Genomic DNA, 72,089 nt, shown 5'->3' with positions numbered 1-72,089 from the left:
TTCTCAGTGTTGTAGCTTATGACTTTCTCAACCTTTAGTGAACAGATAATCACTGCGAATTGCTATGGTTAAGGAAGAATATTACTCATTGGCTAACTTTCTGGTGATGAATCTTTTTGACTTAGCTAGATTAACCCTCAGATGACTATACCCACACATATAATTGTCTGGAGAGACTTACAGGAACTGATGTTAATTGAAGTGAGTAGGACCAGATCATTGTACACAGCAACAACAAGATGATACTATGATCAATTCTGATGGACGTGGCTCTTTTAAATAATGAGATGCTTCAGGCCAGTTCCAATGGTCTTGTGATGAAGAGAGCCATCTGCACCCAGAGAGTTTGCTTGCATTTTATTTTATTTTATTTTCCTTTTCCCTTTTTGATATGATTTTTTTTGTGCAGCACAAGAAACATATGTGCATGTTTAACATTCACATGGAATTACTTGACATGTAGGAGAGGGGGTATGGGAAAGGGAGGGAGAAAAAATTTGGAACACAAGGTTTCTGTAAGGGTGAATGATGAAAATTATCTATGTATATGTTTTGAAAATAAAAAGTTAATTTTTTTAAAATGAAAGAAACAAAGCCCTGTTTTCTATACTTCAGTTGGGTACAATTTCACACTTCAAAGCTCATCTCTGATTACATCCTACAAACTATGAGATAGGGAGAACAGGTTATACTGTGATATCAATATTATAAAATGAATAATTGGAAGATATGTTTATAAACTGATAAAAACAGAAGTGAGCAAAAGCAGTAGAATAATGCAATAATAGCAACATTATAAAGACAAATAATTTTATTCTTTCTTTGAGGCATTTGGGATTAAGTGACTTGCACAGGGTCACACAGCTAGTTGTGTCAGGTGTCTAAGACTGAATTCTAATTCAGGTACTCTGACTCCAGAATCAGTGCTCTATCCTTGGAGCACCTACCTGCCTCAAGACAAAGAATTATAAAAGCTATAAGAACCATTTTCAATACAATGATTATCCAAGATTTCAGAGGACTACAGATGAAACATACTATCTACCCCGTAACAGAAGAGTGATAAATTTGGAGTGCAGCATGAAACATTTTTTTTTAACTCAGCTATTGAGAAATATTATTTTGATTTGCTGTGCATACTTCTTAGAGGAATTGCTTACATTTCCCCCCAACAAAGTGTGGGATAGGAAAGAGAAAAATATACTTCTACTAATTTTTAAAAATTAAGCAAATAACAAGAGCCTCATCTATCACCATCTAGATGCAGTAGTTCTCAAACTTTTGTTCTCAGTATCTTCATGTTGTTAAAAAACCATCGAGGATCTGTTCGAAGAGTTTTTGTTCCCATGGGTTATATTTATAGCTATTTACTATATTAGAAATAAAAAATGATTTTGAATTTGTAGACCCTCTGAAAGGGTTTCAGAGACCCCAACAATTCTTTGGACTACATTTCGAGGACCACTGAATTCTAGAAGTTCACTCCCTGTCATCTGGGAATACTCCCTAGTTTCTTCCATCCTTAAACAAATTCTCATTAGAATTTATCATCTCTGCTAGTTATTATTTATATTTTTCCCTTGAAAAAAATCTGAAAGGATGCCTGAGTTCCTGTTCCAAAGAGGAAGAATATAAAAAACAAGAGAAGAAGAGGGAGAATAAAAAATATATTCATGTAAATTTGAATAAGCCCCTGCTCTTCTCTAGCCCTCATGTAGGGAGTTGGAGTCTTTAAAGTCTCTTTCAACTCTAATTAGCTAGTGATGTGACAAGATGGTACAACAGAAAAAGCACTGTAATTGAAAGTTGAAGATTTGGAGTTGAATCCTGATTCTGCTGCAGAGATATCTAGGTAATGCAGTGGATAATTGGATTTAAAGTTAGGAAGACTTGAGTTCAAATTACCTCAGATGCTTCTTAGTTGGATGATGCTGAGCAACTCACTTAACCTCTGTTTGCCTCAGTTTCCTTATCTGTAAAAGAGGATATTGATAACACTTACTTCCCATGGGGGTTGTGAGAATCAAATAAGAGAATAATTATAAATATTCTTAAAAGATTTTGCAATGCTTGCTATTATTATTACTAACTACCTATTTGAACTTAAGTAAAAGAGAGGTTACTCAAAATCTCTAAACTCCAATTTCCTCCTATGTAAAATAAACAGTGTCGAATTAGAAAACCCCAAAGTCGTCTTCATATTCTAAATCTATGATCTTGTGATTTCTGATGAGTTTAAGAAGACAGGTAACAGACTTTCAGTAATGGGAATTGGAGTTCAGTGTCAGAGTTTCAGTCACCAGGGGAAAAAGCTTATCATAGAGTTTCTTGCCACTGCTACTATCTTAACACTATACCCTTCCTGCTTCTGTGACATTTAGCCATTGACTGTTAATGGATCTGACACCAAATGCCTGGTTCCCTGGCCTCTGTGTATTGTCAGATTCCCCCAATATCATTCTCCACCGACTTGTGAAGACATCAGCCTTATTGCTTGTTGGTAAATCTCCTTCACAGCTGAAGCAGAGTCAAGGAGAAACGTAAGGATAAATGGAAGGAGAGAAATAGTTCTAAAACTGACTACTAGCAGTCATTTGGTCACAAGGAAATCTGGATGCTTTTGTCAAGGTGTAAGGTCTAAATCAAAAGAGCAGCAAGACTAATGATGAATGAGAATAGTGCACTTCTCTTTTTTCTCTCTTTTGACTACTGGCTAGATTTGTTCTAGGACTTGTAACAAGGCTGAACCTGACAGAAGGTGTTATGTAGCTCTGTTTACAAAGAATGGGGAAGTACATGGAAGGCAGGGGTGACAAGAGAAAGCCAAACTGGCTATTATTTTTTTTAAAGATTACTGGAAATTCTAAACAAATAATTTCTGGATCAAGTGTGTCATTCTTATTCTGTAAATCCTTTGTCAAATAATGGGCCAAAGCATCTAGTCAATTTAATGAGAAAACCAAACAAATAAAATATATAAAAATATGTTTCATCCACAAACATATACACATCTCACATATATAAGATGTATGTAGTCTCCTAGGTGGCGTGGCAACTAGAGTACTGGATTTGGATCCAGAAAAACCTAAATTAAAATTCTGCTTCAGATAATTAGTCATGTAACCTTGAGATGTTCAAGAAGGACTGGTATCTCAGATATGACTTTTGAATCCTTTTCAGGACTGCTCATCCACCTTTGGTGTCCACCTTTCACCAGTTCTCACGTGGGAAGCAGCTTTAGCACACAGAGTAGTCACATCTGGTAAACCCATCTTGACAGGTGGACTAAATTAGGTTTAGGGTAATCAGAAGGCCTCAAACCTGTTTCTGAGTTAGGGAAATGAAGACCTCCCCTAGGCAGCTGTGAAAAATTTGTTCCATTAGCTATGAAAGTGGCTGAAGTGAGCACCGTGGAGCACTTAGAGCTTGGTCAGACATCAAAGAAGTCAAGATCATCCAATGCATCTTGCCATTGGACTTCAACTGCTCAGGAAGAAAGAGCTAAGCTGACAATTTTGCACAACTCTGGCTCACTTAAATCCAATTTATTCAAAAGAAAAGATATCACCCTTTGATGTCATTGGTCCATTTTGAAAACAAAGAGTGAACAACAACAAAGTAGAAGATTCTACTTCTTTAGAAGGATTTAATTTAGATGAGGTAGGTCAAAATTGTTCCTAGATGTCCCTCTACCCTCGCCTATATTTTTCCCTGCTTTCTCTCCTTTTCCCTTATGAGAAGAGATTATTTCATTAGTTGTGTTTCTACCCCAGCACCAGCACAGTACAGGATATATAGTAGGTGCTTAATGAATGTTCATTGTTGGATTGATTAAGCCCTGATCAAATATGATATATTGGGAGTTAGATTGTCACCATTGGTATATGGAAAGAAAAGAAGAAAAAGATGTCTTATTGTAGTTCTTTGTTTCTCTTCTGACATCAATCCTTACTTGAAAGCCTTTTCCCCTTCAAATTAGCTGACACACAACTAATTTACTTCTATTCATTAATAAGATCAACTAAGATGTAATTTGAACACTTTGATATTAAAGAATTTATTAATGGCATGATATAATGATATTGGCCAACCGATACAGTTGAAATGAGCCTTCTCTTCTGCAATATTCTCAACCATAACATAGCTGACTTGAACTAAAAGGCAGCTAAGTGGCTCAGTAGATGGAGTACTGGCCCAAAAGTCAAAAGCACTCATTTTCTTGAGTTCAAATATGACCTCAGACTCTTGCTAGTTGTATGACCCACAGCAAATCACTCAATCTTTTTGCCTTAATTCCTCATCTGTAAAATGATCTGGAGAAGGAAATGGTAAACCACTACAGTATCTTTGCCAAGAAAATCAAAATGTATTCTTGAAGAATCAAAACCAGACAGGATTGAAAACTATTCAACATAGTATGAAATACTACACAAATAAACAATTATAAAAATAATTGAACCAGTTTGCATCCCTGGTCTATTAGATAAATTAATAAGAGCTATATATGTTTAAACTTTTTAATATGAAGAAAGTTTTACTATTTACTTAGATTCTTTAAAAAGAATGTGTTTGTTTTCAATCTGAGTATTTTTTAAATAAAATACAAATCAACAAATTAGTAAGCACCAGGGCCACCAAAAAGTCGTTTCTAATTAGATCAGAAGGCTCTATGTGATTAATTATAATCCAAGTACATTAAGTCTTACTCCATCTACTGATTGCTTTTTAGTTCATCCCCAAAAGCCATGAAATTCAAGGCCTTGGTTCCAGAAAACATCCATTAAATTTTCAGTCCATCATGTTTTAGTTTCCTTCAGAAATTGGGTCAAAATATAAATGTCCTCAAATGTCTATTTGACCTGCATTTCATTCAACCAAACTGGGTTTCTTGGTAATTAAATTTCTTTTTTAAAGTTCCTAATTTATTAAATTGAAAAAGTCCTTGAGCCATAGGGATACTTTCTTCCTTTTCCCCCATCCCCCTCCCTAATTTTTCTCAGACACTGACCTCATTCATTACTTCTAAGTTCCTTCTAAGTAGATCTTTCCAATAGTCAGTACCAGCAGGGCACCTTCACATGTTACAATTTAATGAGGCACAGGAACAAGTCATGAGTCCCTGAAGAAAAGTATTACCTGATCTGCTTCATTTATTCCTTCCAATAATCATACCATTACCTACAGCTTCTGTTTTTAATTAGTGATATCTAATGATTAACACTGGCCAATTTGCATCCAATTATATACCCTGAAAAATTAGAAGTGGATGAAAGGCTGAGTGCCATTAATCATTCAGCAATGGGTCCTTACCTAACTATCAAAAGGGAACATACTGTACCTTCACAAATGTGTTCAATGAAAACATGTGTGGGTATTGAATATTGAGCAAAAGTGTAATTGATATCAAACGAGACTCCAAAAAAAAACTTCCTTTTGTGACCAATCCTCCAAATCTTTCAGCCATCATAGGTTCACTCTTTTATTCTAATTCTCTATTGTACTTGAGTTCTCTTCTTTAAAAGATGGAACTACTCCTATATCAATTACATAATAATCTGACATAATGGAAACAAAAACAATGTACTCAAAACAATGACTGCCTGATAACAAGTAAATATATTGACCAATAATTCTCCTAACAACTCTGCCTCTTTTTAAGCTCCCTAGAGATGGAAAGTTGTGAATCCAAACCAATCCTAGATTCAAGGACAACTAGAAAGCTGGAGACATTGAGATAAAAACCGGGGATAACTGAAAGTCGCTACTAATTTGATGAAAAGTTGTTTCTGACATGGTAGCAGTGGAGTCTACCTACTGTACCGACTGTAGGAATGGAGGGAGGTGGCAAGCAGGACACAAGCTAGATATTTCAGGAGTAATCCAACCTCCATACATTGATTCAGGATCAAACATCTGATCCCAGAAGACCTCAAACACTCTGAAAGGACACCATGGCATTTGTCTTCCCTCTGGTGTCTATTTTTTTTTTCCCTTCCCAGCATTATTTTCCAAATGTACACATTTTTGCATATGAATATACCATCTACAAAAGGCAGAATCGCTCTGATCCCATTGACTTTAGGGTATACTCTATATTATTATTTTTTTAAATATTAAATGTCAAATATTTAAGATTTAATTTAAACTCAGGTCGTCCTGACTCCAGCACCCATAATCTATTCACTTTGCCACCTACTTGCCACTACATTAAATTCAAACCACTGTTTTGATGCCCCTGCTGCTCAAAATGCTGCCTGGAACTGTTATTTTGAGATAATATGTTCAATTTGATCCAATAAAAAACAATTAAGACTTCTATTAGTTGCTAGTTATTGTGCTAGGATCTGGGCAAAATATATATTTTTTAAATGAATGAGTTTTCCTGGCTGCTGTCTACATAATGCTTATAAACCAATAGGAGAGCAAAGCATCAAATAATTATAATATGCTATAGTATTTAGTATATTTTAAACATTTAAAGAGAAAAGACATTTAGGAACATTAGAAGGAATGGGGGGCTATATATTGTCTGCAATTCAGATAATTATATTGAAGAATTCTGATCCTAATCCCTGCCCCCTTTTCCCCTTCAACTAGATTATTCACATAAAAAAAAAAAAAAAGACTGAATTATCTTTTAGGTATCCATGGAAAAATTCACAAAAGCACTAGATACTTCAATGACTTTATTTACAACATTCTTTTTCTCTTTAACATACAATTCTTAATATATGAATGAAAAAGTACTTTCTGCACTAAGAACTATGCTAAGTGAACGTACATATATATATGTATGCATACATATGTATATAATTACATATACATTATATGTTATAATATATAATATAAATATGCTATATGTGTGTGTATATATGTATACTATATTTATTCTGTGTATATATAATAGCTTTGTATTTATTTCACATTTACTTTACAAAATATTTTACTCCTTTAAACTATTATTTCTCCCCCTTTTTTTTAGCAATTATTTTAGCATCCTGTTTATAACTCAGTTTTGGCACTGATCAGTCTATTTTGTACTATAGTTATTTCTGTATATATATTCATCTTCCATATTATATTGTAGTTTCTTGAGCACCAGGCTCTGGGCCCTACACACACACACACACACACACACACACACACACACACACACACATATTTATACTTTCACCCATTTCCAAAATGAGGGGATGCGAATGGGACGGGGAGACAAAGGTGAAAAACAAATGAAATGGGAAAATGAAAACTAAAAACATAATGGAGAGCAAATGCTAAACACATATAAGATGAATTAGTTACTATCCCCGGAATCTTGAGTTTTGAGTTGCTTGATGTGTAAGGGAAAAAGGACAACTTGTTGTATGATGCAGTCCTCACTAATGAATGTTATTTGGAAAGACTTTTTCACAGTACTGAAGTCACAGAGGACTCTATCCATAAATCTAATTTAACAATCATTTGTTGAGCACCTAAAATGCATTTTAAACCATGCTAAGTACAGAGGGAGGTCACAAAAGAAAAACTTTATCCCTCCCCCACCCATGAACTTAGCAGTAATCATAAAATTCATTCTCTCTCTCTCTCTCTCTCTCTCTCTCTCTCTCTCTCTCTCTCTCTCTCTTTCTCTCTTTCTCTCAGAGAGAGAGACAGACACACAATGATACAGTGGGTGATAGACAACACCTGTAATTTCATTGATCAAAGGATTTCTAAATTTAGAAACTCCTTCTCTACCAATGCAAGTTATCACCTTCTCAACAAATTACTATTTTACACAGTTTTCTTGAGCTCTAAAACATTCCATGACCAATCCTTGATCATACAGTCAGTATATGTAAGAGGTAACACAAATTCAGGTCTTCCTAGCTCAACAGCTTCTTCAGTACTCTGATCCAACATGTCCAGGGCTTCTCATTGGAAAATTCATCATACTTCTGTACTTCTCACCCATTATGTCATCTCGCTGTCTCCTGCTGCAATGGAATCTGCAGTGTGTTTTCCCAAGTAAATAGCTTCCAGGATGATAATCAAGTAAAGCTCTATTAACGGTAAAATGCCATATGCAAATTTCCCTTTCTTGAAATAAAGACAGCTGTATATCAATAAAATATTGCCACCTGTTGGCAAAACAGATTAGACAAATATAGGGAATTCAGATATAAAAATGTTGAAGTAACACTGAGATGTTAATGTAAATTAAACAATATCAAGGACACAGCCCATTTCTAACTCATCTGATCTTTAAAATGTAAAACAATTCTTAAATAATAGCCATTGAAATAGCAAATGAAGAAATGAATATTAATAGGATTGTCAGGAATTTTCAGGATTTCACTCAGATTATTTTTGTCACTGTATTATCAGTTAACTGGTTTTCAGAGACTCGTAGAACTTGAAAGAAAAGAGAGATCATCTAAACCAATTATCTCTTTAAACATATCCCTCCTTCTCTATTACACCCCCAATCTCCCTTCCCTTTACTTCTCCTTGTCCCTCCCCCCAAAAAAAACAAACAAGAGACTTGAAATGCTGGGATCAAGTAATTCAGGCAATATGTGGAAGGGCTAGGACTAGGCGCTAGGTTACTGAATGTTGTACACAGTGCTTGAGCACTCTACTTTTTTCCATGTGCCAGATGTTTTAATGAGAGAACACTTCCCAGATTCATATTCCATAATCCACACAATAGAAATTCACATAAATGCTCTGTGATGAATGAATGCTTAACAGTTCAGCTGCTCTATTTATCATGTTTTTCCAAAATTTTAGGGACTAGCAAATAAATGGGAAATAGTGATTCATTCATTCAACAAATGTACACTGAGTGCCAAAGAGATGTGTATAGCACTAGCCTAGGTACTAAATAGTGTAGTATAGTGGAAAGAATAGAGGTCTTAGAGTGAGAAGACACAGATTCAAGTTTCAGCTCTAAAATTAACTACTGATATTAGCTTGAATAGGCCTTTTACCCTTTCTCAGACTCAATTTTTTTTATGTGTAAAATAGTAGGAATAGGGCAGAAATAAAGCTTGCAATACTATTCTTATAGGCTTATTCTGAAAAAGAGTACTTTGTGAAACTTATTTATCTACATACATGTTTTATATATGTATGTATATATATTGTGTATGTATTATAAATATTAAATATGACTCATTATTATGTGACTTTAGGCAAAATTTTTGTAAATATCTGAACTTTGATTTCCAAATATTTCCGAATAGTTGTACCAGTAATTACAATGATTTGTTATGAAGAAAATATTTTTGAAACTTAAAGTGTGATATAACTGTAAGATATCATTATTATATATCCAGTCTATGTCTATATATGAAGACAATTTATATGACTCAGGTTTGTGACTCAGATGAGGGGAAGAAATTATTTGGGAATATTTAGGAAGGTTTCTTTTAGACATTATGTGATGTGACCCTGAAAAACTCATAAGTTTTCTCAGACTCAGTTCATCTATAAAGTGACATAACAATAGTAAATAGTTATTATGATCGTTATAAGGGCATTGGTATAGTAGGAGAGTGAAGGAGGTGAAAGGAATATGGAATACATTTGAAAAGGTATGGGAGACTAAATGGGGAGAGTTGAAAAGGAGGATGAAACGGGGAGAACCCTTGACAAACAACTAGACTTATGATTTTGAGTAGATGGAGGTCTGTAGATTGTATCATCAGTCACCTCTCATAGCATTAGAAAACTACATAAACTTCCTTTGGAAGTTCTCCCAAATCCTTCATGAATTCATATTAATACTATTTGTCATTCTTGACTGTATAAGGAAATAATCAATACTAGCAACTGGGTCTATGTCTTATCCTTCTGGCTGGCTTTGGAAAAAGGAAGACATGCAACCAAACTCTACCTCCAGCACATGCAACATGCTAGGTGTCACAGGTGACACTGAGCAAATCATTTAACTTGGTCAGTTAAATGCTCTAGGTCAGTGGTATCAAACTCAAATACAAAATGAGGTTGATTAAGGATCATAAGAATCATGCAGGATGCAAATGGCTTATAATGTTCATTCATTTCAGTTGTATCTACTTTGTGGAGTTTTTGCCATTTCTTTCTCTAGCTCATTTTATAGATGACCGAGTTGAGGCAAAAAGAGTTAAGTGATTTCCCCAGAATCACATACCTAGTAAGTATCTCAGGCCAGTTTGAGCTCAAGAAGATGAGTCTTCCTGACTTTAGGCCCAAAGCTTTATCCACTTTACCTATGTTGTCCTATATTGGCTTAGGAAAACACAAATTTATGTTATCTTTGTTTTATTGTGTTTTTATTTATTTTGTTAAATATTTCTTGATTATATTTTAATATGGATTGAGCAGCACTCACCACTGGAATTGTAGTCTAGACCCCAGCTTCTTAAACCCCCATATGAGGACTTGTAACTAAATGTGGAGCTTGTGAAATTAACAGTAAATGTTTGGTTTATATACCTATTTTATAAATCTATACACCCAGGGTCACCAAAAATTTCTCAAGCAAAAAGGAGGTCACAAGCTGAAAAAAAGTTTAAGAAGCCCTGCTAATAGAAAATTCTTTAAGTTGAAAAAAAAAAGTAACAATCTGTTTTAATAGAATTTCCTGAGCAGGCAGTTTCCTACATTAATAAAATCATAGGTCTAATTCCTAAGACTATGCTTTCTCCCAATAGACTATTAACCTCTAGAAAATCATGGACTATGTTTAAATATTTATATAGCCCCAGGAAACTAGTATACTACTCTGCACACAGAAAGCACTTTGTAAATTTTTCTTGAGATGATCAGTGACTGAATAATCTAATTTTTGGAAGCAGCCAAATGCTGCTGACATTTGAAGTTTTGGCCAATGACTCCTTGCTCCTAATTTCTAGATGACACAAAGAACTGAAAAAATTGTTCCAATAAGGGAAGATGTTGAATGTAGCACCTAAGGACATTGTCATTATAAATTAGACCAGTTAAAAGGAGTATACATATATACGTTTATTTACTTGTTTATTTCATCAATGAATTTTTGGACATCTTTTTTTCCATTTAGCTAATTACAATTTTTAAAGATAATATTTTCTTCAACATTTTTGTCCCTGTTTTAAAAAACCTTTAAATACACTTTTATAATTTCCTTCTCTCATTCTCATTTTATTACCTGATGTTTCCTCTCACTTGTATTTGATTTTGAAAGTCATTTTAGCTCTTCCAGGAATTCTTATTAAACTTGTATTTTTGATGAATTTTTCTTTGAGCCTATGCTTGTGGATGTTTTTACATCATTGTCTTTTTCTAAGTTTGTGTCTTCATCTTCCCTGTAACCATAGTGACTTTTTATGATTAGATCCTTTTTTGTTTTGTTTCTTTTCTTGTTTTTTTCATCCTATTTTTTTGCTTTTAATTTATTTAAAAGTTGGACTTTGTTCTCATCTTTATGAGAGGGGCTATTTCAGGCTATCAGTTTTGGGTTTTTTTTTTTTTTTTGCACTATTGTTTTAAGAACTATTCTGGGAATTTGGGTGGTTTGGGTTCTTCCAAGGTGATTTGATCTGGGGAAAAGTATGCTTACTGCTCTCATGGTTTTTACTTTTTACCCAGAAGGGGCCTCTCTATCCCTTCAGATTGCAATCAATAGTTTCTAAAAACCTCCATTTTTCTTACAACCAGATGTGATACTGTCCTTAGGGCTTTTGCTCCTTTGAGACTGGAAGTGATATTGTTCTTTCAGGTTGCTCATCATTTGTGACCAAAAGAAACAATGCTGTTCAGCGTCCATGCTTTCTCTTGACTGAAAGTGTTTCTCTTGACCCTTAAACTGTGATGCAAAAATGGATACAGGCAATGAGGTTACAAAATAGTTTCTATTCTGAAGTCCAGTGGTCTATTCCTAGTCCAGAGGTCCCTGTTATCTCTTTCTAATCAGTAGCCAGACCACCTTAATGTCTCTGATTTAAGAATTCCCAAAGTTGCTATCCACCACTACCACTGTCACCACCACTATCCAAAGCTATTACTGATGTTTCATCCATGTCTTTCTAGGTGAATCCCAATCTCAAAGTCACAGAACTCTTCTTCCAAATTCCTACATTGCCTTAGGCTAGAAGAATTTCTTATCCTGACTTTTTCTTGGCTCTTCCACTCCAGATTTCAATTTGAAGAGTTTTTATAAAGTTGTTTGGAGGGGAATGTTGGGGGAAGTTACCTAAATGCTAGCTCTGCTATATCATCTTGCCTCCATCACTGGAATTCCCTAAGTCATTATCCATATAATTTATTATAAGCTGTTATAATTTAATCATTTCTGTGATGTACCTTTTCATTACATTCTGTAATGTTCTCATTTTCAAGGCCACATGAATATATTCAAGACATATCCATGCTAAAGTTAAGCATGTAGTAGAGATTAAGCATAAAGTCTAAGTTTTTGATAAAATACAACACTCATTTTGCTAAAATTTTATAAAATAACATTTCTATTGCAATATATTATACTGGTGGTGATAATGGTCAACCTTGTTTCACTCCTCATCTTACTGGAATGCTTTCACCTTCTCTCCATTATATATAATGTTTGCTATTGATTTTAGATAGATGCTACTCATAATTTCAAGGAAAACCCATTTATCCCCATGCTCTGTTTTTATTAGAAATAGAAATTGTATTTTATCAAATGCTTTTTCTGCATCTATTATCTCAATATCAATGATTATCTCAATCACATGATTTCTGTTAGTTTTTTTATTGATATGGTCAATTATGCTAAGAGTTTGTCTTATATTGAGCCAGCCCCACATTCCTGGTATAAAACTCATTTGAACATAGTATATTATCCTGGTGATAAGTTATTGTTATCTCTTTGCTAATATTTTATTTAAAATTTTTGTATCAATGTTCATTACAGAGACTGGTCTATAAATTGCTTTCTCTGTTTTGGCTCTTTCTAATTTAGGTAACAGCACCATATCTATATCATAAAAGGAATTTGGTAAGATTCTTTCTTCATCTATTTTTCATGAAAATGAAAATGAAAATTATTGTCATGTAATATTGTAATAAATTATTTTTTAAATGCTTGGTACAATTCACTTGTAAATCCCTCTGGCCCTGGGGATGTTTACTTAGGAAGTTTATTAATAGCTTGTTCAAGCCTTTTGTTCTAAAATAGGGCTATTTAAGTATTTTCTGTTAATCTGGTCAATCTACATTTTAGTAAGTATTCATTCATTTCACTTAGATTATTAGATTTATTGTCATACAATTGGACAAAATAGCTCCTAATGATTGCTTTAATTTCTTTCTCATTGATTGTAAATTCATCCTTTTCATTTTTGATAGTTAATTTGGTTTTCTTCTTTCCTTTTGCTAATCAAATAAAAGATTAATTTATTTTGTTTTTTCATAAAATCAACTAATAGTTTTTTTAATTAATTCAGTAGTTTTCTTGCTTTCAATTTAATTAATCTTTCCTTGATTTCAGAATTTTTAATTTGGTATTTAATTGAGGTTTGGGTTTGTACTTTTTTTTAATTGCTTGTTGATATTCTCTTTTTCTATTTTATTCATGTTAGCAACTAAAGATATGAAATTTCCCCTAAGAATTGCTTCAGTTGCATCCCATAAGTTATAGCATATTGTCTCATTACTGTGATTCTCTTAGATGAAATTATTCCTTGCTTCTATAAGTTGGTGTCTGACCCATCCATTCTTTAGGATTAGATTATTTAGCTTCCAATTAATTTTTGGTCTATTTTTCCAGAGCCTTTTATTACCCATAATTTTTATTATATTGTGATCTAAAAAAGATGCATTTAATATTTCTGCCTTTTTTGCGCTTGATTGGGATGTTTTTAATGTCTAAAAATATGGTCAATTTTTATGCAGGTACCACTTATTGTTGAGAAAAATGTATATTACTTTCTAACCCCATTCAATTTTCTGCAAAGGTCTATTACATATCTAACTTTTCTAAAATTACATTCAGCTCCTTCACTTTCTTGTTTATTTTGTTTTTTAGATTTATCATTTAGTTATGAGAGGAAAGTTGAGATCTTCTAATAGTACAATTTTGCTATCTATTTCTTCCTGTAATTCACTTAATTTCTCCTCTAAGAATTTGGGTGCTATACTACTTGATGCTATATTTAGCCTAATATTACTTCATTATCTATGGTACCCTTTTTACCAAGATGTAGTTTCCTTCATCTCTTTTTTTGCTGAGGCAATTAGGGTAAAGTGACTTGCTCAAGGTCACATAGCTAGGAAGTATGAAGTGTCTGACACCATATTTGAACTTGGGTCCTCCTGACTTCAGGGCTGGTGCTTTAAATGCTCTATCATCTAGCTGCCCCTTTATGTCTTTTAATAAGATCTATTTTTGTTTTTGATTGGTCTAAGGTAAGGATTGCTACTCTTGCTTTTGTTACTTTGGCTAAAACATAATAGATTCTGCTCCAGCCTTTTACCTTTACTCTGGGTATATCTTTCTTCTTCACATATGTTTCTTGTAAACAACATTTTGTAGGATTCTGGCTTTTAAAGCACTCTTCTATCCACTTTTGTTTTATGAAAGAGTTCATTCCAATCGCAATCACAATTAAGATTACTATTTGCCACCATCTATTTTTCCCAAGTTATATTTTTCCATATCCTTTCCCTCCTCATCAGTGTTTTGCTTCTGCTACCACCTCTCTTAATCTGTCTTCCCTTTTTTTTTTTTTGGACCCTTCCCCTTTTCTTATATCTTTCCCCTTCTATTTCTGCCCTCTCTTCTATCTATCCTCACTTTACCCTTTCCTACTTCCCTATAGGGTTAAACAAATTTCTATTCCAAACTAAAAATGTTTGTTATTCCCTCTTTGAGTCAAATCTAATGAGATTAAAGTTTCTATTTTGGTATGATCACATTAAAGTCAATTTATACCCACATTCTCTGCCTATATACACCCCTTCTAATTGTTTCAATTTTTTTTCTCTTTCTCAGGACAAAGTCTTACAAAAAATGAATTTTGAAAATTATTGTTAAGTGTATTTGGAAAAATAAAATACTATTGATAAAAAATGAAAATAAAATAAAACACAACACTCATTTCTACTTACTTTAAAAATTGGAGATTGCTATCCTTTCCTGGAGCACCTGCCCCATTACTGACTTGAGAAAAATGCTCATGAGCTACTACAGTAAGTCTTCCATATAAGTCTCACTTGACCTTTAGGAAATTCCTAAGAGTTCCCATATTGTTTGCAATGAATTTCCTCACTATGTGCTAGCATACACCAATGTATTTTGTTTGTTTGAACATTTTTCAGTCTCTGCTTTACCACATAGATCATTTCTACTTTCATATGACTCGTTCAGTTGTTTCAACTGTATCCATAGCTATGGTCCTGTTTTGTATTTTCTTGGCAAAGCAAATGGAATGGTTTGCCATCTTCTTTTCCAGCTCTTTTTGTAGCTGAAGAAATTGAGACGAACAGGCATAAATGACTTTCTCAGAGTCATACAGTTAGTAAATGTCTGTGGCCAAATTTGTAGTCAGGTCTTCTTGATTTCACATTTGGTACTCTGTGATTATTCTACCAACTGAGGTGTTTTCCAGTTTGCTATCTCAACGTCTTAATGATTCTACTTATTTCATTCATAAACTCAGGCACATTCCTAAATAGTTAGACCATTTCAAATTGAGTTTTCTCTGATTGTTTTATATCCAGTCTGAGGCTGTACATAGAAGCTGGAATTAGCCAAAATCAGTCACTCCTGAGGCTATGGACTTTTTTCCCCTCAAGATTAGGGGGCAGGAGAAGAAATTTGTAGACATAGATTATTGAAACTGAATATTCCTGAAAAAAGGCAGGATTTATTTCCAGAGGCATGAGAAATATATTCACCAATAAAGAAAATAGTAGGAGGTGAAATTCCAATCAAGAAAGAAGACCCCACCTTCCTCTAAAACTAAAGGGATGGAAGAGGTGTCATGGGATAGAAAGATGAACTTTTAATGAATGCTGGTATGGAGAAAAAGAATTGCATTTCAACTCTAGAATGAATTGGCAATATATTTCCAACATTTCAATAAGGAATATACTATTGCTTCCATACTGGTCAGCAGGGTGAGTTTTGGTTTAGTCCAAAATGCCCCTTCACATTTTGGGGGACAATATTTTGTCCCTCGACTTGGCATAGGGATGGAACTGCTATGTTTTCCTAAATGTCCTAACTAACCCACCTGCCTCCTCCTTTTCTTCTCTCTATCTCATCTTTCTTCTTTCACCCTCTATTGTGTCTATATTTATTCCTTCCATTCTTCATTCTTTTGTCTCTCCCTTCCTTCTTGGGCATGTTATTCCTTTCCCATCCAAATTTGTAAATAGTTTTACATCTTTAGTATGCTGCATTTTATATCATCTTGATTATGTATCTAGATAAGTCTCAAAACCCTTCAGATAAATTATAAAATCCATGAATAAAGGAATCTATGGAAGAATTAAAAAATGAATCCCTCCTTTGACTAGTCTTTCTAAAAAGTCTTTGTACAAAAGTGCTATTTCCACCAAAGACTAAATATTTACACCCCCCACCAGTGTTAAAATATACTATAAACTATTATTCCAGTGTAATACCTCTTTCAGGCATATACCATCTTCCAAGGTCTGGTATCCTATTTGACCATAGTAACTCTGTAATAATACATTCTTAAGTGTTCAATGAATATCTTCAAACATAGGCTATTGAATTGAAATCTCAAATGATCCTAAAATAGCTTGAATTTCACCTTCATTTTACTTGCAAGGAAATTGTGCCATTAGAAAACTAAGTTGCTCAATTTCAGAGGCAGCACAATTTTCCTCCCATTTTTATATAATCCCATATTAATTATTACTAGAATCTCTTAAGGTATGAGGTTATCCAAAAATAAGAAAATAAACCCAAGGTTAATTATCTCCCCCCACCCCACTTCCTTTTCTCTAGGGGATGTAACTCTGGATTCTGAAACAGCCAATCCTCTTCTCATCCTGTCTAAAGATTTGAAGCATGTCAAGTTTGAAAGTGTCTTGCAGCATCTCCCTGACAATGATGAAGAATTTGATGATGTTTTTCGTGTATTGGGAACCCAAAACTTTATCTCAGACCAATACTATTGGGAAGTGGAATTGGGAGATAATACAGACTGGGAAGTGTTTAGATCCACTGTCAAGATTCACTTAACAGAAAGGGGAACTTGTCTATATTACCTGAGGATATATATTCCCTAGAAGGCTTCAAATCTGGAAATGATTTCTTTTTCTGGAAATCACAAAAAAATTATGTGAGTGAACCAGTAAATAAGGTGGGCATTCTTCTTGATTATAAAAAGAGACTTATAGCATTTTACAATATTACAGAAGAATACCTTTTTTGGTATAATCCCCCAAACATAATCTTTCTAAGACATCTTTGCCCTTACTTCTTTCTAATCACAAGGAAGAAGGAACTCCTTCATCACTCATTATCTGCTCCAGCAGTAGAGGGCTATTAATGATGCCAATTACTATGGGAACATATCAGTGACAAGTGATTGGAAATGACACTAAAAATTATTTTCTATTTATTTGAACTCATGTTGAAATGGTCAATAGTTATATATTTGCATTGGTTCTTATGTGTTCAATGACTATCTTCAAACATAGGCTATTGAATTGAAATCTCAAATGATCTTAAAATTTATCTGCTTGAATTTTACCTTCATTTTACTTACAAGGAAATAAATGCAAATAAAGTTCATCTTGTTTATAATTGGTATGAATACCAGTATGTCTCATTTTGTGTCAAAACCCAGTGTGCCTCATCTCACTAAAACTTCAGAGCTTTAACAGAACTCTACAAAGCCAATCCATACAGAGAACCTTAATATTTTCCTATATCAGATGGAATTGGAAATCATATACAAACACTATATCTAAGAGAGAATCATACATATATATATGTGTGTGTGTGTGTATACACATATATAATTATATATACACACATGTGTCTATACATACAGATAGAGGAAAAAGAGGGAGAGAGAGAGAGAGAAAGGAGGGGGTAGAAATAATCAAGAAAAAGTTTCTGAGTGATGAATAATCAATTTATCAATTAGGCTAGCAAATAATAAATTGAGGTCAGTGACCTCTCTCACAACCAAAGACTCCAGAACTTGATGAATATTTAAATACCTTTGGCAAAAGGAGTGTCCATGTTAGGTAAAATTAATTTTTTGGTTAACAGTTAATGAAAGAATTAATTTTATGAGATGAGATTTTTCTGATATTGTAATATGTGATTTTCTGAGATTTTTCAAATCCCCAAGCTAGGGACTTGACTTTAATCACGTCAGCACTCCCAGATTATTCTTCCTCCAGCAATCTATACAAAAGAATCTATTCTCCACTCAGTCCTACTTAAGTTAAAATAATGAATTGTTAATTCTACCTGGATAGATACCACAGCTTTCTGAATAACAGGGGGTCTCCTTGAGCATCAAATTGAGATGACTTATGCTCCCAGAATTATTGGGGTATCATCTGAGCAATCCAGAATAAAATGAATTCTGATCACAAAATGAGTGATCATTCCCTGGGCATCTCAGGGAGATACAAAGGGAGGCTTATGGTTTCATAAAGGCATTGCTGTGAGAGGATAAATTTTGTGAAAGTTAACATTTTTTTCCAAATACTTTTGCAGGTACTTTACTAGATAGTAAATTAATCAGCATGTATAAAGTGAATTTCTTAAGTGGAGGACATAACTTTTATTCTTGGTGGTGGAGGGAGATGAGGGGGGATTGAGGACCTAGGGAAGTATTCTATTCTTACCTGTTCAGCAGAATTTCATCTTCTTAATGGGAGAATGAACAGTGCCAAGTAGAAAATTTGGTTTGAAGTTTTCTGATTCTTTTTTTTTGTTGTTTGTAGATGAGTTGCATATCAACTCATATATATATCAACATGACAATTAGGTAACCTAAAAATATGTTATCTGGTCTAAAAGTTTCCTGTTTTGATGTTTTTATTAGCAGAACTCTAAAACTTGAGCTAATTCTCACTATTTGCCCTAATTATTAGCAGATCAAATTTAAAATTGTATTTAGATTTATTTTTTGAAGACTTTAGCAAGAACAAAGGTGATGTCTGCAAATGACCTGAACTGCTAGAAGTTGCTCTGAAGTCCTGCCCATACCATAATTCCTAAGAAGAGAAAATCTCTAGAGGATCAGAGAACCAGACAGCTGTTCTGAGTCTTAAGATATGATGGACAGATGAAATGAACAATTTAAATTTTTACTATTCACTTTTCCCCAATGTTTCTTTTATTTATAAGGTCTGCTTACTAAAGGGGACTTCCATGAATGGTTTCTGTCAATGTATCAATTATTCTTTTTATTGTTCCCCTCATATGATTTCCCATTTTTGATGAATTATTTGTCATATTAGTTAATAATTCCTTGAGATTATATCTCATTAGAATCAAATAGAGGAATGAGAAAAATATATATATATTACATTAATAACCAATTTAGAGCCATTAATTTAGAATCAACAAGTTCTAGGCAGTTAATAACCAATAACCAAAAGAGTCTCTTTTTGCCTTCTCATTCAAAGCTATTACTTCAAGGACATTTCTGAACTTGATCCCCAAAAGTCATCAAGCCTATATCATCTTATTTAGCTGGAATTGTTATTGTAACCTCACTATTGTTCTAGTTAAATAGAGCTGGATGGAGAATAGAACTTTTGTATAGATTGTTGGGAGGAAAATGATCAGAGAACTGACAGGTCAAAGATGGGTTTCCTCATCCATTAAAAAAAAAAGTCCACATTATAATATTTATTCTCTCATTAACTGTTAGATAACCAGATTTTTTTCCAAAGGTATTAAAATATTTTGCTGACTCTGGGGTAAAGAAGGATGGAAGTAGTTCTTTGGTTACAAGAAAGACTTTGTTATATTGTCTGGTAGCCTTATTAATAAATTGATCTCTAATTACCTAAAAACTCTTTCAGAATTTTGTCTCGATACACATATAAAACATATTTGTCTCTATATAAGAACATATAAGTGTCTATATTATTATCATTCATCATTCTCCAGGATATATATATTTTTTAAAGAATGGTTTTTCTTTATTTTTCTCAATAATATGTTAAAACAATTTTAAACATCCATTTTCTAAAGTGTTTGCATTATGAATTCTCTCCCTTCTCCTTTGAGTTTGAAATTACCCTTTGAGAAGGCAACCACTTTGATAATACATCTGCAAAACATATTTCCATTTTATCCACATTGTAACCATTAACAGAAAAACAGAGTACAAAAGTAAAAACAAAATCTATGCACAATCTGCATTTAGATTTCATTTGTTTTTTATCTCAAGGTGCATAATATTTTTCATTATAAATATAAACAAATACAAATTTAAAATTTGAGATATCATTTTATACCAATCAGATTGGCTAACGTGATTAAAGAGAAACATGACAAATATTAGAAAAGATATGGAAAAAATCATTATTGGTGGAACTGTGGATTGATCCAATCATCTTGGAGTGAAATCTGAAATCATGCCCACAAAGTTATTAAACTGTCTATATCCTTTTACATAGCAAGACCACTACTAATTCTGCTTCCAAAGATAATTAGAGATGCTGAGGGGGAAAGGAAAAGAACCTATATATTCTAAAATACTCAGAGTAACTCTCCTTGTGGCAGCAAGAAACTGAAAATTGCAAGGAAGCCCATCAATTGGGGAATACTTAAAACAAGTTGTGGCATAAGATTGGGATGGAATCCTACTGTGCTTAGAGAAATGATGATTTGATTTTGTTTGATTTTTTTAAATTCAGTAAATTTATTTATTTATTTAAACTTTTTATTTTCAAAGTATATATGGATAATTTTTGACAAATTTTAGAGTATCAGAACACAGAAAAACACAAAGTGGAACAATTCTCAAGCCAGAGACAATTTACAAGGTCAGGAGATACTCCTCACAGTTCCAAGGCAGAAGATCCTAGAAGAATTTCTGAAAACAGCCTTATAAAACACCTGAAACTTAGAACAGTACACCTTCCACCTTGGAAAGAGAACCTCATTTTACCAAAGAGTTAAAATCTAAGTAATAAACTGAGAAAATTAACAAACAACTGAAAAATGTTCTGACCACAGAAAGTTACTATGGTGACAAGGAAGATCAAAACACACACTCAAAAGAAGATAACAAAATCAAAGCTCCTACATCCAAAGCCTCCAAGAAAAATAAGAATTAGTATCCAGCCATGGAAGAACTGAAAAGTAATTTTGAAGATCAAGTAAGAAAGATAGAAGAAAAGTTGGGAATAGAATTGAGAATGATGCAAAAGGAAATACAAAAAGCTAATGAGGAGAAGAATATCTTAAAAGGAAAATTGATCAAATGGGAAAGAAGTTATAAAAGCTCACTAAGGAAAATAATTTCCTGAAAATTAAACTGAGCAAATGGAAGCTACTGATTTTATGAAAAATCCAATAATAATAAAAAAAAACAAAAGAATCATTTTAAAAATATATATATATATGAAATATTTCATTAAAAAAAAAAAAAAACAACTGACTTGGAAAATAGGCCAATCTTAAAACCAGGATTGAAAAAGGAACAAGAGCAATGTGATCTTGAAAGATACATCATCTTTCAAGAAATTATCAAGGAAAATTGTCTTGATGTTCTAGGACCAAAAGGTAAATTACAAATTGAAAAAATCCACCAGTTATTTCTGAAAAAGATATCAAAATTAAAACTTTCAGGAATATTATAATCAAATGGGTCAAAGAGTCAAGGAGAAAATAACCCAGAAAGAAACAATTCAAGTGTAGTGGAGTCACCATCAAGATAACACAAGATTTAGCAAGTTCTATAATAAGGGATCAGAGGGTTTGCAAAAGGATAATCCAGAGAGCAGCAGAGCTAGGATTACAACCAAGAATCACCTGCCCAGCAAAATTGAGTATAATCCTTCGGGGGATTAGGTGGCTTTTCAGGAAAATAGAGCGCTTTCAAGCATTCAGGATGAAAAGACGAGAGCTGAATAGAACATTTCACTTTAAAATACAAGACTCAAGAGAAGCATAAGGGAGAAATTAGGAAAAAGAGGAGGGACAGGAAGAGGAGGAACAGGAAGAGGAAGAAGAAGAAGAAGGGAAAGGGGAGGGTGAAGGAGAAGGGGAAAAGGAAGAACCCAGACCACCCTCATCCCGCCACCACAATAAGGTACTTAATAAGATCCAATGATTTATATTCTTACATGAGAAAATGATACTTGTATGTTTATAAGAATTTTCTAATGATTAGGGCAGGTGAGAGGGAGAAAGAAAGGGGGGGAGAAGGGGAAGCGCCACAGGCTGAGTGAGTTGTATGTGAAGGAATTATAGTAAAAAATAAAATTAAAGGTTGAGAAAGAAATATACTGGGAGAAAGGGATAAAGAAATGTAGAATGGGATAAATTATCTCTTATAAAAGAGTCAGGAAAAGATTTCACAGCGGAGGGAAAGAAGGAAAGGGAGAAATGAGAGTGAGGGCAGAATAAACAGGGAGAAAAAACAGTTAGCAATAGTAATAAGAAAGAATTTTTAAGTTTCTCTGGTAAAGGACTTATTTTTCAAACATATGGGGGATTGAGTCAAATTTATTAAAAGAAAATAAGACAGGGAAGTTCTGGGAAGGTGGTGGCGTAGGTTGGTAAATCTCAAGCTCTTCGGAGTTCCTCAGCAAATAGAATAAATCTGTATCTTGCAGCAAAAATAGGTTGGTGGAAAATCAGGAAGGCTTGGGATAGAACAGGGATCCTCCAGGAAGAACCCAAGAGGAGCCAAAGAAGGACCCTGGGCTGGGCTTAACCCGTGGGAAGAGCGGACTAGCGCCACAAAAACACCAAGGGGGGGGAGGGGGAGCTGGGTGTGGCTGAAGCCTCAGCGGGAACCATGGAAACTTTCATCTCCCCGGGGGTTTGTGGGAGCTCTGAGTCTCAGAACGAGGGAACCTGGGCTAATGAGGAACAGCGGGCTCAGCTGTCCTGCAAGGTCCTGGTGAAGGGGGAACGAGTGAGCGCCCAGCGGGAGCAGGGACGCTGAGAAGTCTCGCGGGCACCTGCAGGAGCGGGGAAGTTCTTGGTTTGGCTTTCCAAGTCAAAGGGGAGAACTGAAGTGAAGGCACATCCTTCCTGATTACAGAGCCTTACACTAATACTTCTCATTAAAAAAAAAAAAAATTGAACTAGCAGAGAAGAACGAACCAACCATAGAAGCTTACTATGGGAGAAGTTCTTCAGGGGAGGATAGTGAAGTTTTTAAAAAAAAAAAAAAAGGGGAAAAAGCATCTTTTATTGCAAAGAGTAATGTTAAATGGCTCCCAAAGAGCCAAAGAGAATTTATAGAAGAACTCAAAAAAGAATTTTAAAATTAAATGAGAGACATTGAGGGAAAACTTTATAAATAAATAAGCCATACAAGAGAAACAAGAAAATTAGGGAGGGAGGAGAAAGTTAACCAAAGAGATACAGAATCTTAAGGATGAAAATAACTGAAAATTAGAATTGGGATCAAGAAATAACAAAACAATATGAAAAAATATAGCAGAATGTTAAACATCTTGTAATAAAAACGACAGACCTAGAGAACAAATCAAAAAGAGAAACTATAAGAATAATTGGACTAGCTGTAACCAAAAAAAGAAACTTGACACAATAATGCAAGAAATAATTCCCAAAAATTATCCTATAGTGAACAGGGGAAAGTAGAAAGAGAAAATCCACTACTTACCACCTCAAAGAGATCCTTTATCAAAAACACATAGTCATATTATTGTCCAATTTTGGAAAGCCCCAGATCAAAGAGAAAATTTTGCAAGAAACAAGAAAAAAACAATTCAAATATTCTGGAGCTATGGTTAGAATTATACAAGACTTCTCAGCAGCCACAATAAAAGACTGCAAGTCCTGAAATTATATATATCAGCAATCAAAAGAACTAGACCTATGGCCAAAAACATAATATCAAACAGAATTATCCATAATCAAAATAATATCCATAAATAAAAAAATATCCATAATATTTAAAAAGTGGACATTCAACAAACTTGAAAATTTCTGGACTTTAAACCAAACCTGAATTCAATACAAAATTTAATATGTAAAAACCAATATCCAAGATTAATTTCAAATAACTTGACATGAACAAATTTTTTTTGTGTTTTTTTTACGTGGTAAGGTATGACATGTTTATTGAAGACTGGCTTCAGTAAATGGATAACTCAAAAGATTTACACAAATGAGTTGCAGAGGAAGAATAGACAGAGGCATTAGAGGGGAGAAGAGGGCTCATAGTTCTGATAAATCACTCACATTGGAAATGGGTTAAATAGAAAAGTATAGCACCTTTCAAAATCTATAAAGAAACAGAGGGGAAGGATGGGAGGAAGAGGAAGCAAAGGGTGAGGGAAATAGACAAGGAAGGGATCCATGGGTGGGGAAAAGTTAAGTAATAGAAAGACAAGATAATTAAAAGCAGAAGAGTTAGCAATCATAGGGAAGATGAGATATACACAAATACTGCAAAAAGGATCAGGAGTAGAATTTAACACATATAAAATTAGGCCTAGTAATCACTGATCTCAGATAAAGTCAAAATTAAAAATCTAATCAAATGAGAAATCTGCATTTTATATCAGTCAGTCTAATTTTGTTTTAGGTACATATTTACATATGAGTAAATGTGTGAGTATATATAGATATTATATGTTACCTATACATGGGTGTATATAGAATAGATCTACATATATGGGGGGGGGGTCTGCAGATGAGTATGAATGCGTATATGTGTATATAGATGTATGTATGTACATATGTGTGTACAATTAAATATAGGCTGCTTGAAGGAAGTAAGAAGGGATGAAAGGAGGAGAAGAATAAAGTAAAAAATACATAGCAGAGAACCAAAAAAAAAACCTAAAAGGCAGCGAAGAAAAGATGAACACTCATGAATAGAATTTCTTCCAGTATTTTATATCTTTTTTTTGAAAACTGGAAATTTATTATATATTTGGAATCCTCTCTGAAGTTCTGCTGGGCACATGACAATGCTGTGTTCTGTTGTTTTGTTTTATCTACTTTTTCTTCTATTCTTTTTTAATAAACATTTTTAAAAAGAAAAATAATAAGAGCCATTCCCCAATTGATAATCAAAACATTCCAATATGCCCCAAAAGCTATAAAATCATACATATCTGTATGTAATATTTGGGTTAGCCTGGAGGTCCTCTGGACAAGCCTTGGTTTCAGCAGGATAGTCACCAGAAGGATGGACAAGAATAGAGTCCAAAGTCTTTACTGTCTCCTTCATAGTCTGAGTCTGTCATAGTCTGACCCAGATTCGGTTTAACACAGTTAACTCAGTTTAACTGCAGCATTCTGACAATCTCCCCCCCCCCCCCCCAGTTGACTTTGTCCCTTTTTATTTAAATACCCTATTGTAATTACATCATTACAGTATACTGAATATGTGTGAACTAGAGAACCATTACATCACTGTACTAAGTATATCTGTGAATAGAGAATGATCATCTTAGCAATTCCACTGAGTTAACACCTTCTTTCAAATTTACTTCTCCAGAGTTCCACCCTTTATACATATCCTTTGGTGTAACAATACTACTATTAGGCATGACTCCCAAAAGAGATTAAAAAAAAAAAAAGGGAAGAGGACCTATATATACTAAAATATTTATAGCAACTCTTTTCTCAGGTCAAAGAATGAAAAATTGAGGATTTATTTATCAATTGAGGAATGGGTGAATAAATTGTGGTATGTGATTATGATGGAATATTATAATTCTAGTCATAGAGACAATGATTTAGGATTTTTCTTGACTTCTTACTATATTAATCAGAAATGTGATCGTCCTGAGTCTTTGAAATTATATTAGTTATTCCCAAACTCAAAAAGTCGTGTTTGACCAAACTAGAAATTTTCAGTAATATTTAAGAGAAACTTATGTTTTCTTCAGAAGATGGTGGTCCTGAAGTGTAGGATAGGAGGAAGAGAACATAAGGGGAAATATTAAAGAAAATGATGAGCAGAATATTCTCACAAAAACCTGGAAAGTCCTCCACATACTCAAGCAAAGTGAAATGTACTTCATACAATGTAATAGCAATGTTCTAGGATGATCAGCTGTGAATAACTTTGCTGTTCTCAGCAATGCAATGATCCCTAACTTCTGAAGGACTCATAATGAAAAATACTATCCATACCTAGAGAAAAAATTGTATCTAAATACAGATTGAAACTTACTCTTTTTTTTAATTTTTTTGGGGGGAAGGGATCTATGTTTTCTTTCACAATATGTCTTTTATGAAAATGTTTTGCATTACTGCATATATGCCTTCTTAAGGAGGGGTGGGACTGGGGAGGAAGGGAGAAAATCTGGAACTCAAAATTTTAAAAACAAATGTACAAAATTTCTAGCATATTGTTGAGTGAATACATGTATATTATAATAATTGGTCCATGTATGAACATGCACATTAAAAAATGCTTATAAGAAAGAAAAAATTAACATTTAAAACTATCTTGACATGTAATCAGAAAAAATAATCCATTAAGTACAAAAAATTTAAAAAGAAATTTTTAAGATAATTTTGATAAACAATAATCTCAGTGACTACTGCTTTGATAAAATGAGCGGCAAGATATTCCTCCCTTCAAGAGCCAAGGTGTAAATACTATTAAACAATTGTAGCCAATGTGGGGGGAAAAAAAAGGCAAGAACCCAGCCCTGTGTCAGAAATAGGGAACACTATCTTTATACAAGAGTTCTCACCTTTCCTGGGCACAGTAAATGAAAGAATAGATAAAATAAGATATTTAAAACATAATTCTAAAAATTTTTGCTGAGAGCTAGAGAGAAAGAGCTAGCTTTATCTATCCTGAGAGAAATGTTTCAGAAGGAAGGAATCAGATAAATTTTGCTTGTGTTTGAGGAACAAGACAACTGTGACTTCAAGGGCCTAAATGTGGATACTAGCAAGTGAGCTCTGCCTTGAAGTTTTCAATTAAGCTTTTGGTATCCATGTTCCTAGATATTGAGAGAAAAGAGTCTTGAATTGTTCCTCATTACCACCCTAAAGGACAAAGGAGAACTCAGTTCAAAAGCAAAAACACTATAAAAAAGAGAGTTCTCACCTTTTGTAGGTAGAGAAACGAGTGGGAGGAACTAATCAAAGGAAGACATATAAAAGAACCTTAAAAATTGAGTATTTCATTTTTTACTGCCAAAGCACCAGGAAAACAGCGAACATTATCCTAAGAGAGGAGTATTGAAGGACAGAATCAGAGGTAAGCTTCTCTTGGAAAAATATTTTATTTCTCCATACATTTTATTTTCCAGATTCCATCTCAGTTCAGGAAAGAAATGATAAGGTGGAGAAGAGACAAAAATGAGATACTGGAGAGAAAAGTATTTGAGTTTAAAGTTTGCACTGAGGGGGAAGTTAGTTGGATGGAGATAATGATTTGGGATTTTTCTTCTCTACTTGCCATATTAAATTATCAGAAATATGATTCCCCTGAGTCTTTGAAATGAAATCACTTATTCTAAAACTACTTAAAAAAAATTCATTAGTCTGACCAAACTAGAGATTTTCAGTGATATTTAAGAAAAAATTATGACATTTTCTTTAAAAGACAGTAAGATTGAAATATAAGATAGGATATAGAAAAAGTAAGAAGAAATAGTAAAGAGAATCTCTATCATTTAGTTTTCTTGGAGGAAAGAGGTCAGGTTCAGCACTGGGGGCCTCAGCTGCCTTAGGGACAAACTGGTCCTATGCTCTTTAGCTACTTCAGGGTGACTAGGGATGAGGCCCATCTGTAAGAAAGGCTTAGTGGATTCTGCCTTAGCCCACAGTCTCTGATTCCCAGGATTCTTAGATCCCCTAGTTCTAGCTGAAGATAGTCAGAACATTTGGGATCGCTGATGGACCTGCTCAAGATATGTGATAGATATGGATCCACCTCTGTTGCAGGTCCTCTCTTGCCTCCTCCCTGCAATACAATCTGTACAAAAGTTTTCAGATGCTTTGGATAGCAGAGGAATTGCCTGGTTAAAGTTTTCACTGACTCTTTCTCCTTACACTAGGAATATGGCTGCCAAAGACTTAATCGAAAATTTCAAGGCAGGGCCCGCTTGCTCCCTCTGCCTAGACTTCTTCACTGACCCAGTGACTGCCAGATGTGGCCATAGCTTCTGTATAGAGTGTCTTCTCCAGTGCATGGAGGGAGCTGATGCTACGTTAACCTGCCCAGAGTGCAAACAACTCATCCAGATCAGCAATTTGATACCCAGCAAGGACCTGCAGCAACTGTCCACCACTCGCAAAAGGCGCAGACATCGTTTGCTGCAGAGTATGGAGAACCTGACCACCTGTGATCAGCATGGAAAAAAGGAGACGCTCTTTTGTGAGGAAGACCAGAAACTCCTCTGTGAGTCTTGCTCATTAACCCCAGAGCACAAGGATCACCAAGTAGTTCCCGTGGACAGGGCAATTGACAAGTACAAGGTAAGAGTGTCTCTTCACTATTGATCTATCACAAGGGAGAAATATCTCCTCATTCAACTCTTTTTGTGGTCATTTTGTGACCACAATGAGTGTGGCTCATTTGTGGCCAGCACTGCCATATTGGGCACAAACTCAACTTATAGAGCCCAAGGGAAATCTAAAGACCCCACATCTATCTATGGCTTCAAAACCAAATTCACATTCTATTGTCAAATTTCTAAATTAGTCTACATTCTTCTGTTTCATTTTTATCATGTGTAAAATTCTGAAAATCATAATAATGTCAAGATCTCGCAGTTATTCTCAGGATTCAATGGATAATCCACAGCAGATCTTTGATACACTTAAAATGCTATATAAGTGAGTTATTATTAGCTGACCATTCTCAAATGTGGGGATCTCCCTAGTCTAAAGAAAATAGTTTTGACACAACTCACCTTTTCTTGCAGGTCATACTCCAGGAGAATCGGAATATCTTGAAAAAAAAAGAAGAGGAATTTAAAAATATACTGGCGAGAATGAGAAGGATAACAGACCCTTATCTGGTCAGTTTCTATCTTTTTCTGAAGAAAAGGCAAATTGTGTTTTAGCAAAGGATCAAATTCATATTCGTGATCTTAGGATGAAATGAATTGTCTCATTCACAAATGAATAATCTGATATCCAATGCCAGAATACCTTTGATCTAAGAAAATATATGTATGAAGAAACAAGGTTTAGAAAAAATATGGGTATTTTGAGGGACAAAATGTTCTCTGGCATATTTTGAAAACTTTTCCTTTATGCAATATTTTTCTCTATCATTTCCATTGTTAATTAATCCCTAAGAAAAAGGACCTTCAAGAAACAATGTACCTTAAAAGGCCTGAAATGAAGATGTGGGCCTAGTAGTAAAAATGGAGAGGCTGGCGCTAGAGTTCATGGATCTTCTTCAAATATCCAATAGTTTTCAATAGAGAGCACAAATGTTTGCCATTCCCCTCTTCTGTCATGGACTTTTTACTTCTTTATCCTATCTTTTCTTGGGACAGGAGAATGTTTTTTGTTTTAAACAAGCGCTTAAATATGAATACAAGAAAATGCACGAGTTCTTAGAGGATGAAAAAAGATTACACCTACAATTATTGGAGCAGGAAACTAGAGATAAGGAGGCAAAGAGTGAGAAGAAAATGGCCGAATTTTCACAACAAATCCAGCTTATGCAAAGAAAGATTTTAAACATCCAGGAGAATATGGACAAGGCCCCATTGGAATTGATCCAGGTGGGTGGATAAAAAAGATATATTCTATTTCTTTAGAAATGATAAACAAATGTTACCTATCTAAACACCTACAACACATTAAGACAGGTATCAGGACCAGTTGATATAGAATGGGTCAGTTCTGGCTTTCCACTTGATTCTCCAAATGTATTTTTCTTTTCTTATGATTTTGGCTGGATATAAATTTTCAGTAATCAGAATAACACAGGGATTCTAAAAGGATAAGACACTTTAAAGCCAAAGTTTGTTATAATTTCCAATACCTATCTCATATTTGTCTCATGTTAGATTTGTTATTGATTGAACTTGCTTTTAACTTCATACCTTTGTAGTATGAAAAGAGGTCAAATAGATTGTCCTTAACAACTTCTTTCAGAAGAAATGGTTAGCAGTTCTATTCCTTATAGTTAAGCATGATATTTGGCCATGAGCAAATTTATTTTTAAATCAACAATGAATTTAAGCATTTCTAGAATTCCTATTATATGTTAAGCACTATACCAGACTCTGCAAATAACAGTAAAGAGAATTAAACAATCCAAAGTGACAAGCAGCAAAAAATTTATTTGAAAAGACATCAAAGGGGCATGGCCTCATCTTCACAAATATGAAATTTTAATACATCTCAGAAGCTCAAACCAAGTTTTGCTTCCAGGGTCTTTTGGTAATAAAGCATTAACTGGCCAAGCATTGTCATGCCAAAGCCCAAAGAAGCTAAGAAGTCATCAGCCCTCACCTATCTGCCACTGGAAGGGTAATGGGATGGTTATTTATTGGGGGAAAAAAAATAGAATCCTAGAGTTAGAAAAGATCTTAGAGGTCATCTAAGCCAAGCCAACCCTATTGGAAATGTCAATCAAAAAGAAAAAAAATCTTAATACATATTAGTTTGAAGGAGAAAAGGAAAGCAGTTGGAGGAGAAATGAATGAAAAAAAAAAAAAAAAACAGAGAGTGGCCAACATAAGCTATATCTCCAAGGAACTGAGGAACTACTAGCTCTAGATGGCAAGCTGAAAAGAGATTCCACTCCTGGGTTGGGAGATTTCCAGTGAAGTGGCTTAAATTTTTTGAGAATTATTAATCTGGAGGCTTGACTTCTCTTCATGGTGCAAAATTTGGGGAGGTACGACGAGGACATGGAATGGGTCAAGAAGAAAATAATTCTGAATGGGAGAGAGGATTGAAATGTCCCAGAGTATCAGTTTATAAACTGAAGTATTAGGAACGAGGTCAAGTATTTGACTTTATCACTAAGGATTAGATTTGTTCTTCTAAGTACTAGAGAGCAAAACCAGAACAAATGAGTTGTATAAAAAACAATCATTATCAAATAATTGCTCTAAGTAATTTTGTGCTTTTGAGTTTCTGACATGATTGACATGTCTTATTTGTGGGTCACTGTGATCCTTTGAATGAACTTAGAGATTTTATCATCTTTCTCATGTAGAGACAATGAGCACTTAAGAGCCATGTCTAGGATTACACAAAGAGAGCATCAAAAGCAATGTCTAAGCTTGTTTTTTTAATTTCTTGATGTCCAAGTTCTATATGAAGCTATACTATGACTCTGCATAGGTGTTGTCCAAAATAATTTTGCCAAATTATGTGATGATTTCTCTGCCATGGAAAGTCTTACAAAGGAGGCTGACTGACCATTTGCATAATGTTCTATAATCACTCTTCAAATATTAGGGTTGGCTCGACTTAAATGACCGCCAAGATCTTTTTTAACTCTAGGATTTTATTTTTATCCCAATAAATAGCCAGCTCATTACCTTTCTAGTTTAGGTGAGGGTTGAATACTTTTTAGATTTGGGCTTTGGCACATCAGTATTTGGCCAGTTAATACTTCATTACCAAAAGTCCTCTGGAAGCAAAACTCAATTTGAGCTTCTGGGCTCTATTAAAATTTCATTTTTGTGAAGATGAAACCGTGCTCCTTTGATTTCAAAACCAATATTTCTCACTCACACCAACCATAAAATGGGTTTCTATCAGTCTCCCAGACCCCAAAACTTTTTCCAACTAACTCATTTGCTCTTTTATCATTGAAGTTATGTAAAAGTTTGATTCTATCAGAAATATTTTTAGTGCAGGGGAGAAAGAGAAGAGCAGGGCAGTGTGGCACTTCTCTTGAAAGGGAGTCATTTCTCCATTTATAAGAGGAAGGCAGAGGCAAGAGAGCAACCAGAAAACAAGCAAAGGCTGGTTCTAAACTATGTGGCACAGATTTAAATCATGAAAATACAGTAATGTTCATGAGAAAAAGTTCCAAGCATATTACAAATTTGTGGGGAGATGTGTCTGGGCTCTGAGAAAGACGACATTATAAAAATAGACTAAATAACAGAACACTAAATCTCTCTTTTTAAAATTTTCTCCCCTCAGGGTATGAAAAGCTCATTGGACGGGTAAGTTCTGTTCAGTGATTAACTAAGTTAAAAAATACAGAATATACAAAGGAATCTGATTCTTTAAAATGGCTAATTTAGGGGTTTACTTTGCTGAAACATAATAAAGCTTTGTGTAGAACAAATGTAACCAAACGTTTTTCATTTGTAGGGTTGAGGAGTTGTTACTTCAAGAACCAGATCTGGAGACTGGTCCTGAAGTCTGGACCACATACCACACCACTGGCTTCAAAAAAATGCTCCTGAGCCACTACAGTAAGTCTTCCATATCTGTCCCAATTAACATTTGGGAAATTCCTAGGAGTTCCCATATTGTTTGCAGTGGATTTTCTCAGTGTGTACTAGCATGCACAAATGACCTTTCCCTCAGTCTCTGCTGTTCCATATAAATTGTTGTTATTTTCATTTGACTTCTTTAGTCATTTCAGTTGTATCTTTCACTTTATGACCCTAGTATTTTGGCAAAATAAATGGAGCCCTTGCCATTTTCTTCTCCAGATCAACTAGAGGAAACTAAGGCAGATAAGTTTAAGTGACATGCCCAGAGTCACATGGCTAGTAAAGATTTGAAGCCAAATTTTCATCTAGGTCATCCTGATTCCAGAACTGGTACTTTATGACTATGCCATATGCTACTCTATCTACCGCTTCATTGAGCTATCTTTATATGACTATTAATATGTTTTTCAGTTTTCCTATTTGGCATCTCAACAAATCTGAAGGATCCTACTCATCTCATTTATTATTACAACTATTTTCCTAAATAACCACACCATTTCACTCCTTTGCAAGCAGTGAATTCATTGGCCTAATGTCTTCACCACTAACCTTAAATTAGTCTGTGTTTTATCATGTTTGTCCATTAATAGATATAAGGTTATCCTTCAGAGGTTCAAGATTCATTTGTCTAGTTAAAAGTGATTGTTTATTCATTTGAATATTACTGTTGACTTTATATTTTTTTTCTCTTTTGATCAGCTTATTAAAAATGTCACCATTTCCTCTTTTGTAGAATGGCTTTTAAGATTTCTCCTAATTCTACATAGATTTTCAGTGTCATACTACTCTTTGTGATGATTTATCTAAGAAGGATAAAGCTTGGGTATTTCCTGTTGCAGATCTATTTCTTCTTCAAAAACTTTGCCTTTCAGTCTAGTGAAAAAGGAGGTTAATGATGTTGGGGGAGGGGGGGAGATGGAGAATCTGTAGTGGGCATTCTTTATACTGAGAATAATTTAATACTCTTCCTTTGTCTTAGTTTTCTTTTTTGGTAGCTTGTGAACATGTCTAAAAATATTCCTGAGTTCTCTCAGATGCTCTATATCTAGTTCTGAGGTTGTACAAGGAATTTGGGATTAACCAAAATTGCTTGCTCATGAGGTTTTTTCTCCCTAAAGATTAGGGGAAAGAAGAGATTTATAGAACTAGATGACTGAAGTTTAATATTCCTGAGAAAAGGCAGGATTTCCTTTCAGAGTCATAGGAAAGAAATTGTTTGATAAAGAAAATTGTAGGAGATAAAACTCCAAGCAAGGAAGAAGACTCCACCTTCTCTAAAACAAGAGATGACAGGTTAAGGAAGGCAGATATTTCAAAGGATTTGGGTATGGAGTAATAGAATGACATTTCAACTCTAGAATGGTCAGATAACATGTTTCTCCCAAGTATTTCAGTGAGGAATATTATCCTTCAGCAACACCCCATTCCTCAATGCTATATTGGCATAGCAATAGAACTGTTATAATGTATTCCTTAATGTTCTTGATGCTCTAATCTGTCCCTGTTCCAATCCATTATTCCTAGAATTACTGACAAACCTTCAATTTTATTCAGATTCTATCAAATTATTCTCCTGCCTAAAGTCTCTTCCCCTTTCATCATTTCTTATACTTCTAAACACTTTAACAAACTCTTGCCTTCCAACATGCCTTCTTTCCTTGTCATCATTTTCAAATCATTTGTCTCTAATTCTGCTATAAGGGTTTTCAAGTAGTTTTCCAGGTCTTCACTTATATGGGGCTTCCTGATCCCCAGAACTCCTTTTCTCTTCTCCTCCCTTTCTCTATCTTATCTTCCCTTTCTCACCCTTTTCCTTCCTTCTTTTCTTAATCTTTCCATATGTACCTCTTTTTTTAGCATATTCTTCCCTTCATCTCTTCTATCATCCAAATATGTAACTGTTTTTAGATGTTTAATGTACTGCATTTTTCACTATCTTGATTATGTATCTATATAGGTCTCAAGTTCCTTCTTTCCTAAGATTCCTGAGGAAAGGGCTCTATGGAAGAATTGAAAAGTGAATACTTCCTTTTCCTTGTCTTTGTAAAAAGTCTTTCTACAAAAATGTTGTTTCCCCCAAAGGCTGAATGTTTATACTCCCTCCCACACTATAAATTATAATGTCAATATAATACTCATTCAAATACATTCCGTCTATTTTCTAATGCCTAATGTTCTGCTTGACCATTGTAAGTGTTTAATATTGCAGTCTTAATTTTTAAATATAGTGTTTAATATTAAATTCTTAAATAATGAATACATGCTTTCAAACACAGAATGTTGAATTTAAAACTGGAAGCGTCCACAAGTTCCTTTGCTTGAATCGTACCTTCATTTTACATATCAGGAAACCACTGGAAAACTAAGATGATTGACCATGTATATATGTTAGAGGCAAGTCAATCCCTTTGAGAGTTCTTATATAATCTCACATAGATTTTGATTAGAATCCCTTAGTGTGAGATTGTTCAGGATTCAAAAAAAAGTTTTTGTTTTTGTTTTAACCTCCAAGGTCTGCAAACCAAATCTAATTATCCCTTCTTCCCCATTTTCTCTAGGGGATATAACACTGGATCCTGAAACAGTCGGTCCTCATCTCATCGTGTCTGAAGATTTGAAACATCTCAAGTGTGGTATCGCTAACAATGAAGGATATGGTGATTTTGGTGTATTGGGAGCCCAAACCTTTACTTCAGGCAAACATTACTGGGAAGTGGAGTTGGGAGATAATATAAAATGGGAAGTGGGGGTCTGTCAAGATCCACTTAGCACAAGGGGAAACCGCTCTATATTAGTTGAAGATATAATTGCCCTAGAAGGCTTCAGATTTGGGGATAATTTCCTCATGTGGGGCTCAGAGGAAGATGATATTGTGAGTAAGGCAGTAAAGAAGTTGGGCATCTTTCTTGATTATGAAGAAGGAAATGTAACATTTTACAATGCCACAGAAGAAATCTATATCTATAGTTCTCCAAAGAAAGTTTTTCAAGGGCCTGTTCGTCCTTACTTCTGTATTTCCATTCATAATGAAGAAAATATTCCTGGATCACTCATTATCTGCCCCAAGAATAATTAGTATACACTCTCACTGATACTAATTACTGTGGGAACCTCTCAATGACAAGTGACTGGAAATGACTTTGAAAGTGATTTTCTATTCTTTTAAACTTATGTTGAAATTGTTAATAAAAGTCTGTATTATCAAAAGCAATTATAATAAAGGCCAACTTTTTTATATTTGGTAACAATTCTAATGTATCTCATTTTGTATCAGAACCCTGTGTCCCACCTCACTGAAACTTAACTGATATCACCAGGAATACCAAAACCAATCTATGAAGGGAAACATAATATTTTCTTATGTCAAATAGAATTGGATATCATATACTAACACTATACATTTCTAAAATAGACTCCTATTTATGTGTGCACATATTATCTTTATACCCATATATTATGTTCATCCTTCAGTGTATTTTCTTTTTTCTTTTCCTCAATTACATGTAATTAATTCTCAGTAATTTTTTATTTTTCTCAATTACATGTAAAAAGAATTTTTAAAATATATTTTCATTTTTGAGTGCTGAATTTTGTTCCTTTTTTCCTTTGAATTTCAAGTTTTCTCTCATTTTTTTGAGAAGGTGACTATTTTGCTATAACTTATGCATTTGCAGTCATACAAAGCATATTTCTATTTTAGTCATGGTGCAAAAGTAAATAGAAACCAAAAAAAAAAAGAAAAAGAAGTTTAAAAATCTACAGACTCCTTTGGTTCTATCTGGAAGTAGATAATACTTTTCAGCATAAGTCCTTTAAAATTATATTGTTTCTTCATTTTCCTGAAAATAGCTAAATCTTTCACAATTAATCACCACACAATATTGTTTTTATTGTGGATGGTGATTTGGCTCAGCTCACTTTACTTCAGTTCATACCAATCCTGGTAAAGGAAGCACACAGAAGAAGTAAATTGTTCAAATGGAAAGGAAGGTACAAAAACTATCTGAAGAAAACAATTGCTTCAAAATTAAAATTGGTTAATGGAAACAAATGACTCCATGGGACATCAAAGCAAACAAAATCAAAAGAATGAATAAGAAAAAAATAGGAAATATATCATTGGACAAACAATTGACCTGGATGATAGTAGGAGAGATAATTTAAGAAACACTGGACTTTTGGATGGTGGAAAAAAAAAAAAAAAGAAAATCTGATAATCATCTTTCAAGAAATTATCAGAAAAAACTAACTGGACATCTTAGAACCAGAGGGTAAAATCAAAATTAAAAGAATCTACCAATCACTTATAAAAAGACATCTCAAAATGAAAATTTCCAGGGATATTATAACTAAATTTCAAAACTCCCACTTCTAAGTGAAAATACAGCAAGCAGCCAGAAATAATGCAAATATCATGGAAGTACAGTCAGAATTATGTAAAATTTAACAGCTCCTCTATTAAAGGATCAGAGAGTATAGAATATGATATTCTGGAAGGCAAAAGATTTGATTACAATTAAGAATCACCTACCCAATAAAAGCGAGCATTATCCTTTTGTGGGGAGGGGTAAGGGGATATGGATATTCAGTGAAATAGAGGACTGACAAGCATTACTGATGAAAAGATCAGAGCAGACAAATGTGATTTTCCAAGACAAGACTCAAGAGAAACATAAAAAGATATAGGAAAGAGAAAATCTAAGGGACTCAAGAAGGTTGAACTGTTATATATCCTTACAAAAGAAGATAACTTGTTAACTCTTAAGAACTATATATTGCTATAGCAATTAGAAGGAGCATACATAGATCTAAGTTGATATAAATTGTAGACACAAATTGACTATGATGAAATAATATCTAAAAAAAACAAAAATTAAGGGGTTAGAGGATTGCCCTAGTAGGAGAGGGAAGGAAGAATTAGAATAAGGTGAATTATCTCACATGAAGAGATACAAAAAATTATTACATGGAGAGGAAAGATGAGGGGAAGGGCATAAGCATCACTTGAAACTTATTCTAATTGCAATTGGCTCAAGAAGGGAATAGCATATTTAGTTAAATATAGAAATCTCTTACTCTATAGGGAAGTAAGAGGGGAGGAGGATAAGAAGAGACAGAGAGAAAGAATAGCAGTTTGGGGGATGTGATAGCCAGAAGCAAAACACTGGTTAGGAAAGACAAAGTGAAAGTAGACAGAGAGAGAAAGATAAATAAGAAGAAGAATAGAATGAAGAGGAACACACAGTAATCATACCTGTGAATGTGGATAGGATAAACAACCATAAAAAAGGGGGATTAATAATTTTCTTAAATCATTGTTATTTTTCCCCAATTTTTCTCTACCTCTCATTTGATTTTTAAAATCCTTTTTGAACTCTTCCAGGGATTCTTTTTGGGCTTGCATTCAATACACACACACACACACACACACACATATATACACATATACATATGCATATATATTCTTTTTTTAATAACTTTATTGACAGTATATATGCATGGGTAATTTTTTACAACATTATCTCTTGCACTCACTTCTGTTCCAACTTTTCCCTTCCCTCCCTCCACGCCCCCCCTCCCCCCCAAGATGGCAGGCAGTCAGAGAGGGGATGCCAGGAAAGGGAAGTGAATTGGATTTAAGTGTGGGAAGGCTGTGCAAAGTCACTAGCCTCACCTTCCCCTCCAGAGCCATCTGGGTCCAGTGGCCAATTATAGACCAAGATTTCATGAAATATCCCTGAATACTGGGAGACCTTGGCCTTTTTAAGCTCAGTTCTTCCACAACTATTAGTTTGACTGAGGCTGTATCCATTCATTGATTAAGACTAGATAGCCATTGAGGCAAAGAACTCCTCTTTCACCTAGTCCAAAAAAGATCTAGATGAATGAATGAATCTGGGAGGATTTCTTGCTATTTATATTCAATCTGAATCAATCAGGACCCAAACAGTGACCAAAAGGGGGCTTGGCCTAGGACCTATTGGTGACCAATTAAAATCAGATTGATTTTGGTTTAGGGCATGGTCCTTAAGAAAGACATATATTGTGATGATTTAGTACATAGAGTGATATTGCTGGATTCAGGAAGATCTGAGTTGAAATCTGGCCTAAGACACTTACTAGCTGTGTAATACTAAACAAGTTACTTAATCCCTGACTGCCTCAATTGCCTTAACTATAAAATAGGGATAACATTACCTTGAATGTTGTAACATTCAAATGAGATAATATTTATAAATTAGTAGCACAATGTTTAGTGCCTAGTAGGCAATACATGCTTACTGTCTTCTTCCCTTCTCCATTACTAATTTGAATTGATTTCTCCTATCAGAAAATTGCTTGTAAAAAAGCAATGCCTTCTATGATAAACGAAGGTGTGCTATTTACTGTTTCATTTTTATTTGTGAAGTGTATCTGAATACCACTGAGTAATAGCTACATTAATAAAAGGGACATCTCATGATTTAATATGTCTCTGTTTCCATTATTGCTTCTCTATATGTACTTGAAGAAGCTTCAAAATGTGATCTTTCAATTGTACAACTCCTCTCCCTCATCAAACTCCTCTTTTTCCAACCCCTGCCACTTTCTCCTCTGTTCTCTTTTCTCTACCTTCTGTGCCTTCCATCTTTCCCCTTGCCACCCCACTTTTTACTTCCTCTTCCACATTCTTTTTTCATTTTCTAACTCTTCCTCCTCTCCTTTCCAACCCTGATGTTATTAAGCAAAATCAAATATAGATACCCATCTCCTATCTCTTAAAGATAAAAACAAAATGCCAATAGCTTTTGACCCAATCTCCATTTTTCATGGCCAGAAACATGCCTTCAGCCATGTTTTAGTGAGCCTTAAGGTGTATTCCTTCTCTTCGCAGCACTGGAAGAGAATGCTTGCAAATGTGAGCACAAAATCCTTCTGGATAATAAATTGATTCAGGCTCTCCAGAAGAAAGGGTCTAATGGGGCATGGATGCAAAAAGTATGTATTAAATTTCAACTTTTGAGTCAGGAGGCAGCCAGATCCTGCATGAGATACAAAGTTAAATGAAGACATGCAGGCCTCAAAGAAATCCCACTAAATAAAGGAAAATAAGACATCTCTAAAAACAACTGTTTTGGTGAATAGATTATATTAAATTTGAAATTCAAAGCAAGACAATAGGAAAATGTAACAGAAGGAGAGATAAGAGATTACAGTAAGATGGTACTTTTTTCTTTATTTTTCAATATTTATTTAAAACTAAATACAAAATAAGAAAAAACAAAATAGAAAAAAGACAGAAAAGGAAAATAAAAAAGAAACAAAACATTGTTTTGTGCCCAAGAGAACATTAGGGAGGATTCAAAATATGTAACAATAAATTTCCATTTCAAGAAAGCAGATATAATAGAAAAAAATGTTCATTTTTCTTTGCTTCCTTATAGGTAATTCTTTTCTCCTCTGCTGTCCACTTTTTAATTTGTTCTTTTTTCCCCTTTCATGCTCCTCACATGCATATCAATATACACACATGCATAACCATTATTACACTGTGTAATGTGTAACATACATTACACATATGTAAATATGTGTAAGCATACATATAAAATAATATTAATATGGTTGACATATATTGTAGATTTATCTCTTGATTGAATCTTTTAGTTTGACTTTGAGATCAATGATTACTTGCCCTACTTTTTTCCTAATTAATTCTGCTCCTGATCCTTGTTGATATCTTATTTCCTATTCCTGTTAACTCTTCTAATTTAATTCTACTCCTTAACTTGCTTTGCTATTACTTAATCTCTCCCCATTCCTGAATCCCTTCCTTATCTTCTCTATCACCCTTTTCTTCTCTTTATCCCATCCCCATTAATTTACATACCTTATTCCACTTCCATTAATCTAAACCCCCTTCCATATTCCACCATATCCTATGCCACTCTTTCCTCCCTTCTTTTTTCCCTTTCCCTTAATCTAAGCACTTTGCCCATTTCCATAAATCTACATCCCTTTCTATATTCTGCCTTATTGTATTCCCTCCTCCCTTATTTCTTCATTGATTTTGGAGGATGCTATATCCTTCATGGTGTGTATATGGGAGTGTGTGTGTGTGTATATTCTTTAGTATTCTCTACTATTCTGGAATCCCAAATTAAGACTGTCACCCTCCTCCAAGTGTTTACAGCCATCATCATACATACATACATATATATACACACATATACATATACACATACGTGTGTGTGGTATTCCATATTTAATCCATTTTCCATATGAGTAGGTTTTCAGAACTATCAGACTTCCTCCCACTGCTAATACTTCTGTATCCATTCTTTCTCAGCACCTCATTCATATAGAACAATTGTCGTTTTTCTTTTCCTTTTTGGAATCAATTCATACTCAGCTATGCCCCGATCTTTCTTTTGAGATATCCAATTATTGATAACAATCTTAAATATATGGTATACATTTCAACATGAAAAAAATTAATTTGTCCTTGTTGAAGTACTCGAAATTAATTTTTGATGTTGGTTCTTATATGTTAAATTTTCTATTGCGTTCAGTTGTGGTTGACATAAAGTCCTAAAAAATCTATAAGTTTATTGTATGACTATTTTTTAAATTCAATATTATGGTTAGTTTTAGTATATATATATATTTTTTAAATTTTTATTTAATAATTACTTTATATTGACACTCGTTTCTGTTCCAATTTTTTTCCCTCCCTCCCTCCACCCCCTCCCCTAGATGGCAAGCAGTCCTTTATATGTTGGATATGTTGCAGTATATCCTAGATACAATATATGTTTGCAGAACCGAATATATATATATATTTTGGCTACAAGACTTGTTATTTTGATTGTCACACACACACATAATTCTAGGACCTGTGGACTTTTATTGTAGCTGCTTATAAATCCTATACAATTTTAATTGTAGCTCCAGCATATTTGAATTTTTTTGTTGTTTGCTTGTTCCTTGTAAGATTTACTCTTTAATCTGGGGGTTTTGAAATTTGGCAACAATATTCATATATGTTTTCCATGTGGGATCTCTTTAAGGTGCTAATTGGTAGGTTTTCTCTATTTCCACTTTCCCATCATGTTCTATCACTCCAGGACAATTTTCTTTGATTATTTCTTGATTATCATGTCAAGGTTCTTTTTTGGTCACAGATTTCAGATAATTCAATTATTCTTGTGTTTTCTCTTCCTGATATGTTCTCCAGTTCTGTTCTTTTTCTAATAAAATATTTCACATTCTGTTTTATCTTTTCATTCTTTATATTTTGTTTCATCATTTCTTGGTCTCTTATAGCTTCACTGATTCCCCCTTGCCCAATTCTAATTTTCAAAGAATTATTTTCTTCTTTAAGATTCTAAATCTCCTTATCTAGTTGGTTAACTTTTTTTTTTCATAATCTTGTTTTTCTTGGATGGTTCTTGTTTTTTGTTGTTGTTGTTGTTGTTGTTTGTTTTTTGTTTTTTAGCTTTTCCTTCATTTATTTCATTTGATATTTGAAATATTTTTTGAGTTCTATAAATTTTTTCTGAGCAAGTAGCCATTTAACATTACTCTTTGTGGTAAAAGGTGCTATTTTTGTTTCACAGTCCTCCTCTGAAAATGAAGCTTGATCTTCCTACTTCCGTAGTAACATTCTTTTTCCTTTGCTTGCTTATTTTTTCTAAAATAAAAACTTATTAATGACTCAGACATATTAGACTATTATCGAATCCTGGGCTGGGGTGATGGCTTTTGCTGTCTACTTTAGTTCCAAGTGCTGACAGCCAGCATCATCCCTCTCCCAGTGCTTCCACACTCACCAAGTGCTGGTTTCTTCTTACCTAGGGAAGCCTCTCAGCAACACAGCTGGGTCTAGCATTCCTTAACAGCTGAGCTTCCCTCAGTAGTCCTGGAATCAGATGGTTATCCCCCCAATCTGTCCAGGAGATGAAAGTTCCTGTGGTTGGGGCTGAGGTTCCTTCCGAATCTGGCTTGTCTCCAGGCTCCCCACTTACTATTTCAGTTGAGCTACCTGAGAGGTATTTACACTTCCCATCAATTAATCGTAATACTGGGGTCTTTTTTCCAGGGATCTTCTGGGGCTGTCCCAGGAGGACCCCTGTTCTACTCAAATTATTTGTTTTTCACCAGTCTATGTTCTCTCTGAGGCACAATTTTGTTGTGTCTGTGGGTAAAAGCTAGAGTCTGAAATTTTCTGACCTACTCCACCATTTTACCAGAATCCTTTCCTCCACTCCCAGTAAAATATTTCTTTTTTTTTTTCTTTTGAAATATTTATTTATTGTGTGCAGGATGTGGAAGGGAGTTAATAAAAATTCTTGAAGTATTTGCCAGCATCAAATAGTGAAAAATATAAAACAAATCTTGTTTACTATAAATAAATAAAACAAACCTGGAAAGGAAGTATTTAGAACAAAGCTGTTCCCTAGTTGATTTAAGAATTTAATGTCCTCACGAGTGAGTTGTTTAGTAGTTAATATTATTACCTGTCCAATGAGCTCTACTAGAAGTCTCTATATCCTTTTATGATAGTATTTGTTTAGGATTTCTTTTGTATCATGCTTGTGGAAATACACATATATTCCCTGAAAACTAAATTCTCCTAGGAGGGAAAATAGATAATTGGCAGTAAACACTTTAAAAGTATATGTACAACAAATGAAAATGGGTTGGGACAATTGTTGAATAAATTACTCATGAGATAGTCACTGATCTGGATAATCTAGGCAAGAGGGGACCATTTTCATCAATAATAAAAGTTTTACTAATTTTATCCAGGTAGGTGGATAAGTTCCAAATAAGCCAAAGGTCCAATGAAGAAACAAAACCATCACCTTCTTGATTTATTTTTCCTTTCTTGGCAGTTGACTTTTTTTTTTTCCTTTTTTTCTTTTGGAAGAGTTGTAATAACTGGCTTCCCACTGGGCTAGAAAACTGTCCATTTCTTTTCCCCCTGATCTTTTGTCTGCCTTGGATAAGTGCTTTTAAGTCACCTGGTCCCTCCTCCAGGCCCAACTCCTTTCTGGTCTTTTCTGCTTTTTTGGCTTCCTCTTGAACTCAACTTTTTCTTGCATTCATTTTTTGCTTTAACTCGGTGAGGAAATCTTTAAAGGTGGAACTTCTTCAGAATCAATCAATAATCTGATGGTCTGATTTCTGGATTCAGCACAAAATAGAGACTCCATGATTTGATCCACATTACTCTCGAAGTCCACATAGGTTTGTTTAATATCAGTTAGCTCTTCTTCAGAACCAATGTACTTTTCTTCAAAGATCTTAATGTCATCTAAGGCCATCTTCTTAAAGATCTAGATTGGCAGGGTGGTCTCCTAGCCGACAACATCCCTGTGGTCCAGGTGCACCCACAGGGACACGTTGTAGTGGCTGCGCAGGGTCTCACCATCCCAGGCCTCCCATCGCACGTCCAGCACCTTGTACAGTTAGGCGGTTCCCAAGTCCTTGGGTCCACGGGCTCGAGCCTCCTGGTTAACTCCACTACAACAAGGATCAGGAGTAGAATTTAATAGAAATAAAAGCAGGGCTAGTAATCATTTATCTCAGATAAAGTCAAACTTAAAGATTTAATCAAGAGAGAAATCTACATTTAGATAGATGACAGGTAGGTAGTAGGTAGGTAGGTAGATAGATGATAGATTTGTTGTTAATTAAATTAAAGTAGAAACATTATCAGAGATAGAAAATAAGAGATATACAGAAACACTACAACAAGGATTAGGAAAAGAATTTAAGAAAAACAAATTAGGGCTAGAAATCACTGATCTCAAAGTCAAAGATTCAATCAAGAGAGAAATCTCCATTAACTGTCAATCATATTAATATTATTTTATATGCACATTTATATATGTGTAAATGCATATGTAAATCCATGCATGTGTATAGAGATAGAAATGTGTTGTGAACATATATATATATACACACACACATATATATATGTGTGTATGCATATGTATGATTCTTTATGATACCATTTAAGGTTTTCTAGGACAAAAACTGGACTGATTTGCTATTTGCCTTTCTTTTTCTCATTTTATAAATGAAGAATTTGGGGGGAAACAGTGTTAAGTGGTTTGCTGAGGGTCACCTAGTTAGTAAGAGACAGATTTGAACTCAGGACAAGGAATCTTCCTGACTTCAGGCCCAGCATTCTATTCACTATGGCACCTAATTATAAATGATAGGTAGATAAAAAATAAAGAACACTGGGAGATGAAGTGAAAAAAATTTATAAGAGAAGACAATGACTACTACCTTTAGTTTCAGCTCCAGATGATCTGGACCAAGTCCACAGTCATAGAAAAATTGATATTAAAACATTCTGCCACTAGGTTTGTGTATCCTAAGCTGTTTCTAACTATTTCCACCTCACACTCCAGTGTCCAAGAGGTAAGAGCTGTGTCACTCTACCAGTTTCATGAGATTTTATTCTATCCTTGCCCTCCCCCCCCAAAAAAAAATTACCAGATAAGCTGGGTAGTGTTGTTGTTCAGTCATTTCTGTTGTGTATGACTTTCCCTGATCCTATTTGGAGTTTGTTTGGCAAAGATCCTGGAATGCTTTGCAATTTCCTGATTAGTTCATTTTACAGATTAGGAACTGAGGCAAAGAGGGATAATTGATTGTCCAGGGCCACTGCTAGGCCTTAACTGGGAACCATAAGAGCTACAAAAATATTACGCAAAATCAGGGAAGGTGTTACTTATAAAAACATTAATAAATAGGTCACATTAAATATTACATGTGCAAGCAAAGAAAATGAAAAGGGTGAATGAGGAAAAGTAGGAGACTGAGGGAAAATAAACTTTTATTAGTAACTTCTGTTTCTAAATTCATTTTTTTCATGTAGTCTTTCCCCTCCTTTCTAGGGAGCCATGACATAAAAAGATATTTTAAAACAATATTGATAGTGTCAATAATGTCTACAATGAAACTTGAATTGTTTTCACGTCTCTGCTGAGATCATCAGGTCAGCAGAGATCTGATAAATTAAAAGGCAAGACCACTCTGTAGGAAAGTTTAGATGTTAATATCATTGTGATTTGTAGCCCATCATTTTGTAAAAAGATAAGAATTCAATCCTATATCAGAAATGAGAAACATCAAAGAGTTCTCAGATTTTGTGGATGGAATAAAGGGAGGGGCTAACCAAAGGAAGACATATAAAAAGATCTCAACGATTGCATCCTAACAACTTTTTGTGGTTGAGCTCAAGGGAAAGCTATTATATATAGACTAGCTATTATCCTGAGAAGAAAATTGGAGGACAGAATCAGAGGTAAGCTTCTCTTGGGAGTTTTTTTTCCCTCTATGTACTTACAAAAAGTCATCTCAGTCAAGTAAATGAATTATAAGTTAGAGAGGGAACAAAAATGAGAGTCTGAAGAGGAAAAATATCTGTATTTAAAGTCTGTTTTTTGAAGAGAGAAGTTAGAGATATGGAGATAATGAGTTGGGATTTTCCTTATCTTGTCATCATATTAAATATTCAGAAATGTGATTGTCCTCAGCCTTTGAAATGAGATCATTTCTAACCTACTCAACAAAGAAATAAGGCTGGCCAAACCAGAGAATTTCAGTAGTATTTAAGAGCAAGTAAAAGTAAATTTCTTCAGAAAATGGTAACCCTGAAGTGTAGGGCGAAAGGAAGAGAAGGTGAGGGTAAGAAATAAGAAAAGAGAACCTCCATCATCTAGATTTCTTGTAGGAGAGAGTTCAGGTTCAGCATTAGGGACATCAGCTTCCATGACCCTGGAGAAAAACTGGCCCTATGTTAAAAAAATAAAAATAAAATTAGCTATTTTTATTAATAGGCTAAAGAGCTATTTTAGCCTCTTCAAGATGACTAGGGATAAGGTTCACCTGTGAGGTAGGTTTGGCAGATTCTGCCTTAGCCCACAGTTTTTGAGTCCCACAGCTTTTAAATCCCCTGGTTCTATATGAAGGCAGGATTGACACTTGGATCCCTGATAGATCTTTTCACAATGTGTGTTGATATGGAACCATCTCTGTTGCTTCTGACTTCTTGAACACAAGAGATTCAAAAGTCCTGAAATGCCTTGGATAGCACAGAAATGCCTTGATCAAAATTTTCTCTATTTCTCCCCAACCTACGAACATGGATGTCAAAGACTTAATTGAAATCCTCACAGCGGAGCTCACTTGCTCCATCTGCCTGAACTACTTCACTGACCTAGTGACTACCAGTGGCCATAGCTTTTGCACAGAATGTCTTCTCCAGTACAGCAAGAGGACCCATGTTACATTAACCCATCCAGAGTGCAGACAGGTCATCCAAAACAATTTGTTTTTTAACAAAAGCCTGCAGAATCTATCATTGACAAAATTCTCAGACCCCATTTACTGCAGAGCATGATGGACTTAACCCTCTGTGATCAATGTGGGGTAAAAGAGAAGCTGTTCTATGAGGAAGACCAGAAACTCTTCTATAAGTTTTGTTCATCTACCTCAAAACACGAAATCACTATGTCCTTCCCTTGGAAATGACAATAGCAAAGTCACAGTGTCTGCTCACTTGATCCATCCCAAGGGAGAAATGGTGTCTATTCATCGAGTTCTCTTTATGGCCACTGCTATATTGGACAAACAGCTCAACTACAGAGTCCAAGGAAAATTTAAAGACTTCATATCTATCCATGGTTTCAGAACCAAATTCACTCTCCTTTATTCTCATTTGGCCTTTCAAATTCTTCTGTTTCATTTTCTGTAAAAATGTTGATAACAGTAATAGTGCTGACCTGTCAATGTCATTTTCAGGATCCAATGGATAACATACATATATCAACCTTTGATAGCCTTAAAAGTGCTTCATAATTGCAAGTTGTTATTAGCTAGCAATTCTCAACTATGGATATCTTTTTATTCTAAAAATGATTTTGATAATACTTTGCTTTTCTTACAGGACAAGCTTCAACAGATGTAGGAACTTTTATTGAATAAAAAGAAGGAATTTCTAGGTAAACTGAATTATGAAAAAAGAGATGGAAACACAGTGTAATGTTAGTGTTTGTTTTCTTATGAATAAAGGTGTAAGGTACATTCTCTTGAAGGTCTTTGTCATAAGGAATAGTTAGGGTTAATATGCATAGAAAAGTCTACTTGGGGAAAAAAAACAGATTCTATTAATGTGAACAAATTTCTATTAATGTTCAAAGTATATCAAATATTGTCAACATTATGGATGTATATATCAATATCCAATGACAGTAGAAGAATATTTTTCAGTGTAAAACTGTTAAAATATGTGAATGAAGATAGAGCTTTCTGGTAATATTTGGCAGTTAGGGAAAGAAAAGGAATTGTGGTAAAGATTAAAGGGATCTTCCTTTGCAGAAAACAACTTTCTGTCCTCATTAATTATTTCTTATTAAAAGTCCTTAAAGGGTCTGCTTTATAATCCTCTTTTAAAGAGTTTGAAAGCAGAAAAAAAGACTAAGGAAAGGAGATGAAAAAGCTATGTCTGGCATCATGAGTTTTGGATATTTAGAACTGGCCAATAGAATTTAACAGGAAGCCAAACTAGCACTGAACTCAACACCCAAAGACTTTTCAGTGACTTCCTTTATCCTAATTTCTCTTGTGACAGAAAAACATGCAGGTTTTGAAACAGTCAGTTTTCACTGAATATGAGAAAATGCACTATTTCTCATGGGAGGGAGAAAAACTACATTTGAAAAAACTGGACCTAGAAATGAGAGACAACTTGGACAAATTCAAAAAAGAGCAAAGTCAAACTGTCACAACAAATCCAAAATCTGAAACAAATGACATTAGCAGTAGAGAAGAATATGAACAAGAGACCTTTGGAAATGCTCCAGGCATGTACTTAAAACATAAATATGACTGTTCTAGAGTAGAAGGTGATCGTTGTTTTTCATTCTTAAGGACCAAAATGACACTTCCATATTGAAGTCCTAGTACCATGTGGCTGATCAGACCAATATATGCTTGGATAACTCTACTACAGGTTGGCTACAGATAATCCGTATAAACATTTGGAGTGGGGGATGTTTCTAATTTGCACATCTCACATTTTCTCTGAGCTATTGCAATTCTTCTTTATTCATAAAACACTATGTTATTTGATGCAGGAATGCCATGTTGGGTGGTCTTTTGCCAAGGTCTCTCATGCCTTTCCAACTATTTTAGATTTCTTCAGAAAAACCTTGAGTGTCCTTGCATGACTTATAACTAGCATGCGAGTGCCTACTTTGCATGAGTTCTCCATTAAATAGTCTTTTAGGCAAACATGCATGTGGCATTTGAACCATGTTGCCAGCCAATTATAGTTGTCCAAAAGCGAGGGAAAGAGATGTCTGTGCTCTCTGAAAAAAACGGAATATCGTAGGAATTGACTAAAGATAAAAACGTTAAAACTTTTTTTTCCCCTTCAGATTAAGAAATACACCTTGGAAAGGTAAATTTCCATTTTATGGCAAACTAAGTAAGAAATATAAACTTTCTGAATAAGTCTGAGAGGATGCTAACTTGTGTATGTTATTAAAGTGTGCTAAGAGCTGAGGAATACTTAAATCTGTATAGAACTTGAGTAACTGAATGTGCCCTGTTTATAGACTGAAGCCCTGCTACTTCAAGATCCAGAGTATGCTTTTCCATCCAGGACAGCTTGCCGGATTACTTGCATGAGCGAAATGCTTATGAGTTTCCAAAGAAAGTCATATCTATTGGCCCCAGCTGGCATTTTAGCAAGCCCACAAGTTTCCATATTATTTGCAATGAATTGATTGCTTCATTGTCTGCTACTGGCATGTGCAAATAATGCTTCCCTCAGCTTCTGCTACCCCACAGTATTCACTTCCATTTCCATATGAGTACTGAGGTACTTTCCTGTTTTTCGCCTTTTATACCTCAGTGGGCACTATGAGTATTTTACCTGAGTCAGTTATTAGTTCTGTTGTTTTCCTGAACTGGTTTGTGTCATAGCTAGTGAATTCTTTTATCATCCTTGACTATTTGATAAATGTTATTTTTCAAAGGTATAATATTCATGGCTTTCAACCCCATTCCTCTTAATCTGCTTTCTTCTATCCCTCATCTTCTTTCTTTTCTTTTTCCTCCTTTCCTTTGCTCCTTCCTTTTATCATTTCTTTTTTCTCTCCCACTCTTGTAAATGTATTTTGCTTCTGTTTGTCTCCCATCTATATGTGTAACTATTTTTATATATTTGACTTTTTCTTATGAAACTATGTATGTCTAAAGTCCCCTCTGATAGATTATAAACTCCACAAAGGCAGAAATTTCTTGACAAAGAGAAAAGAGTAAGTCCATTTCTGGACAATCTTTCATGCAAAATGGGTATTATTAAAATCTGGTTCCACCAAAGACTAAATTTCTGTACCTCCAGCTGTGTTTGTATATATTGCAAAAGTATTATGCCAAGATTAGTAACTCTTGTAGAATCAGAATACATATGTAATAACTTCCCTGTATTGGTGAAGACCTAGCATTTTGCTTATTCAAAATATTGCTTAAATAGTATTAAATTAACTCTGCACAAATTAATTATTCATTCCATTTTGCATCTGTTACTCTGGTTGTTTTCAGCTCCTTAGAACAAGATGATCCCACACTGGGTGCCCTCTTTTCTCCCCCCTCCTGCCTTCCTATCTCCTTTTGTGTCTTACCATTAGATTGTAAATTCCCTGAGGCTGGGATCTTTATTATTTGTATCACCAACATTTAGCACATAGCCGTGGCACATAGTAGGCACTTAATGAATGTTTATTGGATTGGACGTATTCAATGAATGAGTGAATAAATGAAAACAGAGTTCAAAGGGAATGTCTTAAAACATAAGAATTATAAATCTCAAATGGGAAGACACCTTAGAGATCATTCAACATCATCTTTTTCATTTAACAGAAATAAGCTGCCAAAGAAAAATTAACTTTCACAGGCAGGATAATCCTCTAGAGAGTTCTCATTAATTACTATTCAAAAATGAGACTGCTGTCCTATAATTCTCTCAGTTAACTTTTATATTAACCTCCAGGCTCTTATATACATTTGATCAACACTACTCCTTTTTCCTACAGGAGATATAACTCTGGATCCCAAACCAGCTGATCCACAGCTCATTCTGTCTGGGGATTTGAAGAATGTCCAATATGTTGATGACAATACACAGGTCTAGAAAGGAAATCAAAAGAGTTGACTCTGCTCTCACTGTTTTAGTTTCCCAGAGATTCACTTCAGGAAAACACTATTGGGAAGTGGAAGTGGGAGATAAAACAGAATGGGAAGTGGTAATCTATAAAGAATCAGTCAACAAGAAAGGTACCTCTCCAATTTACCAAGGGATGCTTGTAGCTCACTGTTTCAAATGTGGGAACGATGTCTACCTTGGATCCTCACACAATGTCTTTTATATAAATCAACATGTACATAATGTGGTCATTTTTTTGATTATGAAAAGGGAATATAGCATTTTATAATGCCACAGATAGATCCCTGATCTACAATCCTCCAGATAGAATTCACCCTTGTTTTTCTCCTTGCTTGCCCAAGGAAGAAATTACCCCTAGATCTCTTACTGTTTGCCCTAGGATTAATCAGTAGAGAGTTATTCATTAATAATTATGACAGGAGCCTCAATGACAAGAGATTGAAATATACATCTAAAATTGATCATCTATTCATCATAGCCCAGTTGAAGTATTCAATAAAGTCATATATGATTATTAAAGCCAATGAAAATAAAATCTATTTCTAATGAGTTCTCCAAACAATGAAATGCCATGATTTTCAAGATATATTATCTCCAGAACTATAGATCTTAAATAGAACAATTCCTGATTTGGAGCCAGGGGATTTCTACAGATATATTTTGGCCAAAAGCATCATTTTACATTTATCACTACTCATGAGAGACTGCCACTTAGCTACTCATTTCTCCTATTCTCTACACATAACAGCGTTTTCTAACCTTACTCACAAGCTCTCTGAGATATATTCTATCAAATGCCTTTGCTAAAATTAAGATAAATTATGTCCTTTCATCTATTAACTTAGTTACTCCATTAAAAAAAAAACCCTAGTTAGTCTGAAATGATTTATTTTAGTAAATCAGAGAATGCAACCTGCTCAGTCATGCTGATAATTGACTCCAAAGTGTAACAAGAGATGAAATCTTCAGTAAGTCAACCACTAATAAAAGTTTACCAAATCAAAAAAAAATTGACCAGCATACTTTGTCTTTTTAGGTAAGAAATAAAAAGAATCAGATTTAAACTTTTGCCTAAGAAACTATCGGTAGAATTTTTGTCATTGTCTCTGACTCCCATTTCCTAACTTAATGAGATGTTTCTTCTGTCCCGTATTAAGACATTAAAGCAAGAGAAATGCATCCATTTGTATAAAATACTGAATAGTATTCCCTTTTCAGCTATCACATTATTTTAGGATTTACTGAAAAAATCTATAATTTCCCAGTATGTCATCTCCTCAATAAACACATGTTATTGAGATGCCATAGTCTTTATTGGAAAACCTTCATCATAGAATGATAAAATCATAGCTTTAGAGGTAGAAGTTACTTGGAGGCCATCTCATCCAATGCCCTCTATTTTTTTTATAAGTCAGAAAACTGAGGACCAAAATGGGTACATGACACCACCAGAAAAGCTGTTGAATGTTTCAGTACATTCTTAACATCATTAAATTAAAAGAAAAAGAAGGAGGGAAGGAAGGAAGGAGGAAAGGAAGAAAGAGAGAAGGGAGGAAGAAAGAGAAGAAGGAAGGAGGGAAGAGAGAAGGAAGGAGGGAAGAGAGGAGAAAAGGTAGGAATGAAGGAGAAGAGATGGAAAGGAGGAAGGAAAGAATAAAGGAAGCAAAAAAGGAAGGAAGGAAGGAAAACTTTCTCAAGAATATATAGTGATACGATCCAGACAAAATTGGATCCTTCCTGAGATAAAATAAGGGGTACATGTTCACAGGAACAACTACAATAACTGAAGAACAAATAAGTGTAGCCTCCATATAACAAATAAATTCCAGCAATCTACATGTATGTTCTTATCTGGAATATTCATGATTGGTGGATTCCAATATTTCTCATCTCTGCTTATTCTACCTTTGTTTGTTTGAAATGGGCTCCAATTGCTTCTGTATTTCTAACTACAAAATAGAGGTATCCCTACTTAGGAAGCATGCAGAACCTAGAATGATTTTTGAAGTTCTGAATGGAATCAGTTCTTCATCTCTTGGATCCATAATCAAGCTTTTTACATGACATGTTACTACCATTAGTGTGCATGCATGTGTGCACATGTGTCTGTATGTAAAATTGTCCCTTATAAGTTTGGTTGCTGGAAAAGACAAGGTTTGTCTTATAAGTTCATTGATGTAAAGAATTCTTGATCAGTAGAGAAAATCCTCTCTACTAATGAGAATCATCAAACCTTCTGTAACTTAGCCCTTAACCCTATATATAGTTGTCAGCTTCACATAAAGATATATTTATAGTCCATGAAATCACAGGCTGAACAGGCTGACCTAACTTGTAAGGTGTCCAAAACAAGATTTAAACTTTGGTCCCCTGAATCTGAGTGTAGAGCTAGCTTTTCTCACTAACACACTACCTCTGCAAGCTAAGGTAACTGACAAGGTAATACTGATCTCCCTATTTTATAAGCTAATGAGGCAGTATACACATATTTCAGAAGATGGATCTGCTACTCTGATAATAATGACACAAGGACTCGGGTACCTGAAACAGGACATGGGAACTCCCATTTTGCAAAGCAGAAAATAAGGTTGGAGAAAATAAACATGTAGTACTGAAAAGAAAACCTGCCTCAGAACTAGAATGATTTAGGTACAAATATCACTTCTGTCTCATGCTGTCTATGTAATCTTATATAGAACTTGAGGTGAGTCTGTAAGTCAAAGTTAGGGTCAAAGATTTATAGCAACTAGACAGCACAGTAAATAGATCTCTGAGCCTGGAGACAGATTTAAATTCAAAGTCAGCTTCAGACACTTAGCTGTATGATTATGGTGACTTTCACCTCCCCTCTGACTCAGTTTCTTCCAGTATAAAATGAGAATAATAATACTACCTACCTTTCAAGGTTAATGTAAGTAACAAATGAGAAAATATTGTAAAGTGCTTACTAAAATGCCTAGCATAAAGTAAGCATTTTATAAATGCTTCATCCCTTCCCTTCTAAAGAAAGTTGTTATCTTCATTAGTAGGAGTTTCTGTAGGGAGTTCTTTTTATCACTACTAGTCTTTTTTTTTCTCTTTTAAAACATGAAATAAACTACTTCTTCTGGTCTTCCCTCTTCTCTAATGACTTTTCTATGATTTCAAGCCTTAGGAAAATTTAAAATAAATTTTGGTGATGGTTAACATTTCTAACCTAAAAGTCTAAAAATTTTGAGAGGCGTAAATTAGTCAGAATTTTGAATCTCAGGCTTTTCAGCAGAAAATATTATGGGCTTTTTTTGCTATTATTAATATTGGTGTTTATTAACATGTATTGAAAAGATTTCATTCAATTTAGTAGATAACTTTGATATTGTTTAATCATTTTTCACTCATGTCCAACTCTTTGTATCTTCTTTTGGAGTTTTCTGGGCAGGGATACTGGAGTGGTTTGCAATTCTTTCTCCAGCTCATTTTACAGATGAAGAAACTGAGGCAAACAGCATTTGGTAACATTTCCAGGATCACACAGCTAGTAAGTGTCTGAGGCTACATTTGAATTTAGGAAGATGGGTCTTCCAGACTAGGCTTAGCTTGCCATCCTTTATGCCACAATAGCTGCTATTATCCTCCTTCTTCAGAAGAACTCTATCTAGTTTAGGAGTAGGGTCTTGAGATTGGGAATGACACTTTATCAAAAGAAAGTTGCCACATATGGAGAAAGCTACAGACCTGAATATGGAAGCAGCATAGAAAGAAGTTCACTCTTAGGAATAAAAAGATAGAGAAAGAATAACATAAGAGAGCTCCTACTATAGCTACCCTTAATGAGTTCTAGAGATAGAGATAAAGCTAAAGTAAGATAGGTAATATAGACAAAGATAATACAGGTAGAGTCCTAGATAGATGATATAGATATTAGTATAGGGATAGATATATGTACAGTTAGAATGAGAGAAAAGAGATGATATAAATATAGGCATAGATATATTAGGTATAAGTAATAGGAACAGAGATAGATGATATAGAGAAAGATGTAGATATAGGTAATATAGAAAGAAAGAAAGAAAGAAAGAAAGAAAGAAAGAAAGAAAGAAAGAAAGAAGAAGAAAGAAAGAAAGAAAGAAAGAAAGAAAAAGAAAGAAAAAGAAAGAAAGAAAGAAAGAAAGAAAGAGAGAAAGGAGAGAAAGAAAGAAAGAGAGAAAGAAAGAAAGAAAGAAAGAAAGAAAGAAAGAAAGAAAGAAAAAGAAAGAAAGAAAGAAAGGAAGGAAGAAAGAAAGAAAGGAAGGAAGGAAGGAAAGAAAGAATATAGCTATAGGTATAAATAGAGTGGCTAGATGGCACAGTGGATAGAGTACCAAACCTGGAGTCTGAAAGACTCATCTTCTTACTGGATCATCTACTTATTAGCTCTGTAAGCTTGATTTCCTCCTCTAAAAAATGAGCTGGAGAAGGAAATGGAAAATGATTCCAATATCTTTCCCAAGAAAACCCGAAATGGGGTTGCTAAGTCTGAAATAACTGAAAGGGTTAAATGACAAAAATCGATATAGATATATTATCAAGATGATAGAAATAGACAACAGAGAGATACATCTAGTTATTGATATGATAGATATATAAATATAGATTACTAAAGATCATTGTTAAGTCCTATATTTTGGTTAAAAACAGATTTAATAACTCCAAGAGGAATCATAGATAGACAATAGAAGTCAAAAAAGTGTGATAGGATTATTGATTATGATTATAATAAAATGTAAATTCCTCGAGGGTGGGGATTGTTTTGTTTTGTTTTGTCTCCATAATTCCTAGGTCTAGTCCTAGTGGCTCACACATGACAAGCTTTCAGTGAATGTATACTGGGATGAAACAAAATTATAGCTATTTAGGTTCCATTTTACAGATGGGGACAATAATTGAATAGACAGTAAATAAATGACTTGCCCAGCATGACTGCAAAACTTAGGATCTCTGAAAAATTCTTGACTTACCTTATCATTCACAGGGGAGGAAAAAAAAAAGAAAACTACTCTATTAGGCCCAATATTTTGATGGCTTAAATGATATGGCAATAAGGAGAACCTTAAAATTCATAAACCAGTGGCTTTGGAGTCAGAAAATTTATGTTCAAAACCTACCCTTGAAGTTTATTACCACTATGACCTTGAGCAAGGAAATTAGCCTCTAGGTTTCCAGAAGAAATCTCTTTAGGTTTCTCTTATGTTAAAGAACATTAAATGAACTAAGCCTTCCAGCTTCATGTTGTACTAAATGTAATCAGCTGCATATTCTAGACTTCAGGAAAAGATTTTAAAAGTTTTAAAAAAGATATAGGTTAGTCCAGTGACCAGAGACTTTAAAGATGAAGGTAACTCAAGAATATATAATCTAACAAATTAATTTCAGAATATATAACTGCAAATATTACAAATAAGGAGTAAATTCAGAACAAATATTTTTTTAAAACTATATTCTTATACAAAGAATTCACTGACAAACTCATATTTTTAAATGTACATGTACAAAATATAAAAGGAGATGCACATAAAGTCTCTTTCATTGACGCATTCATTTTGTGGGTTGGGTTTTTTTTAAGTATTATGAGTTTCAAAGAAGGGACAAATTACAGATTATGAGTTTGAAAAATTAGAGGGTAATTATAAATGAGAGAATATAGTTTGCTGAGATTTTAGCAAAAGCTTTGATAAACTATTTCACACTTTTCATGCAAAGTGAGAGATATAGACAAAAATAAAATTAGATAGACTTTATTAATAACAACAATCACAAAAATAGCTATGATTTATATAGTGCCTGCTATGTACTAAGCATTTAGCAAATCTATCACCCCAGTAGATGACTGGAGTCAGATTATTACAGTTGGGTCAATATCAACTTGACAGAAAATTTCTAACGGGATGGTAACAGAATGTTTAACCCTGTGCTGTATAACATTTATCAAGATGTCTTGGACAAAAAAAATGAATTGATGATCAACAAATTTTCCAATGACTTAAAATGATCAGGAATAGAAAATATATAGGATAACAGAATGAGAACCTAAAAGGATCTCCATAGACTACAGTGTTGTTCTGAATGAAATAATATGAAATTCAATAGCAATAAATGAAAAGTCTTGCCACAGTATCTAAATAATAAATATAAGAATAAGGTAGTGAAAACATAGTTAGGTGGCAGTTTTCTGACAAAAAAAAAATCTGGGAGATTTAGTGAATTGTAAGTACGCCCAACATGAGCCAGAAATGTAACACAATAGCCAGAAAAGCTAATCCAGACTTCAGCCAACTAAAGAAAGGCATGGATCCCAAGGATATGGAAGTAATAGGCCCATTGTGGCTCTCACCAGATTTTATCTAGAATACTGTGTTCAGTTCTGGGAGCCACACTTTGATATTGATAGGCTGGAGAGTGTCCAAAAGATAGTAACCAGAATGGTGAAGGATCTTGAGGATATGTTATATGAGGAACTGTATAGCTGCAGAAGAGAAGACTCAAGGAGGTACATAATAAGCATCATTAAGTTTTTTAAAAGCTATCATATGGAGGAGAAATTAGACTTTTTCTATTTAGTTCCAGAGAGAAGAATTCAAAACAGTAAATAGAACTTGCAAAGAGGCAAATTTAGGTATGCAGGAAAAACTTTCTAACAATTTGTAGGTGGTGGTGGTGGTAAAGTCGTGTCTGGTTCACAGTGACCCCATATGGAGTTTTCTTCTTTTATCTTTTAAATTTAATTTTCCAAATACATGCACAGATATTTTTCAACTATTTTCAATGTTCACCTTTGCAAAATCTTGTTCCAAATGTTTCTCTCCAAGACAGTAAGCAATTCAGTATAGACTGAACATATGCAACATTTTAAAACATATTTCCATATTCATCATGCTATAAAAGAAAAATAAGATCAAAAGGAAAAGGCTCTGAGAAGAAAAAATAAAACAAGTAAACAAAAAAAAACAACAACAAAAAGGTGAAAATAGTATGCTTTGATCCCCATTCTGTCTCCATAGTTCTCTCTCTGGGTGAGGATGGCACTTTTCATGCCAAGTCTACTAGAATTGCTTTGAATCACTTCAATGTTGAAAAAAGCCCAAATCCGTCACAGATGATCATCACATAATCTTCTTGTTACTGTGTACAATGTTCTCTTGATTTTGCTCATTTCACTCAGCACCAGTTCATGTTAAGTCTTTCCAGGCTTTTCTAAAATAAGCCTGCTTATTATTTCTTATAGAACAATATTACATTACATTCATATACCACAACTTATTCAGCCATTCCCCAAATAAGGAACATTTACTCAATTTCCAGTTCCTTGCCACTGCAAAAAGGGCTGCTAAAAGTATATTTGCAGGTGTGGATCCTTTTTCTTTTATGATCTTTTTGGGATACAGATCCAGTAGCGACAGTGCTGAATTGAAGGGTATATAGAGTGTTATAGCCCTTTAGATATAGCTTCAAATTGTTTTCCTGAATGGTTGGATCATTTCACAACTCCGGTAAAGTTCGTTAATATTCCAGTTCTCCCATAGCACTTCCATTTGGAATTTTCTTGGCAAGCACATTAGGAGTACTTTGCCATTTCCTTCTCTAGCTTATTTTGCAAATGAAGAAGCTGAAGCAAGCAGAGATCCTGGGTGACTTACCCAGGGTGAATGGCCATTTCTTAGGTATTGTCAAAGTATTTTGGAGATACCCTGTCTCCCAGAGGTAAGACTCAGCAAACTGGCTGTGCCCTGAGCTGAGCGTGATAACAAACCGTTGTGTTCTAGATGATATCACCCTCTGGGTGAGTTAGTTGCTTTAATAAGTACCAGGTGTTCACTGAGGGATTTATGATTTCATCTCCCCCTATTCCCAGAGACCTGAGAATCAAAATCTATCATATTTTTTTGACATGCTCACAATTTCTGTTTCTTTTAACTGCCATATGAAATGAACCAGTTACTGCAGTCCTGTTCCTGAATTTTGTTTCCATCTGAGAGACAATAAAGTTGGAGACTGTTCCCACAGGACTCAGGAATGCCTGCATTGTCCACATATAAGACTGCTGTGGGAAAGGAAAGGATGATTGTGTCCTGGTTCCTCCCACTTAGGTATATAAAGCACTGTCTTGCCCCAGTATATTAATAAAGCTCACCATCTTAGAAGGATGGACTTCTCCTTGCAAGCACTTTCCTCACCTTGATATTAATTAACTTCTGTTTGTGTTCTGACTCCTGTCTCTCTTCTGTTCTGCTCCACTCCAGCCATTCGCAGGTTAGAAGTCTGTTCTGGACTAGTTAACAGTAAGTTATAGTGGGGACGCCCTCCTGGGTTGAATTAGATAGTCTCTGAGGTATCTAATTGAGTTCAGTCCTCAAATTTTGTAATTCTCTGTGGATATTAATTGAACAGGTAGAGCTAGAATTTGTGCAAGGGCAGGGAGAAATAGGACCTGAATAGGAATATCATAGAAGTCAGAGTCAGAAGAGACTCCATAGATCATCTGAGATCAAACAAAGAAATATACAAGGTAACACAGGTAAAAAAAAATACAGAAGATAGGATTTGAACCCAGGTCCTCTGACTCCAAATTCATCAACTTTTCCATGATTCTATGGTACAGAGGGAACAGCATGAACAAAGGTATGGAACTACAAAATTGTAAGGCACAATCAGGGTACAGAAAAGCAAGTAGCTATTTTGGCTGAAACACAGGGTATGTAAAGGGAAATAAATAGAGCTAGTATTGTAGGTTGGAAAGAAACAAAGAAGGGCCTTAAATGCCCAGAAAATAATTTTAAACTTTCTGGGCAAAATGAAAACATTTTAGATCTCAAAACATAATTGGAGCTGTTTTGGAAACAGTAGTAGTGTAATAGCAATGTGTAGATGTGGTTGAAGGGAAAGAGATTAGATGCATGAATATATGAGAGGAAAGTATATAGAACTTCATTCTTTTTATGTATACATATTTATATAGTTGTCTTGCTACACAAGAAAAATCTGATTTAGAAAGAAGGTAAAAATAACCTGGGAAAAAAACAATAGCAGAAAGAGTGGAAATGTTATGTTGTGGTTCATACTCATTTCCCAGTGTTCTTTCTTTGGGTGTAGCTAGTTCTTTTCATTACTGATCAATTGGAACTGATTGGTATCCTCTCATTGCTAAAGATGTCCAGGTCCATCAGAATTGATCCTCATATAGTATTGTTGTTGAAGTGTATAATGATCTCCTGGTCCTGCTCATTTCACTCAGCATCAGTTCATCCAAGTCTCTCCAGGTCTTTCTGAAATCATCCTGCTGGTCATTTCTTACAGAACAATAATATTCCATAACATTCATATACCACAATTTACCCAGCCATTCTCCAGTTAATGGACATCCCTTCAATTTCCAGTTTCTAGCCACTACAAAGAGGGCTGCCACAAACATTTTGACACACACAGGTCTCTTTCCCTTCTTTAAGATCTCTTCGGGATCTAAGTCCAGTAGTAACACTGCTGGATCAAAGGTTATACACAGCTTATAAAACTTATTCAAGTAATAATGAGAGATTGAATTACAATAATAACTTTGAACAGAGATAAAGGGAAGAAGATATGAAAAACCATCTATAGAGAAATAGCAAGACTCAGTAGGTAACACAAGGTAGAAATCAAAGATGACCTACAGAATGAAACGAGCCTAACCAAGATAATGATAGTATTATTGACAGAAAAAGGAGACAGAGAGGAAAAGAGCCCTTGTGTGGGAGTGGGGGGGGGTGATGGAGGAAACAGATAATGAATTCAATGAGATATATGTCAAACGAGGTTTTGAAGAGAGATTCAAATGAAAATGACTTGCAAAAAAAAATTTAAGATAAAAAGATGAAGACATGATATTGTGGGTAGAAAGCCCTCCATCCCATCTCTGACATTTACTGGCTATATGACTCAGAGCAAATAATTTCCCAGTATTTCAAACAATTCTCTAAATCATAGATTAATTGTACTTGTATTGTGGGAAAAGTTTCAGAGGAGGAAGAGAAGGAAGAGGAAGAGGATAACAAGGAGAAGGAAGAGGGAAAAAAGGAGAAGAAGATGGAGGAGGAAGAAGTGGAAGCAGAAGAGGAGGAGAAGAAGGAGAAGGAGAAGAAAAAAGAAAAAGAACAAACTAACATTTACGATAATTTTATCATATTATTTGAAAGGAATAATAAGTTGTGCATAGTAGATTTTGTGTGCAATCATCTTTTTTCATTATACTATGTTATAGAAATGCTTTTTTATTCCATAAATTTAAAATAAAATAAATGTTAAAAATAGGATCATTTATCGTAGCTCCATCTAATTCAACCTCATTTAGCCTAGCTCCCAACATTTTATAGATAAGGAAATAGTAAAGTACAGAGAAGCTAAATGGCATATCAGAAGCAACAGAAATTCCCCTAATTAATGCTTAGAAAATAAATTGTAAATTCACTTCACCGGTTGCAATATGTAGGATATGTAACAAGAATGATTATGAACCTTTCTGTCATTCATTGACCAGGAAAAAGAAAAGCATTGAACTTGGGTTTGGTATGATTGGAATTTGTAGAGGTGGTAGAGAAACAAACACTTTATTCCTTTGTTGCTGTGACCTTGGAAGTGACATAGAGTCTTCTTCAAATGCAGGGAACTTACAAAAATGAGTGAGCCAGAGGGACATTTTGTTTTTGCACAGATGCATACTTCAGCCTTCAAAAGAAGCAAAAAGTTGGATTGTGATGAGTGGGCATGTGAATTTAACTTGCTTTACACCTAAAATGATTAAAGCTAGTTTAGTGACACAGGAGACATTTTTAACTTTCTGCTATATAATCAGAAAGTATGAATAGTAGTTAGAACAAAAAAGGTATAAAAATGTTCTCCAGGAGGAGAAAATTTTGAATTGAAGCAATTAAATGAAATGATAGGTTTAATAGCAAATATTATATGCATTTTATTTAAAATATAATCTTTCTTTTGAAAATAATTTGTCGTGATAAAAGTTTGATTTTCAAGGTTTGACAGCATTGTGAAGATGCTTGCTCAAAAACATTGATCAAATTATTAATATCAGAGGTCTCCTGCAGACAAAGACTAGGGTATATCACTTCTGTATAGAATTAAAAGTTCTACAATTGCAGGATAAAATGTGTGCATTGAAAACTTACTATCTGAATTAGAAAGTATCAATAGCTTAAAGAAATGATTATTCTTCAGGAAATAAACAAAAGTGTGAACAGCCTTAAAATAGGTTTATTTTTAAATCCATGAATTCAATCTGAAAAAATATATAATCTGAATGTGTAATGCATCTGGAATTTCCACCCCTGTGGGAGAAGATCTTTTCTTCCAACACAAAACATGAGGATAATAAAGAAATGGTAGAGAAAAATGAAAGAAAAGACTAAGGTTAGGATCATGATGATACCTAAAATGTCTTTTGTGTCATGGGGTACCTATTTCTCAAAAGAAACTGTAGCTCTCATCACCTCTAAATTGATGACTATTATATCTCATTCTCTAGCCCTAACATTTTCTTTCTAATTTTGATCTATATATATTATGGTATACAAAATGTTTTGCATGTATTATAGACATTTTCATTTCCCAAATTCCAATTTATTCATTCATTCCTGTCTCTGATAAAGAGGTGACCATTTTGCTGGTCAAGGACAATCACTCCACATTTATCCTTGTCCCAGTCATATACCATCTTCTTCTTTAATTGATTATACACACACACACACACACACACACACACACACACACACACACACACACACACCATGATCCCTTTTTTTCTCTAATAGGCAATCTGTTCATATCTACTCATTCTTTTTCCATCATCAGCAAGCACATCCATATCTTCATTAATAAATAAAGGTCACTGAATTCTCTCATTCACAAAAATTAAATTTTTCCTTTTCTGATTTAAGACTTTGAAAGGCTATCAGTACTTGGTGTCTCTATCTCCTCATCTCTCACTGTCTCTAACATTATTTGTCTAAAATTGTTTTTTTTTTTCAAAAAGAAGATTAATCTCTTAATTGCCAAATCTATTAGAATAGGCTTAACTATAGCCTTCTAAATTTTTCTTGTCTTGATGATCTCTCTTCTCCAAGACATCCTTCATATAACTACTAAATCAATATTCCTTAAGCACATATCAATCCCCTGATCAAGAAATTCCCAGGGCTCCCTATTGCTTCTAATACAAAACTTGTTTACATAATATGTCCCTAGTTGATTTTTTCAAGATAATTATATCTTATTCCCCTTTACACACCCTATATTCTATCTCATTTGGTTAACTTTATGTTTTCTAAATATGAAATCTTTATTCTCCAATCTTTAAACCTTTACACTCACTGTCTTCCATGCCTTCAACAGACCTTTTATCATATCTACCTTTTAAATTCTCCGTTATTGTTGGCAAATCATGTCAGATTCTTTGTGACCCCTGGACCACGGAATCTTTTTAGCAAAGATACTGAGAGTAGCTTGCTATTTCCTTTTTAAAATAGATTAGGTAAACAAAGGTTGAAGATTTATCCAGGATTACACCACAAGTCTGAAGTCAAATTTGAACTTCCTTACTCCAGGCCCGGTATTCTTTCTATTGAGCCATCTAGTTGCTCCTCTTAAAATCTCTACTTCTTCAAAACTAAACTCAAGTGGTATCTTCCTATAACTATTGCCTAATAAACACAATCATCTTAGATACATGGAATCGTGGATTTTCATATTGAGAGGGATCTTCAGGTTGACGGATCAACCCCCTCATTTGACAAATAGAGAAGCTGAGAAACAGCAAGGTTATATAACTTACTGTTATATAGATTCCAGAGATTGAAGGCAAGTACTAGGATTTGAACCCAGGCCCTCTGATGCCAAATTCAGTTTTCTTTCCCACATGTTCCACTCTTTCTCTCTCATGTCTACATGGGTAATACCAAGAATGGGTTATAACCACATAACTAACTGAAAACATTTTTGTTTATTATTCTCAGGATCTACCCACGGATCCCATATCTGCTAATAAAATTCAAACATCAAAAAGCACTTTCCTTGTACTTATCTATAATATGTAAATGTAATACTTGACATAATTTCCATAAACCTTATCCAGAATAAATCAGATCTTCCAGTATTTTTAGCAGCATTTTTTCCTTGATGGACCACAATCAAAGCCACTTTATCATTCTTTTTAGCAAGTGAAATTCATTTTTTTCTTCTGCTCTTATGATTTTTTGTAATATTTATTCTACTTTCAGATCCTTGTACAAAGACAACTTTAAATGCATCTCTTCAATTTCACTTTACCTGACTGATTGGGTAGAAAAGTAATGAGTGACAAGTAGTGAATAAATATAACACTCATGGCAGAGGAAAAGCAGTTAAATAAAAAGTTGTCTTTTTTACTTTGAAAAATTTGCCATTTGATCCATTTTTTTTGCCAATAGGCCCACCTTTCTTCCCCCAAAACTGACTTGTTCTTATAGCAGTAGCATTTGTACTCTTTCCAAGTGATAAGTACTTTGATTATGAAATAAAGAGTACATAAACAAATAATAACAAAAATGTTCATTCTCTCAATATGATCATTCTATTATTTTGTCTTTCCCTCTTTGTATCTTTGATATTTGTTAATCCATCAGTAATCTATCTCTTAAAAAGAGCAAGTACTTAGAAATATCTTCAAAGTTTATCTAAGGTTGACTGATTATCTCTAATTAAGTTAACTGTGAGCTAATAAAAATGGAATTAAAGAGAGAATTAGTTGGGAATTTTGACATGCAAATTCACAAAAAGGAAACAACTATTTTTTAAAAAATGCATATTCAGTATGTACTGTTACTTTTGGATTGTTATGTCTAGAGTTCTCCAATAATCCCTTATGGGATGAGTATCAGTCAATTGCTATACCATAATTGCCACCCTAGGCTATCTCAGAAAGGACACAAAAATAATATTCATAAAACAAGTTTTCTAAAAAAGTATGGTTGGGATGTCCAATCTTGGTCCAAAACAAAAGAAAGTAAAAATCTGCTTCCCTCTTTTTCTTGGGGAAAAAGATGACTATTGCTGGAGAATGTTGCATAGCCTATCAGATTGGGTTTTTATGGTTAGTTTTTCTTTGTTATTTTTCTTTGTCACAAGGAAGATTTCATTTAGATGTTCACTTAACTTTCATGTAGAGTTGGAGTCTTTCCAGAATAACAGAAATAAGATGCAAAAATAAAAGTCATCGATGAAAGATTTTTAAGATACAAAGAAACTAATAGAAAGGACACGTAAATATATGACTTCTCCAGCTATCTTCCCAGTTGTCAATGTCTAGGCTCTGTGAAACTACCATTCCCAAAGTAAGAAAATCTTCTAAGATTACATCTTCCTTAGAGTTTGAGGTAAATTAGGTAAGAATGGAGTGTGATGAATATGGGAGGAGGGAGATGGAAATGAGAGAAAAAGAAAACTTATGAAAATGGCCTCTTTTTTAATGAAGGAGCAGGCAAGGTCTTCTGCTGAGATGGAGGAATAAGGAGGTAATGTCAAAGGCTAAAGGAAAGAGTAGAAGGTACAAATGATTACTGCTGTAGTAAATATATTAAAATATTACTATAGAACATAAGTGCCTTGAGATTATTTTTGCCATTTTATCTCCAGCACAAAGGACAGTGCCTGGCCCATAGTTGGAGCTTAATAAATGTTTGTCAGATGAATGAATAATTAAAGAACAAGAGAGGGTCAAATTTAGAATCAGACAACATAAATATAAAGTGTTTCCATGACTCTCATTAACATTCAGTAGTCTATAAATTGAAACAGAGAAGTGATTTCATAGAGGGTTAAAGTTGGGAAAATTGTAACTTGTGATCTTTCTGATAAAGTCAAAGGTAAAGGACACTTATTGTCACCTTTACTACATAATATAGCCATAGAAACAGCATTGACTGTAGTATGATTGACTATAGCAATAAGGCAAGAGAAATGTTGGGATGTGATAGGACCAGTATTTTCTTGATTCATTGTCCCTGAGTTCCCTGACTTCTTTGACATCCTTCCCTCTCTCCCCAGTCACCTTCCCCCAAACAACCTGATTGGTCCTAGCTTCTTTGATACGGTCTATTGGCCTGAGGGCTTAAAAGGTCCAGTTGCATGTAATTGGAGTTTCTCAGACTCAGGTTGTCTAAATCTATGAGAGTCACCATTCCCTGATGTCATATTGACCAAACCAATTTCCAGATGGAGATCCAGAGAGACTAAGTGTCACTGTGTCCTTGTTGTATATAATTACTTTGAAAAAATAAACCTCCCTTTTTCAGTGATGCATGAGTATCTAATCCAAGATCAAATCTGAACTAAGATGGCACGGGGGTTAGAAGACCAGAACGGGGGAAAAGCATAGGTGAGGAAGAAATAAAAGTATCACATTTTGCAGATGATATGATTTATTTAGAAAACCTGTAGTCAAAGAAAAAATAACTGAAACAATAAATTCATCAAATGTAATATAAGAGATAAATCCACATAAATCATCAGTATCCCCTTATATTACAAATAAAATTCATCAGGAAAATCCAAAGAGAAATTGCACTCAGAATACAAAAAGTGTAAAATATTTGGGAGTTTATCTATTAAGAGACACTCAAGAACTATATAACTCCATCTATAAAACATTCTTTGCAGAAATAAAGGCAGGCCAAAATAATTGGAGAACTATTAATTATTCATGGGTAGGCAAAGCCAACATAATAAAAATGACAATACTATCTAAATTAATTTACCTCTTCAGCATCATATCAATCAAACTATGAAATAATTATTTTATAAAGTTAAAAATGTTATAATTCATATGAAGAAACAGAAGGTCAAGTAATAATTAAAAAGTGGGAAGGAAGAGGGATATGTAAATACTAGCTTTCAAACAATGAATCATTAAAAAGATCTGATGCTGGTTAAAAATTTGAGAGATCTAACCACCAGGGGGAAAAATGAAGTACACAACCACATACAGAAGTAAATGAATCTAGAAGCATAATGTTTGATAACTCAAAGATCCTAGTAGTGGGGGGGGGGGGGAGATTCACTATTTAACAAAAGTTTCTGGGGTAACTAGAGGGTAATTTGAACAAAATTAAGTATTAATCAATATTTTGCAATTTATACAAAAATAACCTTCAAATGGATGTGTAATTTGACAAAAAGATGACTTTCCCCCGGGATAATCGGAGTTAAGTGACTTGCCCAGGATCATACAGCTAGGAAGTGTTAAGTATCTGAGACCAGATTTGAATTCAGGCCCTGTTGACTTCAGGGCTGGTGTTCTATCCACCTAGATGATGCCCTCCAAAAGATCACTTTTTAAGCAAACTTGGGGAGCAAACTAGAAATAATACTTTGGATCCGTCCTTTTGATAATGCAAATATATTCTTTCTGATAATGCAGTTGATGGACACATCTGATCTGTTCCAAAGATCTGAATCTATATCTACAAATTAATTTTTGTTGGCTTAGAAAAGCCAGTATCTCTTCTTGCTGCCCCTTAAATGATGATAGCAGATTCAGCAAAGGTAGTATGATATATGTTCACAATTTGAGGAGGGGGTGTCCCCAGAAACACAAATTGTCCTACCTGCTATGACACTGTAATGTTCGGGCTAGCTTTCTGGAGGGCCTTGGGACTAGCCTTGGTCTTAGCAGAATAATCACCAGGAGACTAGTCAGGACTAAAGTCTAAAGTCTTTATTGTCTTCTTCAGTCTCCCAGTCTGATCATGTCTACTCCACAGTCTCAGTCAGTCTGTCTGACCCAGTCTCCTCCAGCAGTCTGCCAGTCTGCTCCATAGTGCAGGAAGCAGGAGACCCACCACAAGGCTGGTCAAAGATAGAATGTCTATCTTCTAGTCCTTCTTAGCTCTTATATATTTTATTGTAATTATGTCATTACAACATGTTGATTATGTGTGAACTAGAGAATCATTACATCATCATCCTAAGTACTAAGTATATATGTGAACTAGAGAACCATCATCTCATCAATTCCACAGAGTTAACACCTTGTTTCAAGTATACTTCTCCAGAGTTCCGACTCTCCACATGACACTAACTATAAAATAACTTTAAGTCCTCTCTGACACTATGGAAAATCACTGTTGGGATATGTAATGACATGGGGGAAAAGAAAAGGTAGTAAAGATGGTAATGACAGAAAAGAAAGAAGAAGAAGACAAAGTAGAAGAAGAGGACAAAAATCTAAGATGTATTTAATCTCATCTAAGATAATCTAAAATAATTTTTATGACACTATTAGATTTGAGACTTAAAAATATACCTGAAGTTGATAAGAATGAATCTCAAGCAGATACCAAATTTGACTTCCTCAGGAACATTCTGTCATTACAAATGTTCCTGAAACTCGAAGAACCCCATCCCTTCATCAATGAAAGGGCACCAAAAATAGCTTCCACACACCAAGAAGAACAAAAATACAAAGATCCTCAGATCCCTTTGTAGTTTCAGGAATTAGTGTAGAGCATTAGACAGATACTCTTGGCAAGGATGTCAAATAGTGATGGCTAACAGTGTAATTACATCCTTTAGTTGTGAGGCATTGATCTGGGTTTTTTAAAGGCAATTGAAACTGATATAGAGCTCCATAATAACTAATAGTCTACCAGCTTTCCCTATTAGCCAGGGAGTCTACTTTTACAATCATAAAGTTGTAGATCAGAGATCATCTAGTCCAAATCCCTCATTCTGGGGGTAAAGAAACAGAGGCTTGGGGTTTTGAGACCTGTGCAGGATTATATAGATATTAATTATCTTGCTGGAAGATATGGGATGCCCAAGATGGATTAGCAGGGAGAACAGCTTAGCTTTAAACCCAATGATGGGCTAGAGGTATTCCTACCCGAAACGTGAAAAGTTCTCTATTGGATGGACACAATTTGTTCCAACAACCATGAAGGCAGCTAAAGCAAGTTCTGCCAAGCACTTAATGCTTGGTAAAGACATAAAGATACCAAGGTCATCCATTGAATGCTGGGTTGTCATTAGTCATTCTGACTTTGGGTTTTGACATTGGACTTCAATAACTTTGAAAGAGTAAGTCTGATTATTTGTGAAATTTTTCTTCACTCATTCATAGTGTCATTGACCTTTTTCAAAAAATGAAGAATAACCAACAATAATGCTAAGAGGTCAGGAATTTGTCCTAGACTCAGATGCCCATATGGCTCGAAATGGCACAAGGACAGAGGTTTTAAAGACTAAGTTTACTTGTTCATAAAGTATTGAATAAAAAAGCAAAGATACATGTACACATATATGTGTATATTGTTCTGATTCTTCTTTTCATTATGTTGAGTGCCCTTTCCCCCACTGAAATGACCACTGACTTATACTGGTCAAAGTTGTGTGAAAAAATCTTTAAGTCTGAGGAGCACTCAAAAGTCCCCCTGAGCTGGGTCATTTTATTTAAGGAGAAAAGAACTCTAAATATCACATCACCTTTGCAAAGCCTTAAGTAATTCTTGAAATAAGAAAATCTTTATCCCCCAGCTTTGTGTGGAGGGAGGGAGAATAGTATCAGAATTCTCCAATTACTTGTGGGAGTTTGTAATCCTATTCATTCTATATGCTAGGAATTTCCCTTGTCAAATTCTATTTTCTCAGACACCAGGAACTTACCCCTTAAAATCCTGACTGTCTCCTTAGGCTCACATAACATGTTGCCTCATAAAATGCATAGACTTGGTAATAGCCTAATATGGTGTCAGAGGTGGAGTTTGAATTCAGAATTTTCTAGCTCCAAATCCAGTACTCTATCTACTATGTCAAGCTATCTTTTTCCTAATATCTTCCATTATACATCTCCTTCATGCCTGAATTGATAATTGAATGTAGCTCACCAGCACTGAAGATACTTGAGTATCAAAATATATATTAATTTAGTTTGTATGGTCTTAGTTCTTTGTGAAATTCTTCCACAGATTTATCCTTTGAAATTAAATAATTTTATAAATCACTTGTTTACCTGATGGTCTTCTTGAAAACATTCAATTTGAGCTCTGCCATATGAAATGACCAAATGCCCTGTGGAATTATAGTTCTTATTTTCAAACAAACAAACAAACAAACAAATAAATAAATAATAAGCTTTCTTATTTGCCTTTTCTGGTAGAAGCTGTGAATCATTCTTCCTTATAAGAGCCTCTTTCTTCTATTATCTTATTTCATTATTATTATGATTGGCAATTGCTATAATTTATTTCCTCAGTTTTGCTGAGTAGGTCATTCTTGGTTGAAACCTAGCTCCATGTTCTCCAGAAAACCATATTCCACAACCTCTAATCCTTTGATGTAGATGCAGTTAAAGCTTGTGTTATTCTGACTGTGGCTCCACTATACTTTAATTGTTTCTTGCTGGATGCTTGCAATATTTTCACCCTGATCTGAGAGTTCCAGAATTTGGTTATAATATTCCTGAGAATTTTCATTTTAAGATCTCTTTCAGGAGGTGATAGTAGACTCTTTCATTTTCTATTTTACCCTCTGGTTCTAGAATATCAGAACAGTTTTCCTTAATCATTTCTTGAAAGATAATTTCCAGGGTCTTTTCTTGATCATGACTTTCAGGTAGACCAATAATTTTAAAATTATCTCTCCTGGATCTATTTTCCAGGTTAGTTTTTTTTTTTTTTTTCTAATGAGATATTTCTTTTTTCTTTTTCCATTTGGGGGTTTTGTTTTATTAATCATGATTTCTCATGAAGTCATTAGCTTCCATTTGCTCTATTCTGATTTTTAAGGAATTATTTTCCTTAGTGAGCTTTTGAACCTCCTTCCCCATTTGGCCAATTTTGCTTTTTGAGGCATTCTTCTTAATAGCTTTTTGCATTTCCTTTTGCACCACTCTCAAATCTTTTCTTATTTTTTCTTTTATCCCTCTTACTTGATTTTCTAAATCCCTTTTGAGATCTTCCATGGCCTGAGCCCAGTTCTTATTTTTCTTGGAGGCTTTGGATCTAGGAGCTTTGACTTAGTTATCTTCTTCTGAGAGTGTGTTTTAAACTTCCTTGACACCACAGTAATTTTCTATGTCAGAAACATATTTTTTTGGTTGTGCACTCATTTTCCTAGATTATTACTTGGCTTTTAACTCTGTTAAAGTAGGTCTCTGTTTTCAGGGTGGAAGTTGCACTGTGCCACACTTCAGGGGTTTTATTTAGCTGATTTCAGATATCATTTTGGAATCTGACCACAAGCACTCTTTTCTTCCCTAGAGCTATTAGGAGTATTCCCATCCCACTGTAGCTGTAAGATCTAGTGTGCTAAAGCAACAGAGTCCTACTTTGCTGATCCTGGAGCCATCAAGTTGGTGGCTGGGGCTACACTTGTGCAGCCTGTGCTGGGACTAACTGCCAGACTCCCACCCTGGTTCCATAAATCTCTCCACTGATCTTCCAAGTCTACCTGGTATCCTCAGGGAAACAGAGGGCCAATCTCTTGCTAATACTGCTGCTGATTCAGAAGTCAGACCAGACTGGGGCTGGGATTGGGGCCCGCACAGGGACAGCACACTGAACTCCCACCCTGATACCAGAGACTTTTTTCTGCTGAGCTTCTAAGTTACCTTCAGCTAGAAAATATTTTTGGGTGTTCTGATGCTCTAAAAATTGTTTAGAGTCATTATTTAAAGGAATTTGGAGCAGTTTGCGGAAGAGGTTGGGCAGGTTCCTTCCTTAATTCCGCCTTCTTACTTAATTGAGTCTTAATCCTTTTTTCCTCCACTATTCTACAAATACAGCAAAAGCAGGAGTTTCATAGAATGAAATCATTTTTATTTTTTGTTGATCTATAAGTTGCCATGGTTATATGACCAGTTTACAAGTGATGACCCTCTAAATATAATAGTGGGCTATTAATGATAGGACAGGTCCTATATTACCAGGAAGAGGTCCCACCTCTTTCCAATAAGCTAGAAATTATCAGAGCTTGTCTTTCACTGGCAAAGCTTTTGAGAAATCCGGCTTGTCACTCTCATGCCTTGATAAGACATTGGATAGAATGGGAAAGACTATGCACTTAGTAAATACTTAATATATATTGATGAAAAGAATCGAATAACATATACACACACACACATATATATATATATATATATATGTATATGTTTGAGAACTGTTGGATTGGATTAAATTAATTGCTTCTCCTCTGGCTACCAACTCACACAAATCCCCCAGCCTAAAAGAAAAAGTTTGTCCCAATATTAAATAGTTTTCCTTTCTCAGAGTCC

At 34.4% G+C, this 72,089-nt stretch overlaps 1 protein-coding gene and 1 pseudogene across 2 annotated transcripts; one reads left to right on the top strand and one right to left on the bottom strand.

Moving 5' to 3' along the window:
* Nucleotides 1–22,172: 22,172 nt before the first annotated feature.
* Nucleotides 22,173–35,807, top strand: LOC127539860 (probable E3 ubiquitin-protein ligase TRIML1). 2 transcript variants are annotated; one of them, XM_051964259.1, is made up of 8 exons: nt 22,173–22,256; nt 27,234–27,377; nt 28,180–28,600; nt 29,050–29,145; nt 29,632–29,862; nt 32,252–32,274; nt 32,426–32,529; nt 35,112–35,807. In XM_051964259.1, the coding sequence occupies exons 3-8, from the start codon at nt 28,184–28,186 to the stop codon at nt 35,627–35,629; spliced, it is 1,389 nt and encodes a 462-aa protein (XP_051820219.1). In that variant the 5' UTR covers nt 22,173–22,256; nt 27,234–27,377; nt 28,180–28,183; the 3' UTR covers nt 35,630–35,807. The 2 variants fall into 2 exon arrangements, with proteins under 2 accessions (XP_051820219.1, XP_051820220.1); XM_051964260.1 differs by lacking the exon at nt 27,234–27,377 and having other exon boundaries at nt 22,177–22,256.
* Nucleotides 35,808–42,383: 6,576 nt separating this feature from the next.
* On the bottom strand, nt 42,384–44,000 carry LOC127541421 (dnaJ homolog subfamily C member 9-like; annotated as a pseudogene).
* Between the last annotated feature and the right edge of the window lie 28,089 nt (nt 44,001–72,089).

Source organism: Antechinus flavipes, chromosome 6 (assembly GCF_016432865.1).
Source record: "Antechinus flavipes isolate AdamAnt ecotype Samford, QLD, Australia chromosome 6, AdamAnt_v2, whole genome shotgun sequence".
Lineage (NCBI taxonomy): Eukaryota > Metazoa > Chordata > Mammalia > Dasyuromorphia > Dasyuridae > Antechinus > Antechinus flavipes.
The sequence above is the reverse complement of the archived record's forward strand: the minus strand, read 5'-3'. Positions and strand labels throughout refer to the sequence as shown.

Bases quoted from the DNA above. Each gene is read 5' to 3' on its own strand.
- LOC127539860 (XM_051964259.1), top strand. From the start codon at position 28,184: ATGGCTGCCAAAGACTTAATCGAAAATTTCAAGGCAGGGCCCGCTTGC. The intron at 28,601-29,049 runs GTAAGAGTGTCT...CTTTTCTTGCAG, and splicing joins GGGCAATTGACAAGTACAAG to GTCATACTCCAGGAGAATCG. The intron at 32,275-32,425 runs GTAAGTTCTGTT...TTTCATTTGTAG, and splicing joins ATGAAAAGCTCATTGGACGG to GGTTGAGGAGTTGTTACTTC.